Source organism: Colletotrichum navitas (assembly GCF_030913465.1).
Source record: "Colletotrichum navitas strain CBS 125086 chromosome Unknown LY79scaffold_113, whole genome shotgun sequence".
NCBI lineage: Eukaryota > Fungi > Ascomycota > Sordariomycetes > Glomerellales > Glomerellaceae > Colletotrichum > Colletotrichum navitas.
The window spans coordinates 5,300-77,388 of NW_026850659.1; the positions used below are offsets into that span (position 1 = coordinate 5,300).

At 37.2% G+C, this 72,089-nt stretch overlaps 7 protein-coding genes across 7 annotated transcripts; 5 read left to right on the forward strand and 2 right to left on the reverse strand.

Moving 5' to 3' along the window:
- Positions 1-8,870: 8,870 nt before the first annotated feature.
- On the reverse strand, positions 8,871-10,005 carry LY79DRAFT_570500 (uncharacterized protein). The gene is made up of 2 exons (XM_060559159.1): positions 9,312-10,005; positions 8,871-9,203 (listed from the first exon to the last, which is right to left on the reverse strand). The coding sequence occupies exons 1-2, from the start codon at positions 9,737-9,739 to the stop codon at positions 8,966-8,968; spliced, it is 666 nt and encodes a 221-aa protein (XP_060408252.1). The 5' UTR covers positions 9,740-10,005; the 3' UTR covers positions 8,871-8,965.
- A 2,664-nt stretch (positions 10,006-12,669) lies between these two features.
- LY79DRAFT_678338 (uncharacterized protein) lies at positions 12,670-13,176 on the forward strand (the record flags this gene model as incomplete). Its single annotated transcript, XM_060564497.1, has 1 exon — positions 12,670-13,176. One exon carries the CDS (start codon positions 12,670-12,672, stop codon positions 13,174-13,176), a length of 507 nt encoding a protein of 168 aa, XP_060408253.1.
- A 1,219-nt stretch (positions 13,177-14,395) lies between these two features.
- Positions 14,396-15,689, forward strand: LY79DRAFT_584268 (uncharacterized protein; the record flags this gene model as incomplete). The annotated part of the gene is made up of 5 exons (XM_060560390.1): positions 14,396-14,519; positions 14,633-14,759; positions 15,166-15,403; positions 15,466-15,490; positions 15,517-15,689. 5 exons carry the CDS (start codon positions 14,396-14,398, stop codon positions 15,687-15,689), a joined length of 687 nt encoding a protein of 228 aa, XP_060408254.1.
- A 563-nt stretch (positions 15,690-16,252) lies between these two features.
- Positions 16,253-16,963, forward strand: LY79DRAFT_570503 (uncharacterized protein). The gene is made up of 2 exons (XM_060559160.1): positions 16,253-16,461; positions 16,534-16,963. The coding sequence occupies exon 2, from the start codon at positions 16,617-16,619 to the stop codon at positions 16,926-16,928; it is 312 nt and encodes a 103-aa protein (XP_060408255.1). The 5' UTR covers positions 16,253-16,461; positions 16,534-16,616; the 3' UTR covers positions 16,929-16,963.
- A 5,168-nt stretch (positions 16,964-22,131) lies between these two features.
- Positions 22,132-23,029, forward strand: LY79DRAFT_570511 (uncharacterized protein). Its single transcript, XM_060559161.1, has one exon. The coding sequence runs from the start codon at positions 22,294-22,296 to the stop codon at positions 22,732-22,734; it is 441 nt and encodes a 146-aa protein (XP_060408256.1). The 5' UTR covers positions 22,132-22,293; the 3' UTR covers positions 22,735-23,029.
- Positions 23,030-25,276: 2,247 nt separating this feature from the next.
- LY79DRAFT_678339 (uncharacterized protein) lies at positions 25,277-27,439 on the reverse strand (the record flags this gene model as incomplete). Its single annotated transcript, XM_060564498.1, has 5 exons — positions 25,277-25,882; positions 25,958-26,304; positions 26,373-26,385; positions 26,467-26,693; positions 27,427-27,439. The coding sequence occupies 5 exons, from the start codon at positions 27,437-27,439 to the stop codon at positions 25,277-25,279; spliced, it is 1,206 nt and encodes a 401-aa protein (XP_060408257.1).
- Positions 27,440-27,690: 251 nt separating this feature from the next.
- LY79DRAFT_674237 (BRO1-like domain-containing protein) lies at positions 27,691-29,633 on the forward strand (the record flags this gene model as incomplete). The annotated part of the gene is made up of 5 exons (XM_060564270.1): positions 27,691-27,781; positions 27,865-27,983; positions 28,066-28,419; positions 29,122-29,449; positions 29,554-29,633. 5 exons carry the CDS (start codon positions 27,691-27,693, stop codon positions 29,631-29,633), a joined length of 972 nt encoding a protein of 323 aa, XP_060408258.1.
- Between the last annotated feature and the right edge of the window lie 42,456 nt (positions 29,634-72,089).

Below are 72,089 nucleotides of genomic sequence, written 5' to 3' on the forward strand. Positions count from 1 at the left end.
AAGGTAAAGTATATAGTAAGTATATATAAATAAGCTATAAAGCTTAATATAGTTACTATAGCTAAAGAGATATCTCTTTAGGTAATAATAGTAGTAATTCTAGTAATAGTAGTAATAGTTAAAGTAACTACTAGAAGCTATTAGTCTCTAAGGGCTAAAACCCCTATACACTAAGAAAATAATTAAGAAAAAGTGTTAATAAGAAGGGTTCTTTTCTTAGGTCTAGTGTAAAGCTATTAATCCTTAATTAAGATTAGGTTTAAGGTGTATTTTTCTTTATATAAGTAAAGTAATAAGTAGATATAAAAAGCTTATATACTCTTTATAATCTAGTAAAAAAATAGTTTCTTATATAGTATATTTATATACTCTAATTATAGTTAAGATTTCTAGTTAGGTTAGGTTTAGTTCTAGATTATATATATTAAGGTCTTAGAGTTAAGTAATACCCTTTTATAATATAAGGTCTAAATCCTTATATAAATTAATTATTAATTAGTTTTCTTAATTTATTTAATATACACCTTTATCTAGATCTTTAATATATTTATACTAACTAGCTTTTTAAGGCTAAAGTTTAGTAATTTCTTAGTAAGTATATCTACTAGGTTATCTCTTTTATTAATCTATTTAACCTCTAAGATCTCTTTCTTCTTATATAATTTATATAGGCTTATAATATTAATTATAAGTCTTTTTTTATTTATTATTCTTAATTATATAAAGTATTTATATAGTAAATAAGAGTCTAAATATATAATAACTAAAATCCTTAGAGTATTAAGTGTACAAAGGATCCTATTAAGCGTTATACTTAATATAATTCTACTATTAAAACCTATTATTATACTATAGAGCTTACTTATAAGTATACTTTATATAACTTTTTTATATTTAGTAAAGCTCTAATAAATAATATTACCTTAGATTTTAAAGTTAGTCTTTATATAAGTAACTTCTTTTACTAGTATAATAATAAAACTAAGTTATAATATTAGGTCTATATTATTAGTAAATAATCTATTAGTAAAGATATATATCTTTATATAAGTAAAAAAAAAAGGTATATAGGTAAGTTTTCTCTCTAGGTTATCTATTTACTACTTAATTTATATATTTAGGTCCTTAATTACTTAAGGGGTATCTTCTTTAGTCTAAGCAGTAATTACTAGATTATATAATACCTCTAGTTAATAGATTAAGGTAATATATACTCCTTTTACCTTTTAAGAAATATATTACTAAAGAGAATTATCTAAAGTTTTATTAACTAACTATAGTTAATTTACTTAACTTTTTTAGGTAAAGATAATATTACTATTATTATATATATAGATCTATCTACTATTAAAGTTAGCCTAAGTTTCTAGAGTTAAAATAGTCTTAGGCTTTATATAAATTCCTTTCTTTAATAACTTCTTTTCTTCTTTAGTTAAGAATTATATAGTTATAAATAAAAAAGTATTATTAGTCTATATAACTATAATTCTAAAATTATCCTTGTCTATAGTATACAAGAGATATAGATTATATATAGACTAGGTTATCCTTAAATCCTTCTTATAGTATTTAATATAGGTCTTATACTAGTATAGGCCTAACTTTATAAGACTATATAATAGTAAAACTACCTTAAGGAGTATATTTTCTAAATATTATCCTTTTAACTCTTTTAGTAGTTATATAAGAATTATTTTACTTAGGGGGTCTTTTAATTAAGTGTATACTTAGGTAATATCTCTTAGTTCCTCTTAGCACTTATAGTCTTATATAAGGGTAAGACCTAAAGCTAGTATAAGGTATTAGCTTATTCTTTAGATAGTTAGTGCTTAAGTAAGAAGTAATTTCTTTTTTTTATTACTAAACCCTTATATAATAAGCCTAGATTCCTTATATAGCTTATTATTAAGGTTCTTTATCTCTTGTACTATATATATTCTATAGATATAAACACCTTAGTAGTCCTTTAGGTTATATTATATAACCTTTAAAATACCTTATTTTATTAAGGAATTAATCTTAACCTTATTTAACTCTTTATATAAAGCTTCTAAAGTTATAATAATATTATTAAAGTAAAGCTTAATAGTAAGGTTATAGTAATCTTTTTTTTTTAAGTTAAGAATATTCTTTAGGATCTTTATATAGGCCTTTGTTAACTTTTCTTTAGTCTTCCCCTTTATTTAGGTTACTTCTATAGAGTAAGTTAAGTAATATTATTATCTAAAGGGTTATTAAAGGTTAGCTCCTTATAATATAGCTTAATATATATTATATAAAACTAAGTAGAACTATTTACTATATTAACTATAATTATATATCCTTTAATACCCTAGATTTTATATAGGCCTATTTATCCTTTGTTTTCTTTTTATACTAGAACTTTACTTTATATAGAGAGTAATAGTATAGCCTAGAGATTTAGGTTATTCTTAGTATTAACTATATAGTTAATCTCTACTTTTATATAAATACCTTATAGTATTTTTATTACCTTTTAAATTACTTTAGCCCTTTAGGTAATATTATATAATAAAGGTAAATCCTTATTAATCTTTAGATATATCCTAAAGACAAGAAGGGTTAGTATAATCCCTTGTAGACTAGTAGTATTATTTAGGGCCTTTATAACTATCTAGAGGATAACCTCTTTATCTATATTATACCTAAGTTCCTTATAAAGGATATTATATATATATTATAAAGGTATATATACTTTCTTAACTTTACTAACTACCTAGTAGGCTTCTACTAGTATTTCTTTATATAAGATACCTATAATCTTAGTATTATTCTTAAACTCTTCTAATATAAAATTTATACCTAGATTATATATAATATAGTCTAGTAGACCTATATATATAGCTATCTAGCACTTTAAGAGAGTATTCTATATATCTTATATAAATAATAATTTAAGAAAAGTAGTACCTTAGAAAGTTATTTCTATATTAATAATATATAGTATATTTTTGTCTTTAAGTTATATAATATCTATAACTATCTTATAGTTAAAGTAGCTTTTATCTTTAATAGAGAACTTAAAGCGTTATAGTACTAGGTTATATAATTAGTAGTAATAATAAAACTTCTAGATCTTTTCTAGTATTAATATATCTATATTATTATATTTAGTGTTCTTTAAGAGCTTATAAAGTTAATTTATATAAGGGTGTCTAAATTATCTATAGAGTTTTTAAAGTTATTCTTTAGTAAAAAAGGTTAAAGCCTTTATATAACTAAGGTTAAAGAAAAAGTGTCTTTATTTTTATATAATAAAAATATATATACTATTCTTATATATAATAGTATTAGTAATATTATTTAAGTATACACTAAGTTAATCTATATTATATAATAAAAATAAAAATAAGGTTAAGGCTTTAAGGATATAATACTTAACTATTCTTAGCTAGTTCTTTATCTTTATAGTTCTTATTAATATTATAAAGTTATTTACTCTAAATTATATATAGGTAGAACCTAGGTTCTAAGAGATATTTATATATAGGTTTTCTCTTAAGTACACTAGTACTTAGGGCTTTCCTATAGTTAAAAACTTAGCTACTCTAGTATTCTATAGTTCTCCCTAGTATATTATATAATAAAGGTCCTTAAGTAAAAATTAACTTACTTTAGTAGTTCTTAAAGCTAAGAATATATCTTTACTAGTTATATAATAAAAGAAAGCTAAAGTTAATAAATACTAAGAGACTTTTTAGTTATCTAAGAATTATTCTTTATTATATAAGTTATTATTCTTTTTTTTTTCTTTATAAGGCTTTCTTTCTCTACTTTAAGAAGATAGGCTATAAAGTCTTTATATAGATCCTAGGAAAGTATATTATATACTTAAAAATATTAGGTCTTTACCTAGTTATATTCTTTCTCTATATAGTTAGTTAACTAATATTTTTTCTTCTTGTATATAAAACACTTCTTAGGTATATCTATATAAAAAGGTCTTAGTTAAAATAGTCTATCTTTTTTTTTATTAAAAAGTTAATAAAGTAGTTAATTATATAAATACCTTTATTATAATTTATCCTTATAGTTTAAAGTATACCTTTAGTCTATAAAGTTAATATTATATAATATAGTCTTTTTATCTAAAGTAACTTATAAAGAAGCCTTAAGGTTAAAAAAGAACTCTTTATATAAATAATATACTTTAAGATTACTAAGAGTAGTCTCTAGCTCTAGAACACCTTAGTAAGCCTAGGTAACTTATATATAAAGTATTATTTTCTCTTAAAACCTAAACTAAGTGCTTATTATATAAGAGGTAACTTATCTAGTAATACTTCTAGTATTTCTATAGGTGTTTTATCTAGATTCTTTTATTTAACTTATATAAAGGATATAGTAGTCTAATTAGTCTAATAAAGACTATAGTTAATACTAGTGTTAAAGTGTATATCTAGTATAGTATATATCTTATTTTACCTTTATATAAGTCTAATATAATAAAGGTAAAACTTCTCTATATAATTAGATAAGATATCTAGAAAAACAGTATAATATTAGCCTTCTATAATTAAGATATTAATAGAAACTAATAAACACTTTAGCCTTATTATAAAGTATATTATATAGCTTTCTAGTATAGTTTTTCTTTTTTTTAGCCTTTTTAGAAGACAGAGATTATATAAGGCTTATATAGTCTATTATTAATTATTTACCTTAGTAAAAAGTTATAGATATCTTTCTATAGTATAAGTATAGTTTAGCTTTAGGATCTTAGGAAACTCTTTACTTCTTAGGTAATTATACTCTATATAAGGTTATTTATATAATAGGCTTTCTAGTTCTTTAAGCTACTAGTAATCCTAGAGTTTAATTAACTTTATTAGTGTCTTAGCTAGGTTCTATTATATAGTAGCTTAGAGATCTTTAATACTAGCTATTAGTATATTTATTATATAACTACTAGACTTCTTTTAATATTACTTTATAGTTATTATATAAGGTTAATTACTTATTTATTCTTAAGTTTATCTTAGTATTAATAAAGATACCTTTTTTTATAATTTACCTAATAAACTTCCTAAAGTATATATAATATATATACTTCTAGTAGTTAGCTATCTAGTCCTTAAAGTTAATTATAATTATACCTTAAGTTAGTATTAGTCTAGATTTATATAAATAATCTAGTATATCTTGTACACTAAGTATATTATAATCTTTTTCTAGGATAAGTTATTAATAAGGTCCTAATATTTAGTCTAGTACTAAGGTAGTATTTAAGATCTCTATATTATAATTATAATACTACTGCTCTTTAATATATCTTTATATATAAAGATATATTCTTCTTAAGTAAGTTCTTTATCCTAGCTCTAGGTATTCTATATTAATATATTAGTAGTTACTTTAAATTATATAATATCTTATTAATAAATAATATACTTATAGTAGTATACTACTTACTTCTTATATATATATAAAAGGTTATAGTCTTCTTTATTCTATTATATATAAAGGAAAATAGTATAAGTAGTTATCCTAAAGAGTAGTTCTTTAGCCCTCCTATAGTTAAGTACTATATAAACTAGGTCTTTATATAAATTATAACTTATCTTAGTATAAGTAGTTATAATAAAGAGTAGTTCTTTAGCCCTTCTATAGTTAAACACTATATAAACTAACTCTTTATATAATATAGCTTAACTCTTTACTTTTACTAATCTATAATTACTATATAACTACTAATTAGTATTAAATAGGCTTTATATATATATATACTTTATAAAATATAAAGATAAATTAACTTATTATTAGGTAACTAAATAGGTTTACTTTACTATTATTATATAAGTAGTTATATACTACTTAAGTATAACTTAAGTTATTTTAGCTAACTAAAAGTATAATCCCCTCTTAATATAACTAAGGGCTAAATAACTAGTCTATGCCCTTTAACCTTAAGTTATAACTATTTATAGTTAACTATCTAGGTGTTATATAATTATTAGTATTAGTATTCTAATAAAAGGCTTATATAAATTACCTTCTTTAACTTACTATAGGATCCCTATATCTTAGCTATACTTATTACCTTTACCTAATCCTAGTAGTACTAATATACTTAAGCTTGTTTACTTTTTATAACCTAAAGCTTCTAGGTATATCTATTACCTCTACTATTACGCTTATCTATTACTTATAAACTTACCTTAACTCTAGCTATATAGGTTTATATTATTATAAGTAATACTAAGGTTAAGTTATACCTTATCTTATATACTACTAATGTACCTTTTGTCTTTCTTAATAGACTTATAAGCCTATATAAGTGCCTTTATACTGTCTACTATCTTGTTATTTACTTAATTAATATTCTTTTTTAACTATACTTATTGTTTCTAAAATAACTAACGTAGGCAGTAGTCCCCTTAAGTCTAAAGTGTTCCTAGGACGTAGACCTATTAGATAAGGACACAAGGAATAATAAGCATAAGAAGATAGTATAAAGAAAAAGAATAGTAATAAGGTATAATAATAAATACCTTTATCTTATAATTAAAATAGTAAATATAGTATATATAGATACTATAAAATAATAGCTTTAGCTTTATAGTTTAGTATAATTAAGATACTTATTCTGTTTTTTTTTTTTTTTACTATATAGTAGTAGCTACTTACTAGGCTAGACACTACTAAAGTTTACTTATTACCTAAGAGATAATTCTATATAAGACTTAGGGGACAAGGGTTAAAGGCTAAAGTATAATATATCTAGTTACTTATTATAACTTAGTTAATATAACTTATATTACTTAGCTTTTCTACTTTACCTCTTATTATACTAAGTAAATTAGCTAAAGGCGTAACACTATTAACGCTACTTAGATTAATAGCTAAGTAAGAAGAATAATATTATTCCCTAAAACAATAAATTAAGTATAATAGTAAAACTTCTCTCTTTTCTTTATCCTCTTCCTTAAGAATCTCTGTGTCTTTTTTTACTATATAGCCTTATTACTACTTAGTTTGTTCTATAATATTATTACTGTTGTCTTTTCTACTGTTATAGTTATTACCTTTGCTCTTGCTTATATCTAATCTAAAGCAGTAGACGTATGTCTATATTATATATACTTTATCTATTCTTAATACTGCCTAGTAAAGATAGATAGGAAGACTGCGCTAGAAATCTCTTGCTAAGGAAAAACGTAGGCCCTTTTGTTCTGACACTTCTTGTCTTCTCTCTTCCTTTGTAATAACTAAAAGGTTAAATATAAGCATCTATGTACTTGCTAATGGGCCTAAAACAAAGAAATTATAGTTTATGATGTTATGAGCTAGAGTACACAGTAGGGCACTGTTTAGTTTAGACGCATCTTCTAAACTATTAAGAGTGGTAGAGATCTAATACAGCAGCAAGGATTGCGTAAGCTTGTTAGCTGCGCTGCTAGCTCTGGCGGCGCCGTTAAGGAGTGGACTGGTTGTATGCTAAGAGATTGTCCTTGTTCTTGAGGTCATTAAGCTCTGGTCTTAGGTTAATTTTAGACAAGTCACTGCACTGCCTTAAGGTTATTGTTAATGCATCCTATGATGCAATAGTCAGCTTTGTGGTAACTTTGCACTTGTAAAACTTAATTGTTACTGCTATTGTGACATCTGTACTGTTAAGTTAGTAGCCTCTGAACATGGTAGGGCTGCCCTTAATAGTTCCTAATCCTGTTGTGACTTGAACTGCTATAAGCGTCTTTATGTAAAGTGTATTGGCCTTGTCTAAGATAGAGTCTTTAAGTGTAACCTTGAGGCCTTGTCTATGTTGTCCTTGCCCTATAGTTGAACATTGAGACTGATAGTGGTATAGGAGTTGCACTTTGGTTTGAACTAGGGCCTTCTGTATGTGCTTGCCTAGAGCTTGTTGTTTGTCTACTTTAGTTCTAAGGCTGAGGATAAATTCTGCCTGGGTGGACCTGTAGATGAATCACTGTGGCGTTCAATTTAGTTACATTTGTCTTGTCTAAGTCAAGTGTGGACCATAACATTATAGAGCTGGTCACGTAAGTACTTAACAAAAAACAGGGCACCTAGGGTTATGTCCCTAGGCTTTTAGCAATAGAGGAGTAGCTTTTCTAGACATAGAAGGCTATACCTTTATAAGGGTAGCCAATAGTTTAAAAGAGGATTTAGCAAAAGCATTTAAAGATATAGCGCAGGATATAACGCAAAGTCTAGAGCTCTAGAGGCCTATTGTCTAGGATATAGGGTTTAGGGCTTAAAGATGTCTTAGTAATACAACTAGTAGCTAAGGATAATAGTTTCTATATTATTAACTTTATAATAGAATCTCTTAATATATTAAAGGTATTATATAGAATAATTAAAGGAGATAAGTAATATAGTTCTAGTAAAGATAAGAAATATTAATATAGGCAAAAAAGTAAATATAGTAAAAAGGTAGCCTATTAAATTATACTTTTTTTTACTATATTTAGTAATAAGAAAAGTATACTAAAGGGAGATAAAGATTTTTAATAAACGCTAAAGGATACTTAGAGATAGAAAAATAAAGAGTTAAGAGAGGAGAAAAGAGAACTAAGATAAGATATAGTAAAGTAGGCCAGAGGGTTAATATAGAATTATTTTCTATATTTAATATCCTTTCTCTCTCTCTCTCTCCCTATTTTTATTTTATTTTATTTTACCTCTACTAAATAACGATAACGACAATTGACAATAGTAGCGCCAGCAGCAATACAACCTTACTCACAATGGGGGAGGTGGTATGCAAGATCCGGAGAGAGAGAGATGATGGCTGCGACATGCATCCAAGTTGCGGACCGACGAGGGATGGATGGATGATTCATTGGTATGATCAATGGGTTCAATAAGGGTTTTGAAGAGGACGGGCTGGACGGGCCTATTTGGATATTAAGGTGCATTGGCATGTTCCTCTCGACTCCTGTCTTTGACCTCTCACCTCTCATTATCCCATCAAGGATCATCAAGACTTGCCATCGTCCCAGCAAGACAATGCTAGCAGTTTGCAGGAGACAGTGCTGCCCAATGTGCCACTATACCCGTCGTCTTCATGGCCTGCTGGAGGACAACCAGCAAACCTGGGAGGGTGCCAGAAGTCTCTAATGACATAAGAGTTGTGCATGCCGAGATGAAGATTGGTGGCCATCGCTAATGTCCACAAACATGACGAAAACTTCGCCACTTTCCCCGATGTTTGAAGGCTGGAACAGGCATTCGGATGCAGGTCAGCAACGCAAACATCAACCAATCTTGGCTACACTTGTAGTCAGCAATCTACAAGTACAAACTAACTAGGAAGGTCAACACACCTGATCTTCTGCCCGCGACGACTTTCGCTTCGGCTTGCTAATTCGCCAGCAGGCAGGAAGCACCTGTTTAGTCGGAATAGGAAAATAATGACGTTGGAAAATGTCTTGTCCATCTCAAGCGAGGTGAGTCGTTGCGGAAACTCTAATGCCCATGTTCCGCAGGCAGCCTCGGCCACCAGGACAATGTCTGTCTTAGAGGAAATGAAGATGACGGATGCAGAACCCGCCGCCCACCACTGAGCGAGCTGTCGCGGAAAGTCCAGAGAGAGCGTGTCCCGCAGATAGTTTGAGCCCCCCCTGACATGAGTTTCCGCCATGGCTGAGACGACAACTCCTCCTGGTACCGAGACTCTGGCTTGCCTACGGTGTTGCGTGACCAGCCGATGTGAGGGATGTTGGGTGCTGTTGTGTTGTCCATTTGCAGACATGGAACGAAGATAGCGAGTGACATTGTCAACGCTTGACGCGGGAACGGATACTGTTGGTTTCACAGGTCATTCAATCGGATGGGAGATGCCGGACTTCTTGCCAGTGTTCGAGCGACAAGCTCCATCATCGTCTTGTGCGCCGCATTAGAGTAAAAATAATCGGCAGATGAGCTGTGATGGAAGCGAAACGGCAGATGCCAAGACTCAATCCACCATGCATCGGCTGTCGGTTCGCACAGGATCAAGATTGGGAATTAGAGTGCGCACTGTAGTAGGGTCAGTTGAGGGAGGTTGGTTGATGATCATGGTACGGCTGGCCGACATCATGTAACGTGGCCCATCCGCATTCTCATCTCTCATCTTTGTCGTGTTGGAAACTCGCTTGGTCTTTGGCTGCCTAGCTGGTCGTTCTCTTTTGCTTGTCAAGCAACTCGTCCATTAGATTCCTAATCGCCACTTGGTCTCGCTGTGTCAAGTCCCCCTACTCCGGTATTATCGATGGTGGTAAGAAAGTCTGGGTTCTTGTGAAGAGGCTCTGATGGTCATAAGAAAGCAAAATACAGTGGCGTGCCAAAAAGAGACGAAACCGCCTCTTGTCGGTTCTGCGTTTCCAGGACAGCCCCCATACCGAGCAGACACGAGACAAGACGAGCCGTCTGCGCATCTTGGTGTCGAACCACGACTTGATCCTCGTCTCCGCCATTGGCTAGATCCCCGTCGTCGCCGCCGCCGCCGCCGCCATCACCACTGCAGTTTAGCGCCAGGCATGCATAGTGTAAGCTCAAGAAGTCATCCTCGTCGGGCCAATCGTGCATCGGTGCGTTCTGGGCTAGGACCTGGCAAGGCCGCCTGGCGACCCATTCCATCAGGTCTGTTGCGCCAGTGGCCGCCATAATTTGCAAGCCCGTGACACCCAAAAACGGAAAGCATCAGTCTCAAACGTCGCCGTGGCGCATCAGTATCTTGGCCGTTAAGTGGTGGCTGTGGATGAGTGCGAGATGGAGAGGCGTCGCGCAGACCTCAACCGAAGCGTCTCGGTCGCAAATGTCCATGTGTAGCGATGGGCAATGGCAGACGAGCTGGGCCTCCGCGTCTACGTCGAAATTCAACAAGGAATCACCCCAGTGCGCCGGGCTTTTGGCTTGGTTAAGGATCCATCCAACAACGTCATCCTGACCAGCGCGGGCTGCCGAATGAAGCAGCGTTTCGAAGCACGGCTCTGACGCGGTACCAACACCACCGCCATTCCCGTCCGGGTACCGGAACGCGTGTTTGCCAGAAGAGCATCGCCATGTTACCAACAGCCGAGTGCCAAGGACGAAGGGCACCAGTGATTCGGGAACGTGCGACAGCAAGCGCTGCAACAAGTCTAGGCGCCCTGATGAGGCGGCCCAGAAGAGGAGCGGGTCGCGTTCGCAGACAGGTTGACTGCACGGGCGAAGAACCATGTCAGCAGGCATGGGGCGTGTGTGGTAGAGGGGAGATGCCATTCAATCTTACTTGGCTGGTGAGACACTGTACCAGGGATTCTTGAACAGTTTGACAGCAGGCCTGAATTGAGTTAGTTCTGGGCGCCAGTTCTCGATGATGGCCAGTTCTCAATGATGGCCTGCTAGTATGGCAGAGCCTGCGAGGCTACAAGATCTAGCGCGAGCGCCGCAGTATGGAGCAGCGAGTTGGCGAGCAAATGCAACTTGCGCGAAGTGGCGGCCAACGCAGCCACGTCACGCAAACCGGCTGACGGACGTGTGGTATTGATGTCGTCGTTGACGCGGTGTTCTCGGTCGGAATTGGCTTGAATGGTAGGAGCAACACGGGGACAAACAAGGGAAGTAGCGATGACATGTAAGATCTCTGCGGGTAGAGAGCAGAACCCTGCCGTATCGTCACGTTCAGGCGATGATGTGTGTTCTAGAGACGCCATCTTGACTTAAGGGGGGGTGATTGATGTGGATGGCGTTGCTTTACTTGAGTTGAGGCGCATTTGCCGTTATACTGTTGTTGTTACTGTTGCGCTTGTTGTGGCGCCTGCGGTTGCAACTTTTTGTTGTTTTCTGTAAGGTTTGTCAGAGCAAGGTTATGCGAGAGATAACAATAGAAGATGAAGGATGAGATGGAGTAAGCGAGGTCGAGATCGAGAGATGGAGTGAGAGTGAGAGATGGAGTGAGAGATGGAGTGAGAGATGGAGTGAGAGTGAGAGTGAGAGTGAGAGTGAGAGTGAGAGTGAGAGTGAGAGTGAGAGTGTGGTGTTCTGATGCTGCCGCCCGGCGACATCCCCGCGTCCCTCTTGAAGGGCATGTGGACATTCTCGCGCGGTGTCGCCCAGGAGCGAGGAAGAGACTGGCTCCCGCAGCTGTGGACGGCGCCACCGGTCGCCCACCCCGCCGGCGTTTTGCGTTCTGCGTTCTGCTCTGCAAGGGAATATATATCTAACGCTCCAAGTCATCCGGGCCGCTCGTCAAGACTACATCGCCCCGCCGCCGGCTCCCGCCCCTCCCCCTCCCCATCTCATCCTTCCGCCAGCCCCGCCACCAGGCCAGCTTTCTTTCGCGAACCAGCTCGAGGGGCGCCTGCAACAGGTTCGCGCCGTGCTTGAGCAGAATGAGGAGGAGCGTGCCCAGGAGGATGAGGACGAGGAGCCCGGTCCCCTGTTCCCGCTCGGGTCCCGCCTGGCTACCCCAGCGAGGCCGAGCGTCTCTCGGGACCGTTCGCGCCCGGCGTCGAGCATCGGCTTTGGTGGCTCCAACTTCGACTTTGATCTCGGGCAACTTCAGTCATCCCCGGCCCCTCTGAAAACCTGAGTCACAATGACCCTGGCCCTGGCCCTGACGACGACGACGACGGTGACGAACTCCCGGTTGGTAACCAGCAGTCCGCCAATGGTGACGACGACGGCGAACTCCCTTCCGATCCATTTGCCAGCCCCCGCATGCCCCCCGTGGTCAGAGACCCCGCCGCCGACGAGCCCGACGAGCTGGGCCTTGAGGGTGCCGCTTTAGAAAGAGTCCTCGCTCCCCTGCCCCGACGCCGCCGCCCCGCCCAGCCGTACCAGTCTGTCGAGGAAACCATCGCCGCCGTCTCCAACGGCGCCGCCGACTCCACCGCCACACGTCTCCAGCGTGGCGCCAATTTATTCACCCCGGCTCAGAGAGCCGCCATTGTGCGCGAGACTAGGCGGCTGACGGAGAGGATGATACAGCGTTTTGCTGAGAGGAACGCCGCCAACGCCGCCGACCCCAACAGCAGTAGCAGCAGCAGCAGCATAAGCAGTAACAGCAGCAGCAGTGCAGCAACATCGTCTGCTGGAGAAGTTCGTGGTGGTGGTCGTGGTGGTCGAGGAAGAGACGCGGACGTGGACGTGGCTGGTTACGATTTTCAGAGAAGCTGTCCTTTTTTTTACCAAGCTTCTTTTTACTCAGGTTTCTCTTTGCTTTAAATAATTATTCCAACGGTCTAAATAAGACTCCTTGCTGACATAAAGTGTGTCTGTAGCCTTTTGCAAAGTCTTGATACAAGCTAAAAACCTATAAATAAGAAAGGGTTAAATACAGACTATTATCACTTAGTAACTCTTGTTATATATAATAGCTTGTTTTGTCTACTATATATCTATGTAATAGTCTATTGTGGCACGCTAATGATAGTGGTTAACAATAGGTCGTATATTCAACAGAAGCTGAATCTTGGGGAACTATTCCCTAAGATTCACTAGGCTATCGCCAGCTAAATCGTCCCCGCTCCCTGAGACACTCTGCTAACCTTATTGGTCCAGTCAGCAACCACTGATTGTATTGCCTACTTACCGTATCCACTCGTTAGATTCGTACACTGCACTGACCACCCACTAGGCCTAATTCAAAAGGCGGTCAGCCAGCCTAGCCACACACCCACCCATATAACCCTAACCCTTGCCACCAAACTTGCTGCTGAAGTTGACTAACCCTTACATTTGCCACTTCTAGATCCCTGTTTCTGCCAGTCCGCTAGGCCCTATCCAGCAGCCCATGGTCAGTGCAGTGTACGAATCTAACGAGTGGATACGGTAGATCAACGTTGGATGCCTGCGGTAAACTCTAATAATCAAATAGCTTATTATGTGTTTAGAAGTTTGCAAGCAACACTTGGCCAAGCATATAAGAGGTATGTTGTTTAAGTCTTCGTCTTTGTTATACTTTTAGTAGTGCTTTCCTAGCCACTACGCCCTGTATTATGTTACATTATTACTAGTGAAAGATGGAGTCCGGACATTATCCCACATTGACTTACTCGACTTACACAGTCTGGGAAATCATGGCTCTCCGTGCATCTGCAACCAAACCCAAGATCCAACACCATAAGATTTCATTCGGCGAGACCAAATAGTATTTAAATGCATCCATCTGTCTTACTTTTTCATATTCTTTGCCACTTCATTATTGTGTACCTGTGCGACCTCAAGAAAGACCGCCTTGGTCGCAAATCGCAAACCATGGAGCTGATTGTGCCATACGTATCCTCTCGTCCAAACACTGCTGCCCGTTCTCGATGAGGGCGATCAAAAATCCCAAATCCCCACATTTGCGCGCAGCGTCTCGGTGCGACGGCGCTCTTGGCCAAGATCCAGTTTCTGCTTTGTAGGCCCATACTGAGCCCTGCCGTTCGCGCCATCGGGCGCAATGCGCAATCTGTGGCTGTTGCAAGCGTCCGACTTCGCCTTAAATGAGCCGTCCATGGCTCGCAAACGCTTTCTGCCGTCTCGCTCAATGTCCGGAGCATTGACACCATACGTCGAAGCTGTTGGTATGTTGAGGTCCAAGCCGGGGATAGCTCCCTAGCTTTCTCAGAGGTGCGCAACCAGATATCGATACTCCACTGCTGGGCAAGAGTATGGTGCCCTTGGGCTTCGATAATAGTGTTGGCTTCTAGCCGGCGGTGGGATATGGGACGCGGCAGTTTGGGAGAGCAAGCCTCTCTTGGCTTATGTAATGTGATTGAGCCTGCAGACGGCGTTGTACTGCGAGTAGGCCGTTGGGCTGGTGGGTATCCGGCTTGATCATAACGTTGAGGATGAACCCTCAGAGCCGGGTGTTAATCTCGTCTGTGATGGCGCTCTGTGTTACAACATGTGAGCGAAAGGCAACAGTGTACATCGATCGCGTCGTCGGCTTAGTTCCTGGCGGTGGCTGAATAGAACTGGGTGATGGTGTGTAGGGGTGTCGGTATGGTGTTGGCCGTCGCGACGGTTGTTAGGTTAACGAAACTCGCATCTTGTGGTGATTGGGTCACTATATTGTTATTCCTGTTGAGCAAGGGTTCGTTGATTGAAGGCCGTCGTGACCTGTCCTGATCGGGAGTGGCATGCGTAGCAGATGCGTCTCTTGAGTTATTGACAGCGTAGATAAAACTGCTGTCCACATTAGGGATTTTGATAGATTTCTAACCTTAGTGAGCTTCCTCTTACTGTTCTGTATCTCTTGGTCGGAAAGGGGGATACCGCCTCGTCCTACCGCTCGGCCTACGCCAAGGATGGCAGCGGGAACAAGAGGTCGCGGCGATCAAGCCCACAGAAGCAGACAATGTTGATGGTCATGGAGAACGCCATCGAAGCAATGAGCTTTAGGGGTCTTGTTAATCCTCCACTATCGCTTCATACCTTTGCCTCTCTTGTTGAGGACCTAGCTAAGGTAAAGGCATTCTGTCTAAATCAGTATAGTCTTAATGGTGTGTGTGCGTAACTGGCGTGTAGATTCACTTAGACTACAGCAGGGGTGGTAAGGCGTTGCACTATAATAAAAAGTCGACTTTTATATCTTCTTCAAAAACGACAACCTTCATCTCGCCCTAGTCGCGTTGCAGTCGCCCTTCAAGCCTATCAACCAGACCAACTATCCTGCGCTCTTTGCACGACCTATTGCCTTCTCCATTGAGACTAGGATTTCTGGAGACAGGTGGGCTGAGGCAGTGACCTAGATCACCGCCTGGTTGGTTGCCCAGTGGGACGCCCTTGACGATCTCGTTCAACAGGCGCAAAGTCACAGCAGCAGCAGCAGCACGGCGACCGATCCACCGGCCTTATCCAGTCGCAACCAATCGGCAGCAGCTGTAGCGGGGCTCGTCTTTCTCTCCGGCATCATTGTGCAATGGCACGAGTGGTATTTCATCGCCGTCATGAGAGCAGCAGACGGGCGAACGCGAAGATGGGAAAAGACGTTGATCGGCATAACCGAGTTCATTGAAGGGGTCTACATTATCATTGCCGTCTTGTAACTCCTTGGACGCTGGGACCAAGTTGAATACTGGTCCTGGTTCGAGCAAGCCGTGCTTTGCTATACGCCAGTAAGATAAGTAAATAAATATATCCCTGTTAAGCCCTAGAACTACTGGCTGGCAGAGTTGAGGCTGGGGTGCTAGTAATGTCATCAAATTTTTTGCAAGGCTGGTTTAACGGAGCGGTGATGAAGTGTAAAACAGGCGGACGATTATAGAATAATAATAGTCACATGTGGCTGGACTGGTCATAGGAAATAATACTGCCTTGATTATTAAGCTTTATTATCGGCTGTCTTGGTTGGCTCCAAACGGGCTTTATATCTTTCTGCTTTCCCCAGCGTCCTATTCCTTGCCTCGGCATCATCGATCCTTACAGGAGCTCAGCGACCATGTATGCGCTTTCGTTTTGACGCGTTAAGTGATCAGGTTGTTGTGTTAGGAGAGTGAAGGGGGGGGTAGGCTTTGCTCCTAGCTAAGAGGGATTATTAGCATTGATCTGCATGCCCTATAACAGATGGAGATAGTTCTGTGGAGTGATTATTACCTGCTACCGGAAAAGAAAGAAAGAAAAAACATGCAAGTGTAGATAATGAGAATGAAAGGTGACAGGCATGTGGCCATCAGCGGATGGTGGGTAGCTTGAAGCGAGCGGGCGTCACCTGCGGGTCAAAGACGTATACAGGCTTGGCTTTCCCTCGATTGGCGTTTCCCTTGTTGGCTTCGTTTATGTTGTCTTTGCCGACAACGATACAGCTGCCAGCTCCAATGCCTTTAGAAGTCTTGTTGCTTTTGCCGTTGGCTGCGAGCTGCGGTGCATCCGCCTTGCTGGGGGTGGATTGGTTCGGCATAGCGGCGGTTGTTGTGTTGAGCGATACCTGCCCTGGGATGGCCAGCGTTTGGTGTGCCAGGATGATGGGCTTCTTCTTGGTTGCCGTTTGACGTGCTGGTGTTGAGGTCGGTTGGTGTTGTCGCGTGATTGAGTGGCTGCTGACAATCGGTAATTGATAATCAGGTACGTACGTATTAGCGAGACCAGACTTGGGACCATTGCGTCACTAAAAGAAGAAATAATCAGGTCTTTTAGAGGGCTATTCGGGCTGGGAAAAGATGCTGGAAAGGCAGGCAGGCGCTGTAAAGGAGAGTTGACAGGAAGGACCCCTGCGTCACGGTACGTACGTACCTACCTTGGCCATCTCCGCCCAGAGATCTACTAAGGAGGTACGGAAGCCCTTTCCTCTTCTCTTCGGCATCAAATTTCTTGTTTCCATCACGGCCCCCTCTTTCCTATTTCTCGCTAAGAAGGAGCAGTCATGGACGCCTTGGAAGACGGCCAATGCCCGGCCAAAATGCGACTTCCTTCCTTCCTGCCTTCATGCCCGTTGTCGCGCAGTCATCTTCTTCGTCTCAGCATCAACGGTAACAACGACGCAGCCGTGTCCCTTCCCCGCGCAGCATCCAACCCAAGAGGAAGTCAGGTGCGGCAGTCGCCATGACACAGGCATCTCGGTCTTCCTGAGAGTGTCCCCGGCGCCGGTACACACGCACGCACACTGAGCATCAGCATGTCGATAAACAGACAGGGCAATGGTGGAGAGTGATCAAACTCAATTATTACTAGCTGGTTGCCATTCTTGGGCACTATACGGAATTAGGAATGTTGCAGCAGTGGCAGTTTTCAAAGGGTGGCAGGTGTCATTTTGGCGTGACTGATGTTTTGCAGTCACGCCAAACGTGGGGCGGTTGCGGTGGAAGCAGCGGCAGCAGCGGCAGCAGCGGTGGGGCTGCCGCACTCAGACCACCTGGCCATGGCCACCCAATCAAACCCACTGCATTGAGAGGCTGCTATTGGCCACCTCGGGCCAGTCTGCCAGAGCATTTGAACGGTACGTACGGAGTACATACATACATAGTATTACTCACATCCAAAGAGGATCAATTCAGACAGACATGTAAAATCACTACGTGAGCAGTCAGGTAGGCTCGATTCCCAGATTCCCATTGACATGCACAATACCTTTCTAGACGCATTCGAGAATGGCCTGCTCAAGCTGCCTGGATTGATTTCGTCGTCATCTGTCAACAATCTGTACGTCGTCCGTGACACTCCCATCATTGCCCAGAGAGAGAGCACGAGGACGAGTGGTCGGGGACGGCAGACACGGCTCTTTAGGAGGACGATTCTCGTGTTTCTGGCTTTGTGAAGCTGACGTTGAAGTGATGCACAGTGCAAGTTGAGTGACTTATATCATACGCTATTACTGACTTCGATTGACTGATATCGTCTAGGTACAGGTCTAATTCAACAGAGCAATCTGGTAGAAAGGTTAATAACATATTGTGGATTTTAGCACGTAAGCTAGGTTTAGGAGGCAGCTCGTAACTTACCCACCAGTGGGACTAATAAAGCTGTCTGCTTTACATCTAAGCAGCGCGACCATGTTTTTGAATTAATGCGCATGTGGTTCAATAGTAATGCCTCGCAAAATTGGGTCGGTTAGGCGACAGAACGAAGAGAGACAGAAAAAGAATCCAACATCAATCCATCACAAGCAATAGATTTTCTCATTCCCATTTTAGAGTTGAGGGCGTGCTAGGTTTCTATTGTTATGCATCATCATCATAACCTTCGTAGTCGTAATCATGACGCCGGCTGCACTGTACACGCACCTAGGCACACAAGGCAACTTGATCAAAAAGAATGAATGGATGCGTTGATTGATACGCATCTTCTCAATCGGGACTAATTTGCCATTTCGAAAACGGCGATCTCGGCCCGTTATAATATCTTGTCAAACTGCTACTCCACCACACATGCCAACACTGCTTGTAATAGACCTTACTTCTCTTAACAATGTATTTATTCTTCCCTTCATCCCTAATCGTTTTCCCATAATGAGTTCCCCTTCCCCCCCAAATCCCTCTTCTCTGCTCTTGACTAATTACCTAACGCCTCCGTATCACCATCTTCACCATCCTGTTGACAACCAACGTCAATCACTACACGAAGCTAACTATGAGGAAGCCTATTCCGACTGGTGGCAGCAATCCTGATGTGGCAGTGGCAGTGGCGGTGCTGGTGGGGTGGTGGGGTTGCAAACAACCGCTTCACTCAACAACCGTATTTTTCTTCCAGATATGCCAGCAACAAGGAAAATAATCAAGAGAACATAAATATCTCCAACAACGCCATCAGATCGTTCCCCAATGTTTATGAGAGATTGCGCAATCTCCCGTTAACGCACCAAACCGCACACTAACACAAAGAAATGCCGCCTGAGTCTGTGATGAAGACTGGCACCAAAGAGAAATACTATGTGCAAGGACCAGCTCAACAACTTCAAGGCCAAGGATTAGGTCCCCTCAGCAAGGAAACCCCACCATTCTGCAGCTGGTTGTTGGTAATGACGAGAATAGTGTCGTAAGACAAGATGGCAGTTTTGTGAGGACCAATGACGCTATCGTGATCTAGAGTACCTAGTGAATAGCATAATGCGAGTCATGTAACTAAGACAATACAACTAATCGCCACAAACATACTGGCCAGATAGGGAAACAGACTAACCGTAAGCCATGACAAATAATGTGAGCGTATCTAAATATATGTATGCCAGCGCGCTGCCCGAGACTGTTTGGGTCATTGTCACCCACCACTGCCAACCAAGACGATTTCCACCAAAAAGGAACGATAGTGACATAAAAAGACATACAACACCAGGTATTCGCTGGTCGTCACCGACCCAACTACTAGTCCGGCCCTCACTGGCTTATCTATGGGAGAGCGGACGGGATCCCGAGTTCTCCAGTGGGTATGGTCGTATGTGACTGGAAGTGATCTCATAGTCATTATATAGCCCCAGAAGCCGTCTCCATCATCACAGTCTTGTAGTGTGCACTACCAGGTGCAGTCCGTTGTCTTTGCTGCCGCCCAGCGCCGCCAAGCTCAACACGGCTCGGAGCTGAAAGATGATAACAGTCGAAATGGCACGCTCCGCTTATTGTGACGTCTGCCAAGTCGCCGCCTCCATGTGGAGATTGATGCAAACTGTTACCCGCGTCCTCTGGTTGCCGCTCGAATTACTCTTCATATCCGCTCTATTCCAGCTCTGAACGCTTTGGTCACAGCTCATTGTCAATATGCACAATTGTCACATAAGAGACTGCCTTTTGTTCCATCTGCGACCACTTGTCTTTCATTTATAAATATACATCCAGAAAGAGCCGACAGACACACTCTCCAATTGTTAAGCAGAGCTTATGAGATGGCAGGACTGGAGCGATGCAGACATAGGCTGGCGAAGAGCTGTCCCTCTTAAATGCCCCCCCCCCCCCTACTGACCGCCGGCCCTCCTAAGCTCACGATCCAGTCATCCAAATACGCCAACTTAGTGGGTTCTTTTTGAAGATAGGTGCTAAGGATCTAAGTGTGCCAGCAGACTATAGGCGTTTTAGCTCATAGAACCAATATGGGACTTCCTCCGGGCTCCGGCCACGCCAAGCGACATCAGGTAGGACCATCTTGCTGAAGCTGCTAACAGTTCCGAAAGCAGATAAGGGTCCAGGGCTCAGCCGAAGCCCAATACATGAATCATGCTTGCGGTGCGCTAATGCCTAAGGGGGGAGACAGTCGGGCCAATAGGCCGAGAACATCAAATAATGGAGTGACTGTCAACCTTACAGACGCAACTCATACATACATTCTGGTAAGATGGTGAAGAAAGTGTTGTTGTCGGACATGAGTTTATTGTACGTAGAGGGTAACCAGCTTATCAATGCGACGGATGAGCTACTGGCCACGGGTATTGCTGAAGTTCTTGGGTTGGATAGTGCAGGTCTCGATGCGCTGGGTCTTCTGTTGTATGTAAAGGTCGGCCTGAGTAGAGGTGATAGGGTCATTGAGGTAAGGAGGAAGAGCATCTGCGTCGACGTGCTCCTTGGGCATCCCTCATCCGGGCTTGCTTGTGATGGTCGTCGCGATGGATGAACGAGATGTGCGAGGTGAGAGATGTGTGATGTGATGAGCAAGTCAAACCGCGGGTAGTTAGCCTGACAAGGCGTCGATCATGTGCGTTTCTTCCAAATGGAAGGCGTATCCAGACGTTTGATTGAAGGTTGGCGTCTGGCGTGCGAACCCAGCATTGGGGGTGCTGACTGCAAGACTTGGATCCTTTCCGTTGTCGATGACCAAGGGTGGCCAAAGCACTCAGTCAGACCAGAACTTTGAGGTCCGACTTGGGGATAAAGACCATGACATCATTATCGGACATGGACATGGCCAGCGTGATGGATGACGGACGGTACTATTGAGAAAGTGGTGTTAACAAGCAAGAGAAACCGTCGGCAAGATGTGTAACTATGCGAGTGCAGAAAGTCCCAGAGCAGGAAGAACCTAATAAATGGGGATGATAGTGGTAGCAGCATTATGGGCCTCGGCGCGCCGCCATTCGGTCATCGGAGCGCATGTCTCCCAAGGTCCATCGAGACCGAAGGTCCCTACACACAAGAACGGTTTGTTCTTTACTGGGACAAATGTTGCGGAAAAAGTCAGGCTTCCCTCTGAGAGGTCTCAGGCTAGCGAACAGCAAGTTGTGACTGTGGTAATTTGATATTCAGTGACATACCAAGCGGGTCAGTGTACTCGTCTGGAAATTTAGGAGCGTGGTGGCAGGTGGGTGGCGCAGACGCTCAGGGAGCAGAAAATCCTGCTCCCTGAGCCACAGAGTTGCTCCCTGAGCCCCATGTGGCGGTGGGTGGGGCCACTGTCGGATGTTTCTGGATTCCTGGATTCGCGAGCCATCACGAAGTATCTGTAGTTGGTGCTCTGTGGCTGGGGAGGTGGCAGATTGCCAGCACGGTGCCTTAGGTAGTGTGGCTGCACCAATGTACTTACGGAGAAGGGGACCAATACGTACCTGGACATATGCGCCTCTGTCTGCAGTACGTGCCTCCTCTGTACAGGGTTGCACCAGTTGCAGCGGTTGCAGCTGTTGCAGCTGTTGCAGCTGTTGCAGTAGTTGCAGTAGTTGCAGTAGTTGCAGTAGTCACTAACCTAGGTACCTAGGACAGGTACCTACAAGCATCTGACCCGCTGAAAAGTACAAGTAACTTGCGCGTGGTTTCTTATTCCATCACCACACGCTCAATCCCCCAACCTCGTCTTGCAAAAACACACACAACAACCAAGATTCCAGGTCGGCCTGCACTGCTGTCTATTCCCCCCAAATTACCACGTCGCCATGGCTGATACCGCCACCATCGCCCCCGAAGCCGTCGAGGAGCCGTTCGAGCAGAGGCAGAGAACCCGCTCATGACATTGAAAGAGGGAGGTGCTGACGTCCCGACGGGGCGTGTGCTTACAGTAGCCTGTCATTCACTAGTGTGGCAGGTTCGCGGGACCATCGCACACAAGTCAGCAAGGACGCCTTCAGGTTCGTTGACGCTGGACATGGTTGCAAAGGCTGGAGCAGAAGCCTCACCTCTGCCAATGCCGGAATCGTGTAGAAGTCGACGGCAAAGCCGAAGCCTCGCGCCTTCTTCTCACACAATAACGATGATGATGAAGATGACGAAAAGGGCGGAGGAAAGAAGAAGCGGGATGACTGGAAAGAAGCACCAGCGGCGACGACCAGCTGCCCTCACCTACACTACGTCCAGCATCCAACCATCAACATTTAACACTTGGTGTCTTCTCTCTTTCCAAATCCATCCAACATCCATCATCATCCTTACGCCTTCACTTCTGCATTAATCATGAATCACCTTTACTATTTCCATTATCTCTATCGTCCGGAACTTCGACTCCCGGTCCCCCTCGTGCAAACAAGTCACTCATCAACGTCCGGCTCTCTCAACGACAAGAGGCCCACCACGGCCTCAGCAATGGCGGGCTTTGGCGATGGCCAAGAGCTACAGCCATAGGGAGAGGGGGAGTGTCTGCCAGCACGGCCAACCAGCACGCTCAAGGTAAGAAGCCTGTTTGACCACACTTCACATCTCACACACAACAGCAACCCGACTGACTCGCATCTTTCTTCATCTCTAGCCAAACGCTGAAGCCACGTTGGCTGGCGACGAAACTCCTCCTCTCCCACCCCAACTCACCCAAGGTCAATTCTCAAGCAGCCTTCCAAGACCAACGTAGGCGTGCCTGGCACGCCTACTCCAGACGCGCCCACTCGGCAGAAAGAAAAAGCAGCCCTCGGGCGGTCTCCCTCCAAGGTCAATCTAGACGACAAGGAAGGCTGGTCTGTTTGTGCTCATCGACCCTCCGCTTTGCGCAACCTCCCATGGCACCGGCTTAGAATGGTGGCTGTCAAGCAGACGTAAGACTGGGGGTCACGCGACGTACTTGAGCAATGTTGATGACGGGATTGGATTCGTATCTCATTTGGATTTTCATCGGGCTTTTCTGGAAGCAACAATACGTGGATAATTACTGGCAGCATTATCTGATCCTATGCTTGAATTGTGTGACCTTGCGTTACCGCGCCGCCTGACCTAAACAGTGCCTACAAACACCCTGTCGGCTAACAAGAGCATGATGGAGCAGACGATATCGAGGGGGACGAGAGAGCCATAACAACTGCGGTGATGCTGCCAACAAGACAGTCGAGATCACCACGTCGCGAGCTAACCCTCCCTCCATCTTCCAAACAGCCGTCTCTTGAACACACAAAAGGGGGGCAGGCACAAGAAGAAGACATGATGATGAGACATGATGGTGATTGCTGACGGATGTTGTGGCGTGTCACACGTTGGGCATACCAGCCAACTTCGCCAAGATCAGCCCTTCCAATGCCATGTCATCTTCGTTACAAGACAGCAGCAGACCAGACAAGCAATACAAGCTGTCCAAGCTACTGAAATGAGCAGCCAACATGGCCAGAGCCTAACAGCGTACAGGCACTCAATGTAATACAAGGATGAAATGATGGTGCTGTTGGTGTTTCTGTTTTGTTTTTCCAATCATTTGCCGGAAGATGCCGGTCCGGGTGCCCAGAGAACCTTTTACCCGGTCCGTCCGTGCCGGATCCGACTTGACCCCAAAAGGCGACGACGACGACGAGACGCCCTGCGCCACAGCCACGAACCTGGGTCCATCGTTGAAGCTGCGCTTTAATTCCGACTTTCTCTCTTCTGCGACCCATCGCCCACGTCCTGGACCCCCTTCACTTCATTTTGCTCTTTCTTCTCTCTCGCCCGACCGCTGGCTGATGCCATTACATCGTCTCTTCCAATAACGCCCCTACGGTCATCGTGTCCACCGTTCGACCCGCTCTCTGTGACGAGGCCCGCGACCCCTTTGTCAATGCATGCCGTCTGCGACGGGTCCCGATCTGCCTCCAACAGCTCGAAATCCCAGCACCCCGACCCCCTTACGCAGTATTTTTACCTACTGTCATCGCCGGTTAGACATTGGCACTTTACGTGCTTGCTAGGGTTTCAGCACAATTTTCCTGCGCAGTCGACTCCTGCTCCTAACCCTTACGTCAACGATGTTGAGTCTCGGTCGGCTACAATAGCGTTCCTCTTGGAATGGGCTACAGCCCGCCCGGGCTGAGCTGCGACTCGATGCACTCAGCAAAGCACCGCTCGACCTTGATGACGACTCCTTGTACCCAGACAACCATCATTCTTTCTGCACCATAGGCATTAACCTACGTGTGGAGAGTACTAAGCCTTCGCCTCCGCCACCTACCTCACAAAAGGGAGATAAGGGATAGGCCGGCAGAAAATCCCTGGTCTGCTTCTTTTCCCAGTATCAAGGCCAACAAGGAAATGGGCTGGCTTCTCTCTTGGCTCATCAACAGCTTGATCACTAACGGCTACGAAGTTAGCAAGGGAGGCAGCCGTCGCAATAGGGCTGTACACTAATTATCGCAAAAGTTCGTAAGGATTGTATTTCTTCTAATAATACATAGACTATGTAATGTTACTGCAGGGATAATAAGCCTTGGATGCTTACTGGCGGCTGATGTTGTTGAAACCCTTGGGGATCTAGGCGGCACCCTCCTAGTGGACGTTCTTCGAGTACCGGTGCCGCAACGCTTCATGTCCATGGAAGAGTCAAGCACCAAGCTGTAACATGATGCATTTTATCACAATGATCGGCACGCGCGAATTAGCATCATGGTTGTGATTGTGCTATTTAAGTATCCATCATCTGTCCCATCGGTGCGGTCTGTATACATATCCTATCATAGTAGCTGACTCAACTAGGCAGTAACCTTTATCATAAACCGTATATAATACCGATGACATAGGTCTTCACAAACAAACCCTCGGCGTGTTTAGAACCACAAATACAAATAGCTACAGTAAAGTTTAGGCCCATCGCTGTAAGTATCATTCATAATTAACACATTGGAATAGAGAACCACACACTCGAGATTGTAACAGCAGGGGGCCTTGGCTGGCCCATCACCCTTGTGTTCGTCTGAGGGAGCAGACGCCGGCACCAGGGCAGTCGGCGGGGGGTCAGGCGGCGGGGTCACGATAGACTGCAATGGTTTTCGCAAGGGTGGATCCAAGCTCGATGTCACTTTGGCCTTCTTGGCCTTATTTGGGGGCGACAGTTCCTCTACCAGGTCCGAGGCCCGTTTCTGTCCCCATCGAGGAGCCAAGTTGACCTGTTTGAGCGGGGTGTTATTAGGCGTAGACAAGTCCCCATAGCTACAGTCAAAACTCAGCAGGGGCGCGGAAGGTAAAGGTGTTATGGCAAGAAATGAATGACGTGTAGAAGACAGCTCCTCTTCTGTGATGGTTGAGACGTCCTCGCCGTTACCCGAAGGAATTGGCAGCATCACTTGGATGGCATCTGCGCCATCTTCCTCTTCGTCGGAATAACCTAGACCGCCACCAAGACCGGCATCTGAGTAATCGTCCTCGTCGACATTCTCCCGACAGTCGTTGTAATTTTCCAAGTCATTGTTGTCTTTGTCTCAGAGCAGAGGACTGTTAGGGGAGTCCACCTGTTTGGTATCTCTAGGCGTTTTGAGGTCTCTAGGACCGAGTGAAGCGGGTTTCGGAGAAACGAGGCAGCGATGGAGAGGCTTGCGGGCAACCTCGGGGGACTTGGTAGGCTCAATGGGCTCAGGGGAGTTGTTGTGGGGCGCGTTAGGCGTGACGGCGGCAGCGGAAGCCTTGATCGCAGCGTATTCCGTGTTCAACTCGGTTGGCTCATCATTCTTGGGCTCGGGCTTGTCAATGGAGGAGGGTTCGTCGGACTTGAGGACCTGGGAGAATGAGTAGACCGAGGAGACGGCACTGCCCATCTTTAACGCACGACTGGACGCCGTAGGCCAGCAGCCAGGGCTACCTATTGGGAGAGAGTTGTGGTTAGAATCAGGGAGGGGTAAGCAGGTGCAATAAAGACACGGGACTTACAGAACTTAACCGCCTTTCGAAGGCGCGTAACATCGTTTTGCTCGTAGCGATTGATTTAAGTAGGCTGATTAAGGAAGAGTCGGTAGAGAGTGACCAGATCCATATCGCCCTGCAGCTTGGGAAGCTGAGAGACAGCAGTGGCGCAGGCTCGGGAGGAGACGATGTCTTTCCCAAAGAGCAGAGCGATGATGCTGATGGAGGCATTCTGTCGCTTTACGACAGTGCCCCAGCGACGGGCAACATCGCCCTGGATGCTGCCCACTTCTTCCCACAGAGAGCGATTAGTGACGAAGATCAGGACGTCGCGCTTAATGTTGATGACTGCTCAGAGAGCAAAATAGCTTCCAATATGGTCGGGATCTAGCTTAAACTCATTGTTGAGCTTGTCCCAGAGGTCACATGCGATCCTAGCGGATTGGATAATGCTAGTCGAGTTGCTGGAGGATGCCTTTCACAGACATGGCGTAGCTTGGGTGTCTGATGAGGGTAGAGGGGCAAGCGAGAGGATGACGCTACAGTAGATATAGTTGTTTGTGCGTGGTGGTATCATTAATGACATTGTTGTCGTTATTGTTGATGCTGAGAGGAAGAAGTTGACTGGGCGCAACAACGAGCATGAAGGCAGGAAGGAAGGAAGGAAATGGCGGGTAATCTTGTTGTCGTATTTTGGCCGGGGAAAAAAGAAAGCGAGGACTGGGGGGAAAGGGAAGGCCACAGCAGGAGGATGAGGGTTTCACAGCAGTGGCTCTTGGGCAGTGGCCGACCTCCAAGGCGTCCATGACTGCTCCTTCGCAGCGAGAAGTAGGAGAGAGGGTGGGAAGGTTGCCGTGATGGAGACAAGAAAGTTGATACTGAAGAGAAGAGGAAAGAGCTGTCAGCAAGGACGGTGGCCCCAGCAGGGCTTCACACTGCCTGCCTGAAGTCAGCCATACTTAAGTGGGCAAGTCAGCATTGTGCCGGCAGGTCACCTACGTGTCTGCCGTGACATGTCACCTACGTCACCGTCTCCGTCTGCAGCAACTGCACAGTTAGCCTAGCTAGCCTCTTCATTCACCTTGGCCAGCCATTTTGCAGACCTTTCTTTACCAACAACACCATCACGTTGACAACCCCGCCAATATCCTTGCTCCTCAGACGGTCAGCATCATCTCGGCCCAAGAGCTTCATCTTTTCTTCATCTTAGCTGACTGTAATGTGCGCAGATGTTACCCTTGCTTCGTTGCCTTGTCCCTCCACAGTACTCGGCATAAGGCTCCTGCCGTAGCTTCAAGCTCCTCCAACGCCGCATTTACAGCACTGCGAGGCGTCTTCGTTCGAGATGACAACCATATCCACCTTCCTGTTGCTACCCTTTCGCAAATCCACCCACCTGTCGCTCTGGGCGTTAAGATGCCGAATTTCCAGCATCTGTCGATTTCAACAATACGACGCAGGCGAGGCTTCTCCGTTAAAGATAACAACCACGTCTAACGTCCTGTTACCACCCTTTCAGCCTTCGGCGTAGCCCCTACGACGGAGTGCGGTCAGCCCGTACCCCGTCCTAGGGGCATTAAGACGCTCCAGGCGTACACGGGGCAGCTGGTGTGGATCGGCGGCAAATTCCCAATTGACGTACGTCTCACTGGCACACTCGCAGCACTACGGGTGTTTTCTTTTTCTCCCCGCTAGGATGTTGACAAGGATGTGCTGTTAGATGGGCGCCGAATTCACGTGGTACTCGGCCCTAGGCTACAACACCGAACGACGGATGGTGCGGAACAACCTCAAGTACGAACTCATGAACATCCTCTACAACCTCGCCTCCCTGTACTCCAAGCTTGCTGTTGCGCTGTCAAGAGGTAAAGAAGGGCTTAAAACCGCCGCTGGATACATCGCCTTGGCGGCCGGGGTGCTAGACCACATACGGAAGGAGATATTGCCTGAGCTGCGCATGTCTGACCCTCCCGAGGACGTGGACGCCGATACCCTCGAGTCGCTCTCATACCTGCTCCTGGCGCAGTCCCAAGAGTGCTTTTGGCAGAAGGAGGATCCCGAGGCTGGTCGCCTTGTAGGCTCTGGACTGGACTGGAATGACAAGCGGATAGGAAAATGAGATGATCAGCGGACAGCACAGGAGAATGAGAAAAGATGGGCAAATATGAGAACAAGACAAGACAAAACAAAACACCATACAGCGTTTCAAGCTAGTGGCGACGGCGCCTATTCTAGTGACAGCCTCTCTCTTGTGTGCTGAACTTGTCTTGATTCATCGTGTACCTTCCATGTAGGCGGATTGTAAATTGCGTTTCTGACCCGTTGACCGCCGCTCCAATCGGTCGGCTTATTGCGAATGCTTCGTGCGAGCCCAAGCGCCCGGATCGTTGCACCAAGGCGAACCAGGCAAGGCCACGGTGCAAGTGGCCTGGCGCAAGCTGGCTGGCATCGCAAGAGCTATGAATCACCAGAGGGCGTTGTCTACAAACGCTTCAAGCACATCAGGAGCTTGCTAGTGAAAAAGCTACGAGCCACTTTCTCAAAAGTACGAGCAAATCAACCTCGCGAAAAGGTGCGAGCTTCTCTCTTCCTCTGCACCCGCACGCACCCACACCCCACCCCGGCCCCGGGGATCTGCCACCGCTTCATCACTCTGCAAACGTCGCCAACCTTCACCACCATCATTGCTTTCCCTCTTCTTGTGAATCAGAACTCCAACATTCACCCAATTACTAGCCAAACAATACAGCGTCAACTAACCAGACATGCCGCGTAGTGTCGCCCCTATCCCCGGTCTCTCGAAGACCTTGTCAATAGGCTTTGCATGTCGCTTGAGAAGGCGATCGCGACCAAGAACGGCATTATTCCACCCCTAAGCGAGTACGAATTGCATCTCGCTGGCGAGTTCTACACCGTTTGCGACGCTGGAAGGGCGCTTTCTCTCGATATCACACTGCACCTTATGCCACTCCTCTCGCAAAACGGTTCTTCTCCACACCGCTCTAAAACCGCTGCAGGCGCGCTCCATAAGGCCGCTCGGAGGTGGAAACTCGACGATCCCCGCCATATCCTTTCCGCTGTCGCCTTTGACCAAGCCACCCAAGGTGAGACCCTTTTTCGCGCGCTGCTAGAACTTTCTACTGTCGCCCCCAAGCTCGTTTCTGCGCAAGCTACTTTGGAACTGACATTGCCCCTTTATGCTTGCAAGAGCGTCTAGGTCCCGTGAGGTTTCTGTCAATCAAGACACTATCCTCCCCGAGCCTCAAGGTCCCCCTCCCGAACCTGTAAGTTCTGTTCAGCCTGTCAATACTTACGAGGCTATCGGTGCTCTCGATCCCAACAAGTCCGCCAAGCCTGAGAGCCCCCCTAGGAAGAGTTTGTCGGTACCGCAGAATCAAACGCCATTGGCCCCAAGAGTCCTGTGACATCAAGAAGCAATTCCCTTGACATCGGCGCAGACGCTTCACTATCTAGGCCTGACGTCTCGAGACTCTCGCATCTGGGTGACACAAGCCATCACGATCCTGAAACAGGGGAAGACATCGGCACGGATCTAGTCAGCGCTACGGTTGGGGTTCTTTCATCCATCTCTGACATGGCGGACAGCTACATGGAGAGGAGGAGTTTAGACAAAGGGTCTCTCGGAGTACGCGGCAATAACACCAGCAAGCGTGAGGAAAAGGTTATTCTGGAGGCGGGACGGACATGCAAGAGAGTCGAGGCGGCTAGAGAGCAGCTAAAGTGCTTGATGGGACGGCTGGCAAGTTCGCAGAGGCATTACGAGGCGCAGAATATGGAGGTCAGGGGGTTGGAGCTTGGTCCTCGCGTCCCAGCTGTGGGTGGGCAGAGCCCGACGTGACTGTTTATGTTTAGGATTGGTTTCCCCGGCAAGCATCACGTAGATTATTGCAGACGGTTAGGATCAGCCTGTCATTATCTAACTCGGGCAAATAATCATCTTGGCCAGCGTTGTGTTTCTTTGACAGATATTCATGTGTGGACGACGTGTCGGGGAACCCGGGAAGCTCGGACAGCCGCCTCTGAAACTGAAGCAAATCATTTGCGCGTTCACAAACAGTTGAACCTATTTGTGCGAACATGACGCGTCGGTTGCAGTGACGGCGCAACCGGGGCTGTGTTAATCATCAACAAATAGACATTCAGACGCATGTCGAGAATCAAAAGTGCCAGGTTGTCGGGGGGGTCGATTGAATAATGTGCATGCGGGTGTGCAGCGCAGAAGGCCAGCAGCGTGCGAATCATGTACAAACACAATGGTTAGCAGGGCATCAAAAGACTGGGAGGTTGAGAGAGGACCAAAGAAGAGTGATGGGCTACGGGGCGGATTGGACGACTGCCGTAACCCAAAGCTGGCGATGACGCGGCTGACTATGTCGGTCGGGGGGGTTCGATCGGCGCAGACGCGACTGGCGTTACAATCCGGGCAGATGAGACGCGTCGTGGTGTCGACTTGAAAAGGAAAAGAAGTCAGAGAAGCGCGTCAACTGGGCGGCAGGTAATTGATTTCCCGTACACTTTTAGTACAAGTGTTTTCCCTGTGTGGCGGATCCGCCCCTGCAGCCGCACCGCTTCTGACAAGTGGCCAGGTGATGATTGTTCTTGCTGCTGAAGATGGGAAGGTTCAACTGCGGTTGCCAAGATACGTCAGTTAGCGCAAGGGTATTACTTCTTCTAACACTAGGACGGAAGTAGGTTATACTTACTTGGTGAACCCTGGATGACATGAAGCCTTGATGCGAGTTGTTGTGACAGGCCAGGAGGGGGCAGATGAAGCTCAAGGAACGGGGTCGGGTCGGTCGGTCCATGTTGGCGGGGGATCCAAAGTGGGGCATGACGCCGCCACACTCACTTGGGAGCTGGGACAGAAACCCCTAGGCAGGTGACTACCCACCTACCTGTAACTGGCCCACCACCTTCATTTCTCCATAGGTATCCGTACCTGCTTAAACTAGGTAGCTTGTGCATTAGATCTGCAAACTTAAATTCAACGACAGCTGAGTGTTGCCTCTAGCACGGAGTGTTGACAAACACACTCATGGGTAGTGAGAGACTGCTGCTATTCTGCGTGGCCTTTGAAGGCGCTGGAATTATTCCCAGCGCCCTCAGAAACTGCTGCCGTACAGGATACACATGTGGTTGGCGTAGGTAAAAGATTTGCTGGAAGGCATTGTGGGCGGTTGAGCAGTAAATACAATAATGAAGGATTGGGAGAGTCACTTGACATGTCACGAGGCATTTTGCCCGCAGGAATAGCCATGATATCTGCAGTTCAAGGCAACTCCAAGTCTATCTTATTGATAGATATCGCCTCCCCACAATCTATATTTGCTTTGCCTGTACATCCTGACCCCCATGCATGTATGCTTGACATAGATCAAACCTTGTCATATTGCGACGCCTTCCCACTGTCCTCTTCACGTCCCTGTTGTTCTCCTTCAGCCCTTGCAGTGGGCCAGGTCTATGACCTTGTCTCCAAATGATTTCGACACTCGGGCTATCCAAAGCAGCAAAGCGGCGGGCAGACTGCTTCTTACCCCACAACTTGAAGTAGTTATAAATAGTAGCAGCTGGACGGGAAGTTGACGAGGCCGAGAGGTTTAAAGAAGGATGGGTCGCACGCAAAGTGCCAGTCAGCTTCATGTCCATGGCTTGGCCTGCTGCCGTCAGAGCGTAGAAGCGGCCTATGTAGCCTCATAAGGCGATCAAGAATGTGCTGGCAGGTGAGCTTGACGTGAGTATAGAGCGGGGTGGACAAAGGGACAGCGGGGTCGTCGTCAAGAGAGACGTCACGGCATATACAACTGATGGTTCTGGCTAGTTCGCAGTCTAAACCGAGGTCAAAGTCGGTATCTATAACCTCAGCAACGTCAGCATTAGCAACCAGGTGGAGTCTCTCGACTAATAAGAGGTCCTTGTAGAGCGAGAGAGTGCGAGTTGTGAGGAGGCGCGCATTGGAAGACGGGTGTAGTAGATGGATGGAGATGACGGCCAAGGACGATGCCACTGCTGAGCACTATAATAGTGTAGAGTGTAGCCAGCAGCATCCAGACAACAAGACGAGACGTGCTGATGGCATGCGAGGCTTCGGGGTAGGCGACAGGAGTTGCCCCGTGATATCGGTTAGATCGATGAGGTCTGGAAGCTTGTGGATGTAGCAGGGCGGACTCTGGGTTCGCAGGACGAGGGCAGGGTCGTAATACTCGATACAACTGCTAAGCTGCATATGCAGGGAAACGGGGTAGTCAGGGTCGGGGGGTGAATCCAGCATGAAAGCATAGCTCGAAGCATTGCGTATGTTAGACATTGCTGTCGTGGTCGGTCTTGCTATGGTTGTCGTCGTTGTCGTCGTCGTCTTTGATGGGTGAGGTGAACGGGCGGTATAGCGAAAGGGAGCCTGGCTCGGCATGGGAGTGGTCAAGGACGGGGATACGGACGGCAACGCAAACGACGCTGAAGCCGTCAGTGTTATGGGAGCAGTGGGAATTGCAGCGAATCTTGTCGACGGGCATGACGGCGTCGGTGAGGATGATGATGACGATGGGCGGCGGCTGATGGAGATGCGATGAGATGAATGTGGCTTGGTGGAGAGAGCATGCGCCTGCAGGCCAGGGAAAACATGCGCAGCGCTTCACTCAAAGCAACCCCACCAACCAACTTCATCAACCAACTAGTCAACTTTGCGAATAGCTTCACATCAACCAACTAACTTCAAGGCCAAAGTTAGGTTAGTTAATTGATTTATGTGGAGTCAGATTATCTATATATTCCTCTGCTATATATTTTTTCTAAAGCTAAATATCTACACTATATCCTTACCTATAATACTATTCTTAGTGTTTATATAGATATATAGTAGATACCCTGCCTTAAGTTATAACCTCTTATACTTACTCCCCTTTATCCCTTATTTTTTCTTTTTCTCTATTCCTCTTTATTTTTCTTCCTAAAGCTATTTATAATAACTACTTTATTAATAACTAATGCCTTTGCCCTCTTATAATCCTAAGATACTATATATACCTAAGTAAAGAATATATTCTTAGTTACCTTACTATTTTACTTTACCCTTAAGGATCTTCTTATTATATATTAGTATAATAGGATCTTTATTCTTAAGTATTAGCTAGTAAAGAAGAAAGGTAAAGAAAGGTTATTATAGATTAAAAACTATAGTGTTTTCTTTATTAAGATTTATAGTTATAGTTATAACCTATATACTAGGTTATTCTTTTAGTGTTATAAAGCTTATAACTAGAAAGGTTATATAGAGATATTCTTTATTATCTTAATAATATTTACTATAAAGTATTTTATAAAGTTATATAGGATTATAAAGGAAGTATTTATTACTATTAATAATAATAATAATAATAACTTTATTACCCTCTAGTATAAGTAACTAAGAGTCTTCTATAGTATAGTCCTTACTATAAAGGTTAAGGCTATTTAGAACCTTACTACTACCTTTATTATATCCTAAAATATCCTTATTAATATCTTTAAGGACCTTTACTTAAAGAACTTACTTTAGTAATATAATATAGTATTATTCTCTTAGGTATTATAAAGAAAAAACTAAATAAAGTAATATATTCTACGCTTATATTAATAAGGTAAAAGAACTATTTAATAGTAGCTAAACTAAGCTATTTCTAAGGTTTATATTTACTTTAACCTCTAGACTTTACTTAATAATAAGGCTATTATTATAATTACTTTATACTTCTTTAACCCCTTAAGGCACTATTAAAAGTATCTTCTTGCTCTAAGGGAGTAGATTAGTGCCTATAATAGTAAGAATCTTACTACTACTATCTATAAGGTCCTTAATAACTAAGGTATTACTAGAAAGCTAGGTTTAGTTATTTATAATAATATATCTAGTAATAATACCTATATATAGTATCTATATCTTCTTATTAATCTATTAATAGATAAGTAAGACTATAAGAAGTAGTACCTCTATTACTTTAGCTATATCTTAAATCTTATTACTTATACCTTTATCTATAGTAAAGACTATAAGGTCTTTAATATAGAGGCTAGTATATATAGCTTAGCTAGAGAGTATAAGAGAAAGCTTTAGCTCTAGAGAAAAAAAAGAGTAATTAGTAAGCTTTATAATACTATTTACTTTATTAGATCTTCTCTCTAGTAAAGCTAAAAGTTTTATAAGCTAGCTAGGGAGGCAAAAGTAAATAAGGGTAATACCTTTTATTTATACTATTAATTAATTACTAAGCTCTAGGTTCTTTAAAATAATAATATATAATAGAACTTTACTTTTCTTATAATTTAATAAGCTATTATTAAGTAGTTAAAGATTATAACTTTTATTAACTAAAGCTAGGTTAATAAGAGGAAAAGTTACTAGCTTCTAGCTAAGGATATACTTTTCTCTAATAACTAGAAAGTCCTTACTAAGATTAAGAGTATACTAGAGCCTCTATATATAATAACTATAAGGACCTAAGGTAATAAGAAGTCTAGCTAGACTAGTTACTTATTTAAGATCTAGACAAGGATAAAGTATCTTCTTTAACACCTAGAGAACTAGAAGGTATTCTATACCTATAAGATTAACTCCTCTGTTCTTAAGGTAGAGCTTAAGGAGGTTAAATAGTTAAAGAGAAGAAGGTTTAATAAGAATACTCTCCCTCTATATACTTATAAAGAGTATCTTAGTTAGGCTAAAGAAGTCTTCTCCTTTAGAGATTTTATTATAAGACAAGTGCCTTATATAGTAGATAGATAGGTAGGATATAAGATTACCTTATTAGTATATATCTAGGTATATACCTAGGGGTATATATCCTATTACCTATTACCTCCTATAAGGAAAAGTAACCTTAATAAATAACCTATACTAATACCTAGCTCTTGTCCTATATTAATTATTTAGCTCCTTGTTATTACTTATCTTATTTTACTACTCTACTATTATACTTTACCTTTATACTATATTACTTTATATTTTTTATTATAGCCTTACTCCTCTTGTTAGATCTATAATAGCTAGTAAAAAGGCTATATTAAGTAGTAATATAACTACTTTAATTTATACCTTTAAAATTTTTCTTTACTAGGATATAGTAAAAATACCTCTTTACTTTAATAAGAATTAGCTTATAAAAATAGTATACTAAGGCTAGTATAACTAGGCTAAATTACTAATATATAGTGTATATATATATAGCTTTAGTAAAATCTAAATTATAAAGTTACTTATTCTCTACTATAGAGCCTCTATAATAATATATATACCTTTATATTTATAGAATTTAATAAAGATAAGCTATTCTATAGAATAATAAACTAGTAAAAAAGGTTTAAACTAGATAATAGTAATATAGTTAATCTATATTAAATAAGATTAAATATCTAGATAATAAAAAGAATTATTAAAAATATAAGAAAATATTTAGACCTATATATATAGCTTTATATAAAAGCTATAGATATTTTATTATCTTATACTAACTTATAAACCTCTTAATTATTAAGAAACCTAGTTATACTAGAAAGATAAATAACTAAGTAAGTACTAAATACTCTCTAAAAAATCCCTTCTTAATAAACTAACTTAAATAAAGATATTATAATAAGTAAAGCCTTTACTTAAAGTAAAAATATCTTACTAGATAGTATATTACTAAAGTAAATAAAAAGTATAGTAATATTATAGTAATTACTAAAAAGTAAAGGACTAGAAATTATAGGCCTACTAGGCTTCTATACTAGCTTACTAGTAGATCTTACTAAGAAAAATAGACTACTAGTTTATCCTTAATAACACTTATACTTTATACTAGGTTAATTTCTAGCTAGTATAAATAGCTACTTATATAGCCTAGACCTACTAAGGTTTTAGCCTATATAGACCTAGATAGTATAAGCCTCTTATTTATCTTATAAAGTATATTAATAACCTTTACTATTAAAGTAAATAATATATATACTACTTATAGCCTAAGGACTACTAGTAGTATACTTATTCTCTTAGGGGAACTACTTAGGTAAACTACTAAGTACTATTTACCTTCTTATATACTTAATACTATTAGACTTAATAGTTAAGTAAACTTAACCTTTATAAGGACTACTACCTCTAAGTTAACTAGTAATTAACCTTATATAGTAAAGATAAGTACTAGCCTTAATAATACCTTCTATTATAGGCCTAATACTACTAATAGATATAAATAAGTTTATAGTAGCTTTCTTTTATACTATAGTAGCCTAGATATAGTAGGCTAAGACCTTATTAGGTTCTATAGTTAGCCTAGGCTATATATTAGCCTAGACACACTAGATAATAATAGTTAAGATATTCTAGCTAAATATAGACATTAAATATTACTTACTTAACCTTATTTTCTATAACTACTATATAATATATTACTATAAGGTAAAGTTATAGATCTAAGTAGTTAAGGTAGTATATCTAGATAAACTATTACTATAGTATTTAGTTAAATAGTTTAATAATATCTTTATAGCTAAGTATATAACTAGTAGAAATTTTAACTTATAACTAGAGAATAATACTAGTTAAAGTAATAGAAGTAGCTATATATTACTAGGTAAATTAAGAATAATTTAGCCTATCCCTTATTAATATAGAGAAGTAGTTTAAAGAGAACTACTTTACTATTAAGAAAGTTAATAAGTAAGATAATATTTATACTTTACCTAATTTACTTTAAATATACTAGGGTATAAAGTAATTAAACCTAGTGCTAATAGCTAATAAGGTTTTATAATAACTTTATCTCTTAACTTTAGTAATTCTTATATAAACCTAGGGACTATAACTTCCTAGATATATATATTATACTTATAGAGGAATAACACTAAGTATTATAAGATATAGTACCTAGATTATATTATAACTTAGTATATATTAATAATACTACTAACTAGAATAATATAGTTAGTAATATAGTACTATAAGGAAATACACTAGAATATATAGGATCTAATATAGATACTTATAGAAACCTTTATATAGTAGACCTCTCTAATTTAGAGAAAGAAAATACTATACTATAAGGATCCTATAATAATAATAATAAGCACTTAAGAAACTACTACCTATATAATAATAGTTCTTAAGGAAACTATAGAGATACTAAAACTATAGTAATTACTAATAAGATACTAAAGAATAATATAACTACTAAGATAACTTAGACTATTATATATATAACTAGTAGCCTTAGTAAAAGAATAAATAAAAAAGTAGTTAAAGATAATAAGTAAAATATACTTACTAATCTAATAAAAAAAATAAAGTCTAATTTATCTAAGAATATAATAAAGATATAAATACTTATATTAATAAGCTTATTAAAGACAAGTATATACTTAAAGAAACAAAGGAGTTCCCCTAATCCTAGGCAGTAATATAAACTTTATCTTAATACTAAGGACCTAGGACTATAAGTAATAGAGGAGCTAAAGATAGTTACTAGAGATCCTAAAGACCTTAAGGACCTATACCCTTACTAAGATAAAGTTAAAAGGTACCTTAAGTAAGCTATTAAGATATAAGAGAAAGAAGAACCTAAGGAGGTCCTAGATAAAAAATAAACCTAATAATACTATAAATTTACTTTTTAAACTAGTAAAGTTATTAAGGCTATTATAAACTAGATAAAAAAAGAAGTTACTATAAGTATACTTATCTCTAAATTAAGCATAGGTAAATAAAGACTTAGAGGACTACTTAGTGTATATTAATACTAGTATATTAGTTATCTTTACTAAATATAACTAAATAAAAAGGTTTATAAAGAACCTAAGATTTTCTTTTACTAAGCTATATAAGGTAAAAGCTATAAGATTATTATTTATACTAATAAAGATATTACCTTTAATATATACTTTATAAGAATAGTAAAAAGTACTAAGATAAAGGTCTATATAATAATTATAGTAGAAGTAGTTAAAAAACTTCTAGCTTATTTACTACTTAGTATACCTTTCTATAATAACTATAGTATAGTAGTAGATTTTAATAAAAAATAAGTAAAGCTTAGGTTAGCCTATAATATAATAATCCTAGTAATAGTAGAAAATTATTTCTCTATTATAAAGAAAGTTATAGTGTAGTATATAGTAATAATATTACTTAACTTAGTCTACTACCTCTTTATTAACTTTATTAACCTCCCTAAGAAATATAATAAAGAAAGTAACTTATATAAATATTAAGTATACTTAACTAATAATTTACCTTTAATATAATACTAGATTTATTAACCCTTAAAGTAATACTAGTCTATAATAATATAAGTAGACTAATTATAATTAAGAAAAGTATAAAGGTAGTATAAATCTCTTTAGTATATAAGAGAGAGTCTATATAACCTATTACTAAAAAGGCACTATATATAATTACTTATAGTAATATAGTAAATTTCTTTAGTATTACTAATAAGTTCTTTAATAATAAAAGTAAGACTACTATAATAGTAGACACTAGTAATAAATTAGTAAACCTACTATTATTAACTAAGAAGGTACCTAGATATAGAATAATAAAACCTAACTTCTACTTTATAATAACTAACTACTATAGAGTAGAAATCTATATAGATAACCTTAAGTATATAGAGAAGCTAAAGGCTATACTTAATAAATACTATATCTACTATAACTATAGGTTACTACTTATACTAGACAAGGACAAAATAAAGATTAAGCTACTTAATAAATAGTAAAACTAGAAGTAAAATATTTATATATTTTCTCTTAGTCTTAAAAATATAAAGCTTCTTAATAAATAAAATAACTAGTAATATAAAATTAGTAAAATTAGTTAGTAATAACGCCTAGTAGTATTAGCCTACTTTCTTTTTATAGTATAAAAGTACTATAAGGACAAGATAAAATATAAAAGGTATATAGTTATAAATATAAGGCCCTTTAATAAATAGGCTATACTAGATATTTACTTTTTGCCTAATTAAGAGAATATTATATAATGTATATGTATAGCAAGTGGCCTATTATAGTGAGTGGCCTAGTTCCTTATCGCATAGAAAACCTCCCTTTTTTAACTATTTTTTAAAAATCTAAATCTTATCTAAAACTTATATAACTCTGTATACAGGTGTCAATAAGAGTTAGAAAGTAGGAAAAAGTACTCTAGAAATTATTATGTAACCCTAACCCTGTACTTTAATATTAAGCCTTATCAGTAGAGAGCAATAAAGAGTAACAAAGGAAAACAGGGTTAGGGTATAATAATAATTTCTATAGTATTTTTTTCTATAATTTAACTCTTATCGTTATATAATACAGAAGACTAGACCTTTTTTATTTATAGATTCGCTTTTTAAAAAATAGTTAAAAAAGGGAGGTTTTCTATACAATAAGGAACTAGGCCACTCACTATAATAAGCCACTTGCTATACATATACGTTAGGGACTTTAAGGTAAAAAAATAATAATAATATTTAATACCTTAGGGTTCTTTTACTAGCTAGAAGTATATTTACTTTATAAGGATTATATAGTAATAATAAGCCCTTAAGGGCTTAAATACTCTAATATAGTACTTATAGGCTTTAAGAACTCTCTAGTGTACACTTAGTGCTTTATAAACTATATCTTCTTTAAATATTATTACTTTATAAGAGTATATATTAATAATATTATAATTTTTAGTAACTTTAATAAAGACTATCTTTAGTATCTAGAGATAGTCCTATAGATTCTTAATAAATACTATATTTATATTAAAGTAAAGAAATTATTTATTAGCTTCTTATTTATAAAGCTTCTTAGTTATATAGTTAATAGTAATAGTATATATAAAATAAATAACTATATCTAAGCCTTTAAGTAACTAGCTTTCCTATATAGCCTTTATAACCTTAAGATATATTTTAATATAAGTAACGTATATACATAGTAAGTAGTATATTATAGTAAGTAGTATATATCTACCTATCTTTCTATCTTTTTAATAACTTAATTTAACTAGATTATACAAAATTAATTAAAAATATATATTACCTTATTCTTTATTAGTATCTTAAACTACCTTATAGGTTTATACATTATATCTAGTCTTCCTATAATTACTACATCGTTATACAAGTGGTTTACTACTCTCTGTATAACCCCCCTTTTAGGATATTTCCTTACCTCTAGCTTTAACAACGTCCTTTTCTCTTTATAGTGCCTCTACTTTAGCTATATTAAGTAATCCTTTAAGATATAGTTAGGTCTTTTTAGCCCTCTAGCGCTTACTAAGTACCTTTATCCTTATACAAAGTTAATAGTTCTTTACCTTAATAATAGTAAGTTAATATACTAACTTACTAATACCTTTTAACTATAAGTTAATTACCTTATATATTAGTGTTAGTAAACTTCCTTAATAGTCCCTAATCCTTTTTTTTAATAAGGTAAAGCTTTATATACCTTTAATTACTATTATTAGTGTCTTTAGGTCCTATAAGCCTAAGCTAGTTAGACATAAGTTAACTAGTGTTAGTGTCTTTAGCTTAAAATCTAGGCAAAAAATAATAACTTTAGGATTAAAAGGTATAAGACTAGCCTATTAAAAACCTACTTATACGTTTATTTTACCTATTAAAGCAAAGAATACTACTTTAAAGGCAGAAAAAAAGTTATCCTTAGTAATATATATAATTTATATCTATATTATTTTCTTAATTTCCTTACTATATAAGTACTTTAAAAGGCTAAAATAGCTAATATTAAGAGGCTAAAGCTTATATAATAAATAAGGAGGTATATATAAAGTAATAATACCTTCTTTAGTATAGTAGTTATTAAATTTAGTTAATTTATAGCTATTATAGCTATCTAGGATTAGAAGGTAATAAGTACCCTTTATATAAGACTTTATACACTAATTAAAGTACTTTAGCTAATCTAGGCTAATCTTGTTTATAGTTTATCTATTTTTACTTAGGTAAATACACTATATAGCTAGAAATTTACTATTAAGGTACTATAACAGAAGGTAATATTTACCTTTTATAATAATATATAGAGGTATTACTTAGCTATCTATATATATACCCTAAATAATAAAAACCTATTTATAATTACTAGGCTGCTTTATATAAGGCCTTTTATATTAGTTAGAAGTTATAATAACCTTTATATATAATAGTATTCCTATTAGGAACCTAGTCTTATTAAAATTATAGATATTATAATCTTATATCCTATACTTTATAATTATATTTTATATAAGTGTAAACTAGCCTTATATAATCATAGGATCCTTAGCTAAGGCCCTCTAATAGTTAATCTAACGTTAAAATTATATTTTTAATTAGGGTTATTATTATATAAAGTTCTCTACCTATTAGGGTCTAATATATATTCTATTATATATATTAAGGAGTTAATTAGCTATATCTTATATATCTTCTTATTATAGAGGAAATCCTTAATTAATTAGGTTAATAACCCTTTTAAGAATTACCTCCTCTTTAGATATAGTTATCTTTATTAATTTTAAATATATCTTAGCTTATATAACTTTTCTAGCGTGTTAATAACAGAGTGTAGTTTTAGGTACATTATAGATAAAGGCTGCCTTTTGTATAGATAGATTTTAGTCTTTTTAGATAGCTGTAATTACAAGGATGATTTAGCTTTTTTAAGAAGAGGATTCTATTGTTGTACGTAGAGAAAGGTTAATATAAGGATAAAGCTAGTAGAAATAAGGTAGACGTGTACTACTTACTATAATATGCTACTTACTATATATATACATTAGCTAGTTATAAATAAGAATACTATAGTTTAATATAATTATAGATCTACTTTACTAAAAGAAGATAAAACTTAATAAATAATTATAAAAAGAGAATACACTAAAACCTAGAATAACTTATTAGTATAAAGTAAAAATTATTACTAAGAAGACTTTTAACTTTATAGCTAAAGAACTTAATATATAGAAGACCTTATAGAAGAAACTTTATAACTAGGCTATATATTATTACTATAACCCTAAGAAGCTACTATTCTTTAAGATTAATATATATATTAATAGCTTTAGGCTTATAGTATTTTAACTTAACTATAACTAGGATAAAAAGAAAATACCTAGAATTAATATATTAAATAACTATATTAACCTTATTCTTTTTTTTATAGACTATAACCTAGGTAAAGAAATATTTTAACATAACTAAGGCTAAAGTAGTAGCTATTATATAGGCTATTAAAAAGCTCTAGAAACTTATTTAGTTAAATAGATATAAAGTTAATATCCTTATAAACTATATAGCTATAAAGGGTATTATTACTTATATATTATTATAAATAATAAACCTTAATAAGGCTAACCTATATCTTATTAATACTACTAACTACTTCTTTTAATTTTAGCTTTAAATCTTTTATATCCTAGGTAAGCTTAATATAGTACTAAATACACTATCTTAACTCTTAGTTACTTAACTTAACCTTATAAAGTATTTTCTATATAAGAATAAGCTTATAAATATTAATAATAAAGACAAAGTTAAAAATATAGTAATAGTATAGTATATAAGTAATAAACCTCTAAGCCTAAGAAAGGCTACTATAATAATAGTATAAATTAATAATAAGTTTATAAAAGATATTACTACTAGCTACTAGAACAATAAGAAATTTAAGGACTTAAGAATATAGATTATATAGATATAAAAGGATAATTATAAATATATTACTTTAGATAAGGCTAAAAGAGATTAGTAACTTCCTTATAAAGAATAATACTAGCCCTATATAGCTACTCTACTATAGGAAATTAACTCTAGAGGATTAATTTTCTATATAGCCTTAAATAGTATATATAGACTTTATATCTTAAAACCCTTTATAAAAAAGGTATTTACTTTTACTTATAATAAGAAGTTTTACTTTAGGTATAATAGAATACTTACTAAGCTTTAAAGCTTTTATATCCCTAGAAAAATAAAGTTAGTAAAAGCTTATATTACTTACTACCTAGTATACTAAGGTAACTAGATAAATTACTAGAAGGCTATAGAATCTTTTTAACCTATTATAATATCTAGTGTACTTTACTATATTATCTTTATAGACTTTATTATAGATATACTAGAAGTCTTAACCTAAGGTAGCTTTTAGACTATACTTAACTTCTATATATTTAATAGCCTTTATACTATAACCTATAAGTTTAGTAAAAAAATCTTACTTATCCTAGGGTATATAAGGTATAAGACTTACTACTAGGCCTAGGTATTACTTTAAATACTTATAATATATAACTAAAGACTACTAATAGTAATTATTAGTAATTATAACCTTAAGTTTATCTCTATAATATAGGTAAAGATATTTAATACCCTTAAAGTATAACTACTTATATTTATAGTATATTATTCTTAGACTAATAGTTAAAGTAAAAAAACTAACTAAATAGTTAAAATTACTATATACTTTTATAAATATATTAACCTTAATATCTTATAGACTAATATTTTTATAGCTTTATAATACTTACTTAATAACTTCTTAGTAGTTATAGTAGGTTATTTACTAAACAAGGTTATTCTTAGATTTTACTCTAGGATAATATTAAAGTATATTAGTAAAAAAGGACTTCTATTAGAGTCTCTTAATATACTACACTAGATATACTAAGTAAAGGCACTAGCTTTTATTAATATAGTAAGAGTAATAAGAAAAGAATAATATAACTATTACTATTACCTTATAAAACTTAATATTAAAGACAAGGTTTTTCTTTAACTTAGTAAAGGCTACTTATTACTAAGTAAACCTAAATAAAAATAGCCTCTTTAGTACACTAGACCTTTTTATATTACCTATATAGTTAGGCTAAAAGCCTATAAACTTAACTTACTACTATACTAGAAGGTCTACTTAGTAGTATTAACTATATAGCTATAGAAAGTATTAATAAGTAATAACCCCTTTAAAAAAGAGTAATTACCCCTAGAGCTAGTAAAAGTAGATAGTATAAAGAAATTTAAAGTTAAGAGAATTATAGACTATAAAGTTAACTAGTAAAAGAACTACTTATTAGTTAAGTATCTTATTAAATAAAAAGAGTACTTACTAGTGTCTAATATATAAGAACCTTATAAAAACCTTGCTTTTAATACTAGTAATATAGTAACTAACTTTAAGAAGGCTAACCTTATTAACTAGGTAATAGAGTATATAAAAAAATAAAGCTAAAAGCTTATACTAGTAGACTTCTTATAGACACTACTATAGTTAGCACTAAAATAGTTATAATACTTTATAATAATATAGAGAGAAACTTAGCCTTATACCTTTATTTTTAATAATAACTTTATTTCTTAATTTTTTTTAATAAGAATAATAAAAACTTAAAGATAACTAATACTTTCTCTTTATTAAAATATATAGTTATATAGTAGATAACAAGAATATTTATATAGTTAAATATCCTAAAATAATAAAAAAAGCTCTTACTTAATATAACTAACTATATCTTTTTTACTTATAGCTACTAATAATAATAATAGGATATTAACTTATTTACCTATAACTACTATTTTTCTATTTTTAACTTACTAAATTTATTACTTTCTTATTACTATTACTAACTTTACTATATTACTACTATTATTAATAATAACCTATTAATATTCTTATAGTAATAGTACCTCTCTTTCTTATATTCTTTTTCTTTTTCTCTTTATAAACTTTTACCCCTTAAATAAAAAGAAAAATAAGCTATTATAAGTGCCCTAATTTAATTTAGCCTTATCCTAGGCAATAATAATCCCTTAAACCTAGACACTATTAACTTTAACTAGTACCTTAAGGAGGATAACCCTCTTTATATTACTAGCCTTTAGGTAAGTTAACCTAATAAGTAAACTAACTAGCCTAACAAGGTTACTATTACTAAGGCTAAGAAGCCTAGCTTTATTCTTAAGCTATCTTTTATAGCTATTAATTAACTAGCCCCTTAGTCCTAGGATAAGAAAGAGATTACTAAAAATAATAATAATAATAGTAAAGATAATAAGACTAATAATAATAATAATAAAGATATAGACTCTAATATCTTTAGTATTAAAAGTAATAATATATCTTTACCTAATAATATAATAAAGAATACTAATAAGGCTATAGAATATATTAAGTAATAAAAGCCTTTATTTAAGAGCTATAAGTAAAAGAGATAGCTTATCTTTAATAAAATCTAGCTATAATTCTAAAATAAGGCTACTACTATAGAAAAACCCTTTAACACTATAAAGGTAGCTATAAAGCTTATTAAGAAGATAAGAAAGTATAATAATATAAGAGAACTAAAGAAGCCTACTACTATATATAAGAAGTTAGTAATAATTACTACCCTAGAGGAGATTAATAACTATATAAGGAAAATAACTAAGCTATTTAGTTATAAACCTACTAATAAGTAAGTCCTTAAATAAATCTAAGCCTATAAGGCTAATACTAAAGCTACTACTACTAAGGAAGCTAATAATACTAATAAATAAGTATATAAACCTTATACTTTTATAAAGTAAAAAGGCTATAGCTTAAAGCTAGCTATCTCTACTTATAAGGAGGCACTCTATTACCTAAAGAATACTTTTTATAAAAGTAGTAATAAATAGCTTTATAAGGAGACTATAGCTTAAGTTAAAGCCTTTTATACTTAGTAATAAGGTAGCTTTATAGTATTATAGTAATTATTACTTACCTTAAATATATACTTCTACTATAAAATTACTATCTTAATAGATATTATCTTAACTAAGTATAAAAAAAGTAAACTATATATAGGTAATATCTTTAGCTAAGCTATACTTATTAGCTTTATTTTTTTTTATTAACCTAGCTAATTTAATTTAAAGGTTATAGGTATACTTTTTTTAATTTAATATCTTAATAAGATCTTTATTCTAGAGATTTATTACTTTAACTAGCTAAAAAAGTAACTATATACTATTACTAAGCTTAAAAAAGAAATAGCTAAACTAACTAATATAGTTAATAACTATAAAGGTAATATTATTAAATATAATACTAAGGCTAATATAGCTACTAAACTTACTAAAGATATTATAAAAAAGACTAATACTTTTAATATAGATATTAATAATATTATAAAGAACCTTTATAAGAAAGCTAATAAAATATATAAGTATAAGTAGTACCTTAAGAAACTTAAGAAATAAATAGACTAGATTAATAATAAAGTTATACTTTTTAATAAAAAGTCTAATAACCTTAATACACTAACTACTTTTAAGAGTTAATAGACAAAGTTAACTAAATAGCTATTAAGCTTAATAGATAAAAGGCTATAGCTAACCTTTAGGTCTTAGCTACTTAGCCTAAGGTTATTACCTTAATAACCTAGGGTAGCTAAGCTAATAAATACTACTATAATACTAATAATAATAATATAACCTAGGTACTACTAAAGGCTAAATAATCTTAATAAAACTTTAAAAATAATAAGTAATAAGGTTATTATATAAGAAAAAGAGTAATTTTTATACTTTATATTTATATATACTACTATTAAATATATTTTTCTTAGTAAAAGAGAATAAAGTCCTTTAGAGGAAAAGCACTTATTATAAGACAAGTGCCTTATATAGTAGATAAATAAGTAGAATATAAGATTACTTTATTAGTATATATCTAGGTATATACCTAGAGGTATATATCCTATTACCTATTACCTCCTATAAAGAAAAGTAACCTTAATAAATAACCTATACTAATACCTAGCTTTTATCCTATATTAATTATTTAGCTTCTTGTTATTACTTGTCTTGTTTTACTGCTCTACTATTACACTTTACCTTTGTACTATATTACTTTATATTTCCTATTGTAGCCTTGCTCCTCCTGTTAGATCTACAACAGCTAGCAGGAAGGCTATATTAGATTTAGACCTTAATTATTAGACCTATTTATATAGTTTAATCCTTATAGTATAGGATAAGCTTAATAAGTATTATATAATACTTTATAAGTCCTTATTATACTTAGCTTTAATTATCTTTTATTTATTATATAGATTAGTATACCTTAAAGTAGTCTAGGACTCTAAAGAGTAGTCTAGATAAGTAAAAAAGGTTAAAGGAGATATTATATAATACTTTAATAAGTAGTATAGGCAAAGAAGCTCTATATTATTACTATTACTATTACTATCCTTTACCCCTACTAGTATTATTCTAATAGTTATACTATTAGCTAAAGACTTAAGATATTAGTAGTTCTTAAATAATATTAGATAAAAGTAGTAGCTAGTCTAGCGTTCTAGTAGAATTAATAATAAGCTAAAGAAGTAGTTTAAGGCGCCTATAGTTAAGATAGATACACTAGAGTAATAGTAAATTAACTATTATAAGTAGTATCCTTTTATTAGTTAGCTAGCTCTAGATATTCTTACTATCCCTATAATAGCAGTAGACTATAAAAGAGAATTTAGCTCTATAAAGCTTTTATTAACTTTATAAAGGTAGTTAATAAGTATAAAGATAGTTAAGACTATTAAACTACTAAAGGATTAGATAAAAGGTAGAATAAAACTTCTAATAATATAGATAGTAAGATAAAAAAAGAAATAAAGTAAATACTATAAGAATAATAATAGTAATAGTAATATTATAGGAAATTAGGATATATATATATTATATAGGTAGGATAGGACTTATAAATAGCCTTACTTTACTCTAATAGTAATAGTATAATAGTTATAATTATATAGAGTACTCTATATAATTATAACTATTATTGTCTTACCTTATACTAAGGAAGAAAAGAAACCTACTATAAGGGGGGGGGGATGCCCTTATATACTATAAGAATAGCATTATATAGATAATAGGTATTCAACTGAAACAACTAATTTAACCAACTATCAAAGAAAAATGGCATTCAACCAACCAACCAACTATGGGAATAGCTTCAAGTTAACCAACCAACTTCAAGGCCAAAGTTGGGTTGGTTGCTCTGAATGAAGCGCTGAACATGCGTACGTGTCCTGGTCGGTCGGTCGGTCGGTCGGAGGGGGGCACTCATGGTTGTGTTTGTTTGCTGTTGAATGCTACGCCTTATTCCTATCGATAATTACTTGGTTAGTGCTGGGATGGATAATGGCTATTCCGACGCCAGTGAGATTTCGCAAGGCTACACAATGCCATTAAGACTGTTGTTAGTGGTGAGCAAAAGAAGGGACGCAAGGACTGGGCAATAACTGCGTATATTAGATAGGTAGGTAGCCGGGACGGAGGAGAAGAGACAAGGAGAGGAAGTCTGGCCGTGAGAGACTGTGGCGGTTGTTGTGGCGGTTATTGTGGAGGTGGTCATGGCGGTTGCTAGGTAGGACTCATATTCCAAAGGTTCTCCTCGGACCAATAGACCCGGAAGACGGACCATGAAGGCATTGCGACAACCCCATGAATAAACTATCCCTGCTGCATTGCTGGCGCCGACGGATCAATTTATTTGTTGTATCCGGGAGGAGTTCTACCTTTAAGTGTACGTAGATAGTGTGTGGTGACGAGGTGTTAAGAGCATTCGGTCAAGACAAAAAAAGCGAGGTCATATAGCTAGAAAATTAAATAACGTCATGCTAGCTAATCGGTTGACGGCAGCTATCTACATAGTAATTACCTAGGTACCTCCCACCCGCCTAGGTACCTACCTGAGAGAGGTGGTGCTACTGTTTTGGTGGGAAAAGTAGCACCTCCCACCCTATTCAGTGGGGCGATCGGTAGTCCCTCCGAGTTATTCTCTCTTCAGGAGGAATGTGGCTGGAGTTGAACAGAGAGATGAAAGGACTGACGATATGCATGTTGTGTTGGCGGCGACTGGAAGTGAAGGAAAGGAAAGGTGGTGCCTTTGAGAGGGCAGCGGCAACAGCGTCTCACTGGGGCGATTTGAGCCCAGAATCGCCCAAAAGCTTGGTCGGTCCTTGCAATGCGCCCCCCGCCACCAAGACCTTCCTCGCTTCCTTCATCCACCACGCATACATACCAAACACCTTCGAAGAGCAGTCGAGGTAGGTAGTCCCAAAGACCACGTCAAGGAGACGCAGACTGATTGCGCCCTGCCGCCTTTGTTTTTATATTTTGCCTCAAGCCTCAATCAATCACGATTAATCAAGGGACATTTATTTCCTTAATGTGCCGCGCGTCGTCTGCTAATTTTCTAAAACAACTCCTATCTAGAGTTACATCTCAACATCCCGAATGACTACCTACCCATTTGTACATGACGCTGCTGCCACTATTTGCTTTGGTGAGCACACCCGCCCAAATCAATGAGATGACACTGAGGGATGGATCCGTGTAGGCGAGACTTGGCGAACTTGGGGCCAAGTTCTAAACGACGTGACTTCTGCCCGCGTTTCTTCACGTGCGCTAAGTTAATTGTCGCAGGGCATTTTCGGCTGGGAAAAACCACAGGATATACGTGTAAGACTGCCAATCCCGGGCTGTAGATATTAGTAATGAACCCCGGGGTTTGGGTCCGAGCTATTGGATAATCTGGAACCGCTGAGTGAAAACCCCACAAGGCTCCACGATGCCGTGAAGGCATCACAACATTGATTTAATTGTATGTGCGCACCACACATAGACCGCTCGTCGCCCGATCGACTTGCTGCACCTATTCGATCGGGTGCACCTCTTCTTCTCTTCATGCATAGGGGGAACTTTTGACACTATTCAGGTGGGAAAAAAAAAGTATCATCACGTCCTGCAGAACACCCACAAATGGATCGTTGTGCTTCCAGAAACAGCAGCAAGCAGCCGAGGTGGCTCTCGGGAAAGATCGCTAAGGCTGTTGCGATCCATCTAGGATAATGAAATTCCATACTGCCGACTCTCGGCCGCCCCCTCTAAGACAAGTGACGACATTTCCCGTGTCATGGGTTGCGGGGTGCAAAGCGCAGTCTGGCTTTATAATGCCAATGGCTACGCAAAGCATATAGAGTTCTGAGGAAATTTAATTGGAGTTGGTATTCATCGGCTCGGTTGGGCGCGTGGTGATGCGAAGGGAGGGCCTTGATGTGGCGTGAGGTGGCCCAGCCATCTTAACTGCCAGATAACACAATGTGCCTCTGTCCACTCTTTTGTGTGCCAACAAGAATATTACAGAAACCGTTCGGTCTACAAGGCTAGGAGATACTCTAGCCTCTTATAAAACAAGAATAAGGGAAGAAGAGGGTCACCTTTCGGAGGGGGATAGACGCTTGAACATGTACGTGTGAGACTTCCTAGGCCGGCACCAGCAGAATCTCACAGCGCAGGGCGGTGTTTTGACGGCATGCGATAAACGGCATGTTAGGAACAGGGTCTCCGGTGGTTGGAGTGTCATCAGCGTCCGCATCCATCTTTTAGACAAATCATTAGCAAGAGCATCAAACAGAGCATTCCAAGGAACTAACTAAAGTAGCTGTCGCTAGAGGAACCAGCCAGGCGTTGCACGAGACATACGTTCCAACAAGTGTTAGATAGAGGGAAATGGGTGGGCTGGCCAACCATGGCCACATTGGGGTGCCGGAGATACTCCGTAAGTCTGCCCGAATCAGCGGTGCGCCCAGTGAGGCGAATAGTGGCGGCAATTCAGTTGTGGCTGAGACGGCCATCAAAGCTGTAGCAACCCCGTTGAGGCACACGGGCCGACCCGCCGCAGCTGGATGGCATGCAACGCCTGACCGTGTTTTATTTAGGGAACATTCAATAGTAACAACGTGATTATTCGTATCATTAGCTATGTTTCTAAAGGAAAATACTTCGGGGGGGGGCTATGCTTAGCGACAAAAGAAGCTGAAGCCTCTTACTCAGCATAACCAGCCAGGCAGGCTAATGATGATTATGACTATAACTTCTCCCTGATAGCTACCCTCCCTGCCATGTTTAGGCGTCCTGTACATACATGCTTAGTATCTATTTATTTAGCTAAGAGAATTACGCTTTTGAGTATTAATGTATGTAGTAGTAGCTTGGATTAGAAAAGTAGGCCCCTACAGCAGTCTCTTGTGAGAATTATGTACCACAAGCGCATTGTAACAAGACAATTAAGGCCTGTCCTACCTAAAAGAGGGCCTTGTTAGCTATTTCAGTTACTACCCCTTGCGCCTGCGGACCTACGCTAGGCTCTAAAGGGGCTTATTTTGTTACTGTGACTTCCCTTGAGACTGGCCTGCTGCTGACTAGATATGAGCGGGGAGACTGAACGACTGTCTGAGCCTTCCTTTCTGGGTATGGTACATCTCCTGGGCGGTTTTGCACAAACCGCCCAGAATTTTGGGCGGTCTGCCAATTCCGCCCAGGCAGCTGCCAGCATCTCATCTCCATCCTCAACAAATGCTGACCTAATTTCTTTAATACCGACTAGCAGGAGCAAATAGACACTCCGCTTACTAGCCCATCCTGTTGCAACGCACCGCAATCTATCTTATATCTGCATTAAGCCCAAGGAGGAATATCCTCTTGCTTCCCCTAACACCACCCCTTGAAATCCATTAGTTCCCGTCTACTTCTGTCGAAGACCCCCGTCTTCTGCTCCCACATCGTCCACTTCTATCTCAAGACCCCTTCTAATAACCTCTGGTGCGTCACTGCCGAGGCGGCTGAGGGCATCTGTCGGGTCAAAAGAGCAGGTGGTCTAAGTTTAGACACTATCTTATATGCCTGGTAGGAACCTGCTATTGCCTGCGCAGTGAGTGTGCAGGTATCTCCTGCCTCCCTAAGGTACCTACCTACCTACCACCTGGGGCGCCTTGGTCTGTGCGTAGGTAGTCCGTCCCGAATCCAGGCAAGGCACTCAATCCCCGTCCACCTATTCACCAACCGACAAACATGCTTTTCTTCTCCTCAATAGAAAGTGACCAGCAAGTCTTAATGAATATCCAACAGGATGGATCCGTCATTTATCCATCTTTTTGTGCCATGGGCAATAAGATTGCCGACTAGGTATGTGTGCCCCGCGCTGAGCTTTCTGGCGAACTTGACTAACTCACCAATGTCCCCTCGTAAGCATAGCCCCAAATTAATCACGCTTGCTGCAAGTTATACGTCTGTTATTGATACCTCGAAACAAGAGACCTGGAAAAAGGAGGCGGCAACAGGCGGAGCAGCACGGGCATGCCCGGCAGGAGACGGACAAGTACGGGCGGGCTTGCAGACGATAAGGGCTTCAACTCGCGATGATGACTCTGTTGACCCATGAATGTTGGGGGAACCTTTGCGGCCGACGCCGAGAGCGGGCACAATGCGATTCCCCATTCTGGATGTGTGATGAACCACAGTGTCTAATCATTCGTGAGAAAAGTAGTTGATTTATTAAGAAGCTACTTATGGACTGGAAAACCAGTAGAAATACTAGTATGACGAAGGTCTGTGCGGGGGATACGCCACTTCTCAAGTGGCGGTCACTGATACTAGCCATATAAAGCTATTCTAGCTTTATAATATACCCCCCTAGCTATAAGATATCTTATAGGTAGTTAAAATAAGCTTAAAAGTATATAGTTAATAAAAGAAAAATAAAGTAATTATTGTTTAATAAAGGAATCCTTGTCCTAGAAATAAAATAAAGTAAAAAGGGAAATAGTTTAAAAGGCTGTTATAAATCCTTATAATACTGTTCTTTAGTAGGTTATTTCTTCTTTAGTTACTTCTTTCTAACTATTTAATTAAAAGGAATAAATAGTTTAAGAAGGCAAAAGCTAGTTGCCTATTTCTAATATAAAATAACCTTATTTTTTCTAGTAGGCTGTTTTTTTTTTTCTATAACCTATTATAATATTAACTAAGTAAGTTAATTCTTCTCCTGCTTAGTGTGTTTATTCTAAGGTGTACACTAGCTAATATTTTATTTTTTAAGTAAAAAATAACTTAGAATTTATAATAAGATATAGTTAATACTTAGATTTAGAAATTCTAGTGCTTTTTATCTAAGGAGGGTATTATTATTTATAAGCAGTAGGGTCTTACTTTAAATAACTATTACTAACTCTGTCTTTAGTTATTAGATCTATATTTAAGCGTAAATTACTTAGGATAATATAATAAACTGCTTAAAAATATCTAACTAAGTAAAATTAGCTAACTTTTTAATATTTATATATTTAACCTATATATATTTAGTTAGTTAGCTTTACTAGCTAATAATCTATTTTCTAAGAGAGAGAATAAGGTTTTTAACTAGGTTCTAGTTAAGAAACCTAAAACTAAGAAGAAGAAAAATAAGCCTTTAAGCAAGACAGGAAAAGCTTAAAAGATATAGGAGGATTTATACTTAAAGCGCTATATAATTTATAAGTAATTTTTTATCTAAGTACCTCCTTAGAACTAACTTTTAAAATATAGAGCCTAAGATAACTACTAAGTAACTCTTGTTATATATAGATAATATTATAAAGGCCTAGCACCTAATAGAATTTAAATTACTTATTAATTTCTAAAAGTTACTTACTACTTTAAAGAAAAAGAATAAAGCAGAAGTAAAGAAGTAAAAAGTATAAGCGCTTTATAAGGAGGTAAAGGTAGTTTATAAGGATAATAAAGAAGGTAAATAAGAAGTTAAGTAATCTACTAGAAATAAAGTAGGACTTAAAGCGTAAATTAAAAAGGAAGTAAAGCTTACTATAGCTAAGTCCTATAAAAAATATCTTAAGTTAAAAGCTTTCCTTAAAAAGGTATATACTCTAACTTATAAGAATAATATAGTTTTTAGTTAGGATTTTACTAACAAGTTAGAGGACAAGTTAGAGTCTAATAAAGAGCCTAAGCCCTATGCCCTTAAGAAAAAAAGTCTTAAGTAAAAGGCATCTGTTTTTTTAGGCCTATATAAACTCTATAAGATAAAGTAAGTAAATATAGCTAGTAAGCTAATTCTTAAGCCTAGTCTTTACTAAGAGCTAATATATATTCTATACCTAAAGTCTATTCTCTATAGTAGTTCTTAGGGAAAGTACGTTAAGAGAGAGAAAAGTTATATCTACTGTTTATAGGGCTATTCTTAGTGTGTTCTTGTTCTAGAACACCTTCTCTAAGAGGCTAAGGTATTTATAAAGCTTTACTACTCTAGAGAAGTAAAAAAGTTAGTAGGTTTTCTAGTTATTTTCTATTTTAAAATTAGCTAACTAAGTAAATGTTGGCATATGGGTGATATAGCCAGAGGCGGTGGGTTATGTGACACACCGCCTACTAGTAGAATCCCTTACCCTTGCCTATACGCAAGGGTATTACTACACTTATGCTTCTACTTTACCTTGTTAACTAGTTAACTATTAACAACTATAAATTTAACTACCTTTTTTTAACCTTTGTAATATTATAAGATATAGGATCTTATTAATTAGCTAGTAAAAACTAACATTAATTAATAGTTAATTATTACTAATAACTAGTAATTAATAAGGCTTACTATTGTAGGAGTTTGCTTAGCCTACTATAACCTAGTAGACTACTAACTAAGTTAAGTATTATTAAGGCTACTTTACCTCTACAAGAAACACTATAGTGTCTATTATACTATTAGAACCTCTTTAATAAGCAAGAATCTCTTCTGCGCTAACTATAGCGCTATTAAGAAGAGATACTTAAGTAGTAATAATTACTACCTTATTTAACTTTTTCTTTTATCTTTATATCTACCCCTCTAGAAAACTATCCCTATCTACCTTATATATATAAAACTAACCTAGTATTATCTAGACTTATAAGTGTAAGTTATATTAAAAAGGAAACTTACTACTTAATTACTACTATAAAAGTTATATAGTAATTACTACTAATTAACCTTAATAATTAACCTTATAATAAGTTAATTTAGTAGTACCTTGTACCCTAAGGTGCCTACCTTTATAGTAAGATATATTAACTATAAGAAGTATAGCTAAGAAATCTTTTTTAATAAGCAAGACTTTCCTACTATTTACTTCTACTTTGCCTATTATATAGCTAAATAGGCTAAATACGCCCTTATAGGTTATAAGCTCTAGAGGGACTTTTAATGTTACTTTAATAGATAAGATAAAGCCCTCTTTAGTACTACTAGTAAAGTACTACTGTTGATTTTTTATAACTTCCTTCTTAACTAAGGTGTCTTTATACCTAAAGACTATTAATAAATTACTTTATACCTTGTTATTATTGTTAATAATAATAAGTTTTATATTTAGATAAATAAAGAAGTTAAGAAGGTATAGTATAAGTTAGTAATATTTAATAGGCTTATTAAAATATATAATAGCTTTTTAAATAATATATAACGTAGTTATATTAGCCTAGAGTAGTATAAGTAAAAATAGTAATAGTAACCTGTTGCCTATATAACTAAATAAAGCCTAGTAATATTTATAAACCTTAAGTAATAACTAGTAATAATATAGGCCTAACTTAATAAATAAGTGTAAAAGTTATATTAGTAAGAGTAGTAAACCCTAGTATTACTATAGTAGACTTAATTTATATAAGATTTACTGCTTCTTCTATATAATATAACATAGGGACTATTTTAATAAGGTAATAGTCTATTATCTTTCTCTACTTATTATTAATTACAGTAGGGACCCTTTACTTACTTATACACTAATCCTATAGAACCCTAAGGCATAGGATAGCTACTGCTAATTAAGAATAACACTATTAGTAACTATCCTTTTCCTTAGTAATTAGGCACCTTAACTAAGATTATTACTAATAAATCTAAGTATACTAGTAAGATATATAATATACTTAATATTAAGTTAAACTTATTTTATAATAACTATAGTAAAATTAGTATTAAAAGACACTAGATAGTATTAGCTTTCTTATTAATACTTAAGGGTAAGGCTTTTACTTTTTATTTTACCTAAATTAGTAATAGGAATATCTAAGACTTTACTACTATAGTTACCTAAATAAGAGCTTACTTTAAGAGCCCTAAAGCTATTTAGATATACCTTACTAAGTAGTAAGATACTACCTTTTACTACGTTGTATATAATAACCTTAAGAAGAGTAAGCTTAAAGTACTTAAGAAGCTTATTAATAAACTTACTCTTATTTAATAAGTGCTACCTAATAGCTACTATAATAATAAAGTCCTTTAATTCTAGCTATTAAATACTTACTCTAGAGTTTATAAGTATAAATTATACCTGTTTAATCTAGCGCCTATATTAGAAGAAGTCTATAACTAACTATAGTTATTAGTAAGTACTATAATAAAATATAATAATAAGGTTAACTAGTACTAGGTAGACCTTAATAATTAATACTAGGTTAACTGCACTTACTATAGCTAAGGGTATAACTAGTAGTTTAGTAATAACTATAGTAATAGTAACTATTATAGTAATAACAACAGTAACTATAATACTAAGAAGTACTATATTTACTATAAGCCTAGTTACTAGTTAATAAAATATACTGCTAATAAGTAATATAAGGTGTATTAATAATTTAAAAATAACTGCTAAGTAAAAGACTCTTTACTAACTATATATTAAACCTTTCTTACTAGCTATAAAGGTAGTTACTTATAGGAAGAAGAAGGTAACAAAGACAACAAAGACCTTAGTTACTACCTTTAAGGTAACTATACTCTTAAAAGCAGTAAAGATAAACTAAAAGGTAATACCTTTTATACCTCTACTATATTCTTTAGTAATACTACCTTTAGTAGTAATAAGCTTACCTCTAGCCTAGCTAACTAAGCTATCTATTACTAGTTAATAAAGGATAACCCTAGTGTAGTATTATTAGATCTAGTTACCTCTTTTATATTAGATTATTACTTATTAGGCACCTTTTAAGGTATTTTACCTAATATAGGCGTAGTAACCTTCTCTACTACTAGTTACCTATAAGTAACTATATTATAATAGATCTAACTATTAGTAACTATTAACACTATTACTACTAGCTAAGTAAAGATCTAGTTTAGTAGTAGTAACACTATTTACTTAAAGAGCACTATTATAGTTAGTATACTATTTAGGCCTATTACCTTTTATATAATACCTATAAATATACTTTTCTTGCTTTACTTAGTAAATATAGATTAACTACTTATTTACTTTAATAACCTTATAAATACCCTTTAATAAGGTAATATTATAGTACTAGTTATATAAAAATAAGGGCATCTATAAATACTTCTTAGCCTACCTAAATATAGTTTTACTAGTTATTACTTAACTAATATAGAGTTATAATAACTTTACTAATAATTTAGGCACCTATTAGTCTACTGTCTTTATAAGGTTCTTTATAAGGCTAGTTATAAGGTTAAGTTAAGGCTATTAAGTATTTAACTAAATACTACTATTACTACTAGCTCTATAGGAAGGCACCTTTATAATTTAAATTTACTTTATATAATAACTACTTTTTTAACTATAAGGTTATTATTAATATTATATACTTAAAGGTAACTAACTAGTTCTTTATATTATTAATACTATAACTACCTTTAATATAGTGTGCTTTCTTTATAATATTTCTATAAAGACTATATAGAAGGTACTTTATTACTACTAGATTTATATCTACTAAGGACCTCTAGACTAGATTATTATTAACGTAGATAGGAACTTTATTATAACTAAATTTTTACATAAAGCCTATATAATAGGCGTTAAAGTTAAGATTATCCTTATTAAGGTATACTATAGCGTTAGAAAGGTTAAATAATACTATATAGTGCTCTAATAGGCCTATAAAATTATATATAAAGAGTACTTAACTACTAACTATAAATCTATTCTTTAGAGTGTAGTTAAGGTAGTTAATAACACTGTAGGCCCTAATAGCCTTGTGCTAACCTTTTAGTATTTAGTACTTACTTTTATATAACTACTAACTTTACTTTTTACTTAATATTATTTAATAGGTAGCTACTATCTAGAAGGCTACTAATAACCTCTGTAAAAGCTATATAATACACTAAGTTTATAAGGTACTTAAGGTATATAATAGCCTAGATACCTCTACTGTTAAGGACCTACTATTAGGCAGTAAGGTATAAGTATAGTATAAAAAGGGCAAATAGTCTAGCCTATACTACCTACTATTTATTAATAGTAAGGATTATACTATTAATATTAATAGCCTATATAACTTTTATTTTACTTTAGTTAAACCTTACTACACTAAGAAGAAATAGGTAAGCCTACTAATATAAATCCTTAACTTAACTAACCTATAGATACTAACTATACTAGTAAATATATAGAGGATACTATTGTTATTACTATAAAGACAAAAGCACCTATTTAAACTATAGCCTCTCCTCCTTTGTAGTATACTTGTAGGTAACTATATAAGACTCTAGTTAATATACTACTATAGGAAATAGATAAACCTCCCCTGCTACCTTTCTCTCTACTAAAGAAGAAGTTAACCTAGCCTTTATATAATAACTATATAACTAAGGCATTATTACTACGCCTAGTAAGCCCTTTAAATAGTTAGGTAAAAGTAAGATCTAAGGCCTTATTAACTATAGTATATTTAAGATTATTATATATAATCCTTCTATTTACTAGGGCTATGTCTTTAAATCTTGCCTTATTAATAAAGTTAAAGGCAAGAATAATAAGCTATATAAGAAATTATAACTTATAGTATAAGGTTATAGTAATAATAGTAAAGAAACCTTACTAGTTTAGTTACTTATAATTTAGAGAGCTAGCTAGTATATAATTCTTGCGCTTACTTCTTCCCTTATAGCTAATAATAAGGTAATATAGCTATAAGATATAATATAGGCCTATATATAGTTAACTTTATAACTTAACTATACTATCTATATATAACTTCTTCTTTAAATCTATAATTATACCCTTAAGGCACTATTATAAAGGTAGTAAAGCTATTATATAGCCTTACTAAAGTAGGTACCTATTAGTAAGTAATCTATAACTACTACTACTATAAAAAGCTTAATATAGTTATTACTTTATATAACCTATACTTACTTCTTTTATCTATAAAAAACTTAACTTTATAATAATTAAGATATAAATAGATAATATAATTAGCCTAACTAGTGTTAATTTCTTTAACTATAAGGATAATAAGCTTACTAAAGTAAAGCTCTTTATAAAAGAGAAAATTTTACTTATAGAGAATAAACCTTTAGTATTTAATAGAGGAATTATCTTATTAACTTTAGCTAAAGACACCTTTATTACACTTTACTAGAAGGGCTAAGGCGTAAAGCTAAGACTTATTAACAAGAAATTACTATAGCCTAGTAAGACTATGTCTAGTAGTGCACTTAAGGTATATATATTACTTCTATCTGCTAGCCTAAAGTATGCTTTAACTTGTCTACTGTAGCTTAGTATAAGAGCTAGATAGTAAAGCTATTTAATAACTTAACTAAAGAATCTAGTAGTAAATAAATACACTTAACTATAGCTTTACCTTTGTTCTTTTAATCTACTTAACGTAAAGCTTTTTATGTTTATTAATAGATCTTTTACTAATAATTATAACTTAACTTTATAGTTAGGATTTATTATCCTTTTTACTAATAAAGAGGTTAATAACTAGTAAGGTAAGTTTACTCTTTATAGTAATATCCTCTATTTCTTATTAACTAAATCTAAATAAGTAATATAAAGTGTTCTTATGTTAGAAGTCTATAGTATAGTTATAGGTATTAATATAGTGTATACTTTCTCTATAACTATTATAATAGTAGTAAATAAGCTTAGTAACCTATTAATCTTTACTATTACTTACACTAACTTATACTTACTATATAAGTGCCTAGTAAAGTTAGGTACTACCTACAAGAAGCGCTTAATAATTAACATTATAGTACTATAATAATTATATAAGTAATATAAGCTCTTTAAGGTATAATAGATCTATAGTAATAATAACCCTACTAATAGGTTTATAAAGTCTTACTAAACTAAGCACTTAAGAGTCTTATCTCTTATAATAAGGTAAAGATATAGATAAAGGGATAAGTTATATAAATATAATAGGAAACAATAAGAATAATAGAATATAGGATAATAGCACTTAGAGGAGAAAATAGGTTATATAAACTATATAGATTAATAGTAGTTAAATCTATTTAACGTAGGTATACGCCTCTAATAGCTATAGCTAAAGAGAAAACACACTTAAACAAGATAGTGTAAGCCTACCTCTGCTAAGTAAATAAATAAATAAATTTATAGTAGTATATAACTATAAAAAGTGTAATACTTTTGCTCTTCTTGTTTTTATTACGTTTTTAGGCTTTTTAGGAGGAATAGGAGCACTAGTAACTTTTACTATATAAGAAAGTTGCTAGTGTTAGTATATAGGTAATACAACTAGAGGCAGTAGGTTATATAATATACTGCCTACTAGCAGAATCCCTTACTTTTGCCTATACGCAAGGGTACTACTACACTTATGCTCCTACTTTACCTTGTTAACTAGTTAACTATTAATAACTATAAATTTAACTACCTTTTCCTAACCTTTGTAATATTATAAGATACAGGATCCTATTAATTAGCTAGTGAAAACTAATAGTAAAAGATCCTTAGTTATAAGAGTAAAAAACTTTAGGAGAAGGTTAATATTTTTACTAATACTTCTGTGCTTTAGAAGAAAGCGCTTTATATAACTAGTTTACTAAATCCTAATATCCCTATGTTTAGTGCACCTACCTAGTAGCTGCCTCCCTAGTAGGGTTATTATAAGAATTAGACTTTTACTTAAGAGTATAAGTCTTGCCTAGCTTTAGCTAAGAAAGATTATTTAGGTATAGCCTAGGGGCTAAAAGTAGTATAGGATATACTTTATAGTTTATTCTCTACTGCTTATAGAATAAATACTGCTTTACTTTTTACTTTAGATAGTCTTTTTATGCTTTATAAGAAGGCTATAGAGGAGTACTTTTAGTAAAGTAGAAATTAGTTTATAGGAAGATTATAAAATATAGCGTTTAGTCTCTAAAAATAGAGTTAGTTTAGATTTTAGTTATATAGTTTTAGGAAGGCAGGTATAAGATAATTTCCTCTTAAGATACCTGTAGTTTTTTTTTTTTTTTTTTAAGATAAAGATAGTCTACTTTCTCTTTAGTAGTCCTAGTAGTTCTCTAGTTAAAAATAATATTCTTAATAGTTTTACTTTTTATAAATTAATTACTTAGTTACTTTACTTACTTAGTTTTTATTATTCTAGGCAAAATTACTTATATTAAAGAGGTTAATAAGTGCTCTAAAGTATTTAAACTTAGTATATATAAGGTTCTTTATTAATCTATCTACTAGTATATTATTTATTAAGATATAGACTATATTAAAATTTCCTTTTAAGAACTCTTGTTTTAGCTATATATTCTAAATATTAATATATTATAGGCAGGTTAATAGGTGTTCCTCTTGTTAAATAACTAGTCTAATTATTTATTAGTTGTTATAATAGATTTTCTAAATATCTCTAAGTAGGAGAGTAAAGTCTTAGAAAAGTTATTTTAAAGCTATTACCTCCTTAGTAGTTTATTCTAAGCTTAGGAGTTTAGCTTTAGTTATTAAAGTAGTAACTATTACATAGTGTATAGCTTTCTACTATATTATACCTCTAAAGAGCAAGAAGATATACTCTTAAGATAACCTCCTTGTCTCTTTATTATTAGTAAATAAAGTGTCTATTGCACTTATAAGGGCACTTTTACCCCCTATATTACTAAAGTAGATTACAAGGTAATATATTAAATATAAGTAATAAATTACTTAGTTAGTAGCTATAATATAGGATTTTAAAGGATTTATTAGATATTATAATAGGATTAAGTATATAAAGGTAACATTAGGTTGTATTATAATTACTATATAGAGTATTAAACTAATTTTTGTTTAGAATTTATATATTTTCTCTTTAGTTACTTAGTCTTTGTTCTTGTAAAACGTTTTAGTTAGTAGTAGTATTATAGGAGTAATACTGTCTACTAGGTTAAATCTCTTTATAACCTTCTTAATATAAAAGTTATAGACTAAGAAAAGCCTTTTCTAGTGGTAATCTTTAATAATTTATATTCCTAGGTAGTATTTCGCTAGACCTTAATTTTTTATTTTATAAGATCTTTTAAGACTATTAATAATTACTTTCTTAGCTTCCTTATTGTCTTAATAGTAAAAGACAAGAATATTATTAATATAAAAGATTATAAATACCTTTTGCTTTATATTTATAAATAGATATAGATCCTTATTTATAGGCTATAATCTAAGTAATTTTAGAGTTATAGATAATTCCTTATACTATAGTAATAGTGTATTATATAACTTATATAGGGCGTAAGTTAGTTAGATATATTTTCTATAGATCTAGAACCTATCTAGGAATTAGTATACAACTAGTTCTCTATTTATTTCTATATTTAGAAATATATTAACTATATCTAATTAGTAAATTTTAAGGTTAAATTAAGCTATAATTACTATTATAATATAGAAAGTCTTTATAGTAAGTGTAGTAGTATATATTTATTAAAGTAGATTTTTAGCTTATATATTACCTTGTATATAGACTTTTACTTTATATTAGTTAAGAAATCTATTCTTGTCTACTTTATAGGTAAATACCTATTTAAGAGGAAGTAGCTTATTTTTTACTTTAGCCTTGTTAATTACTCTCTAGATCCCCTTTTTGCTTAGTTTATTAATTTCTAAGTGTATTACCTTTTAAAAAAGAGCTTTAATGTTTTCTAGTAGCTTAGAGATCTCTCTAAAGTGTTTTAGGGGGTCTAGGAGTTCTATTATAAGGTACTTCTCTTTTAGTGTAGGCTTTACTTAGGCGTAGGTTATACCTTAGATTAATCTTATTACTGTTATATAAAGGACTTAATATATATAATCTACCTCTTCTTTAGCTTTCTACTAATTAAGTATATAGGTTAAAAAGAAGTTATTTTATTCTTTGTCTATAAACTAGACTTTTATTTATAATTTATTTATCTAGAGTAAAGTATTATAAGTAAAGCTAAGGTTACTTAAGATTTTCTGCCTATAGAGCTTTAGTCCTTTTCTTAGATAAGTAAAGAAGTTTTATATTCTTCTTTTTATCTATTAGGGTAGAATTTACTCCTCTGTTACTTTATTAGGTAGTAAGCCTATAGCTCTCTTGCTTTTTCTTACTAGTTAGGTGTAGCTTTTTACCCCTTAAGCTAAACCTACTTAGGATAAGTAATCTATAGTACTTATGTTTCCTAAGTGTAATAGCCTATCTACTCTAGAGGTTAAGTCTACTAGTATTACTTAGCTAGCTTCTCTATAGTCCTTGTTAAGATAGCTAGTCTATATATAGATTATATCTTTAATCTTTTTCTAGGAAGGGGATTAGCTAGTATTACTGTCTACACCTATAGTAGTGTTTATAGTGTCTTCTCTTAGCTAAGAATCTTACTAAAGTTATAGATCTACTGTTTCCTTAGTTAAGAATCTAATATCTCCTGTTAGCTTTAGCCTAGGCGTTAATTCTAGCGTTAAAAGAGGTCCTTTAGGAAGCTTACTTTATATATTAATTTCTATAATATAATTATTTAGCTTTATTATTTCTAGTTTAATTAGCGCTTCTAAAGGGTCCTCTATTAAAAGGTTAATTAGGTTTAAGACACCTAGAGCTTTAAGCACTATATTTAAGCTTATTAGTAGTAGCTTAAGCTTAATAATCTCTCTTATAACCTTTAGTTAGATTACTAACTAAGAGTTAATTAGTAAATAAAATTTTATCTTGTTAAAGGTTATATTCTAGGTAATAATAACCTAATAGAGGCTAAGAATCTAAATCCTATATAGGTTATATACGTTTAGTATATAACCTACTAGGTACCTAATATACCCTTAGGGAACTACTTTAAAAATTCTTTTCTTAATTTCTTTTTTTTTCTTACTTTAAAGGATAAGTATAATATTTATAAGCGTATAGCTAACCTTAATATAGTTATAAGTTATAATTTAGTCCTAAGACTTATAATAGTGTATACTATCTAAAATACTGCCTATACTAAGCTTCTTTTACTTTAATTAGAGATTTCTAGTTATTATACTTTTATAGACTAATATTAATAATATAGGTAGCTACTATAATAGCTTTAGACTATAAATTAGTTAGTAAGTTAGCTATAAATATTATCTTAATTACCTAGGTAATTACTTCTTAACCTACTTACTTACTTCCTCTAACTAGTTCTTTAGTATAAGGCAGAGAAAGCTTTATATTAATACTAAGCTCCTAGGTCTAGAGTTTATAAGTAGTAAAGCCTTAGATTATAATTACTATATACTTAATATCTTGTCTAATTTTATAAATTATAAGCCCTTTTCGTCTTTATATCTATTTTTTAAATAGGTAAAGTGCTTTAAAAACCTTATTTAAAGTCTTTTAGACCTATAGGAAAATAAAGATTTAACCTAAATATTTATCCTTAATAGTAAGTATTTAGTAGGCTTTATTAAAACTAGCTAGATAGTTAAAAAGGTCTTATAATACCTAATAGTAAGGTTATATTACTTTTACCTTTAATATTTATCTTAAAATTACTTATAAAGTATAAGTTATTATATAGTATTTATATTCTAAGCAAGAAAGTGCTTATATCTTAACTTCCTTTACATTAAAAACAAGATATTAAAGTATATTTAGCCTAAGATATCCTAAACAAAGGTACTAAACGTTTATATTATCTATTTAATTACCTTATGTTTCCTATAAAGGTCTTAAACGTTTAGAAGATAATTCTAAAGTAAAAAACACCCTAGTGTAGCTATAGAGTACATCTAGTAAGTAGTATAAAGAATAGACGTTATATTAGAGGAAAACTAGGTTAAACTTCTATAGAAGGCAATAGACTACTTTATTCTTCTCTATAGCCCCTCTCTATAGGGTGTAATTTAAACTATAATACTAGATGTTTACCTTTTAGAGATAAGCTTCTAAGATAACGTTTATATAGAAATTCTTAATATAGTAGATATTAGTTAAAACTAAGTTAATAGTGTTAAGCTTATTTAGTCCTAAGAGAATCTTCCTAAGAATCTATTTTCTTTTCTTAGTAACTAGAAATAATATAGAACCTAACTTAATATATTTATCTACTATAGGATTCTTAAGTAAATCTAGTTTAAGAAGGTTAATATTATTAACTAGGTAGGTAGCTCTATAATTATTAAACACTATATATTTTAAAAGAGTATATAGTCTATTATAGCTATATATAAAAACCTTATATAAAAAGGTTTCTGCTTTAAGTTTTTTTGCTATTAGAGCTAGGTTAATTACTATATAGACAATAGTGTTCTTAGTTCTTAAACTAGAACCTATTTCTTTTTTATCCTTTAGATTATTCTTCTTAAATAAAGGTTGTTTTTTAGTTCCTTTGCTTAGTTACTTTATTTAGCCTTTGTTAATAAGTGTATATTAAACTAACTACTACTTCTCTTCTTTTAATTACTTCTTAATTCTTATAGACTCTTCTAGGGTCTATTTAAGTATTATTATATATAATACGCCTTAGACTATAAATTTAACTTAGGGGTAGTTAGCTAGATAGTATATTACTAAGATACTGTATAAGTATTCTCTTATTTTTAGTAAATAGGGTTCTATAGCTTTATCTAAGTAGTCTAATAACGTTATATATACCCCTGTAATTTTTCCTTTTTCTTTTATTAAGGTCTCTTTATAGTAGAGTATAATAAAAATTACTCTATATTTACTTAGCAAAAGGTTCTCCTTATTAGTTATTTTATTCTTAACTATATAATTTATTACCTCCTTTCTCTATATAGGGGTAAAGTAATTAAAAACTACCCTAAGAAATAATTTTATTACTAGATTCCCTTAGACCTCTAGAATCCTATATTATTTTCCTTAAAGGTAGTATTTCTACTAGTCTATATACTATAAAGTAGCATTAATGTTTATATTTACTCTTGTAAGCACTATAAGATACTTCTCCTAAACTATAGTTAAGGTAGTAGAATTATTTAGAGTGCACTGCTGCTTAAGAATCCTAATTAAAGCTTAAAGTAATATATTTCTCTTGTTTAGGAACTTAGTTTTAAAGGCTTTATCTAGAATTTCTATTTAAGTAAGACTAAAAAATACTAGGTTAACTATAGATTAAACCTAGGTTTTAATTACTTTATATACTTATTTCTTATTAAAGTAACTATTAATTTCTTTTTTCTAGTTACTTTTAATTAAGTAAAGTATAATTATATTTAAAGTTATAATAGTAGTATACTAGAATAAAGGTCTATCCTTATTATATTCTTCTAGCTAGTTAGTAAATAATTAGTATTCTAGCTTATCTATAATATTCTCTTAGGATTTACTATCTAGATTAATATAGTCCTAAACCCCCTTGCTATAGGCGTAATACTTAAGGGTAATATACTACTTAGGCTAATTCTACCTAGTAACTAGCTTAATAGACTTATTATAGTTAGTTACTTTTTTAATTTTAGATATAGCTACTTTATAATATAATATTAAAGAGGAATAAGATTAATAATTAAAGAATAAAAGTTATAGACACTAGATTTAATTATAATATCTAGGGGCTTTCTTGTGTAAAAGCTAGGCTTATAACTGTAATAAACCACAGTGTCTAATTATTTATGAGAAAAGTAGTTGATTTATTAAGAAGCTACTTATGGACTGGAAAACTAGTAGAAATACTAGTATGACAAAGGTCTGTGCGGGGGATACGCCACTTCTCAAGTGGCGGTCACTGATACTAGCCACACGAAGCTATTCCAGCTTCACGACAGGATGGAACCAAGGCGGATGAGGCAGCTGCTAACCTGGTGCGACGAACGATCACTGCACCGCCAACGCACGACGCCCTTCCACTCCTTTCAGACAATCGCCCTCTAGATCTGGCGCCACATTTCGTCGCCGCCGCAATGACACCACGATACCTCTCTCTAAAACGCAACCCGTACCATCGCCTGACGGCTTCTCGGTGCGCACAACTCCCAAGACGTGCAACTCTGAATCGAGGTGGCCCTCATTCCAAACATCGTTACCACGTCCTCGGCCGTGAGCCCAAGCTCAGCATCTCCATGGACAGCGCGTGTGGCACGCCGGACCTGCCCTATCAAGAGGTCACAACAGCGGAGGCTCAAACAACCCTTTACCTTGGACGCAAGGTAGCTAGCTGTCAAGACATTAGAAAGGATCATCCATTAATATTGCTGAGGCCATTGTCAAGATGAAGGTGAGTGAGATACTCGCATCCAGAGAGAACAAGAGGCTGACCTACCACCTTTACCCGCCCAGCCCGATAATCGACAATGCTGTCTGCCCGCCATTCGAGGGTATTCGAGATCGAGGAGTGGGAACGTGAAGATGTCTGGTCAGAAGATTTTCGTTTTATCTTGGCAGCCAGTCAGGCGAAGGGGACTGGCGCCCACGAGCAAGCACTGCTGCTTTTCATCGCCCAACCATATCACCAACGAGACTGTTGCTCATCTTGGCGTCACTGGCGGTGGTGACGATGATTCTCGCCAGCAACAAAGGACGAGCCCGAGGCCGCTTCTGCGTGGAGCGCTTCTACTGGAGGTGACGGCAGTGATGCTTGGTGGTTGGATATACCTGCATTTTCCAGCGAGCCTTGGGTTACGTCAAGGATGGCCATCATACTCTGATAGATGTGAAGAAAAAATTGGGGCACGGGCTTCGATCGTACGGAGTAAAGGACTCAATAGTGGTGATGGTCAGAGGTCCAAACCCCCGACCCGCAGCGACAGCCAAAGAGGCAGAAGCAAGACGACCTGTTCTTTAAAAATGACAAGGAACTATCCTTCGAAGACGATAGTTTTCATTACATAAGATTCAAGCCACAAATTCCAGGGCTCCCCACGCAGGATCTTGATAAGCAAGAGGGCATGGCTATCCCGGACAACAAGATAGGCAGGAAGTTCACTCTTTCACCCAGCTACGATCCTTCATTCAGTCGGCACTCTCTGGGCAACTTGCAAAGCCTCAAACTCGACAGCGTAGCCGCGCATACAGACGATGGCCAGGTTGAGTCCTTGCCTTCAGAGCTTGCGCTCCAGAACCTGGACGAAGCAAGCTCTCACCTAGAGCACGGCAAATAGCTCCCACACCTTACTGTCGACTCCCCGAAACCGGCTGTGGTACGTCAGCGCGTCAGCCGGACCGCGTGGATGGACAAACCGCAGCTCATGCACTGCCTCAAGCTCATTGCCAGTTCTGCTTCCAGTCCCTGGTTGGTCGTGGACTCACATCAGCTGGGCCAGGATCTCGGCCAAGACGTCATGCGTTACAAAACTTTGGTTCTCCCACTATTCGTTTCAGGCAACCACTGGTCACTCGCCGTGTTACATAGTGGAGGTCCTGGAATCGTTTCAATAGCCGATTACTATGACTCGATGACAAACAGAGCCCATTCCAAAGAGGCTGGAGACCAGCTTGACATCTTTTGCCGAGCTCTCCTTCCTTAAGCACGTCCCCTACAGGCTCTAAGCGCAGCCTGCCCACAGCAGGACAACAGTAGCGACTGTGGCGTCTTTGTCGTAGCGTACCTAGCACACCTTGTTGCTGGTATGGCCCTGCCCTTGTTGCTAGATGGGTGGCTATGACGGCTTATTGTTTATGTTATGCTTAAGTCCTGCAAAACCCCTATCGGCTCTCCTGCAAAGCCTATGAACGCAGTTGAAGTCGGTCAACTAATTCTAAACGAGTAACTAAACTCAGACTTGTACGCCGTGCCTAGTGTTAGGCTTGACGATGTCCCTCTCCCTAACATACCCTGGGACAAGTCGACTCCATTCCAAGCGGAGGCTGCCAAAGAGTACGCAGCAGCAATGCAAGATTAGCAATCTCGAGTCGATGCACATGTGCGTCTGTTGATGAGGTCAAGGCGCGCTGGGTGGCTGGCAGCGGTAGACCAGATGAGGCGTGCGTCGGTGGTCATGGGTCGGCTGCTCTGCAGCTCAAGGTTGGCCTTGACAGAAGCTCAGCGTGCCGAGATGGAAATCCGCCTGGAGATGATGCGAGACCAAGGGCGGCTTGGCGATAGAGGAGGGAATGACGTGAGACAGCAGCAGCCGCAATAGAATGCAGCAGCAGACCGTGTGGCCACTATCCATAGTAACAACGACGTCTTGGAAGTCCTCGTAGTCTCACTAACAGCAGCATGCGCGGTTCTCGAGTCGCAATTATAGGCAAGCGAAGAAGGACAAGAAGAGGACCACGCAGGACAGCAGAAGTAGTAGTGGTAGTAGAGATTTTGTTTTTTAGGTCGCATTAGACCCTCACACAGTGACGCAAACAGGAGGAAGGGAAAGAAGAAGCTCACCATAAGGGATGGGGAGAGGTTACTTATATCCTTCTTTCTTCTTCGCCTCATGCTTTCCTCTCCCCCTATATTCACTACCTTCTTGTCTAAGTTTTACAAGTCTCACCGAACTCTCAGTCACAGCCTAGAAATACCTCTTGCAAATAGCAGTCAGAAGTAAATAAGACAAGACAGGTAATACAGGTCTCTTCCTTCTGTCCCAAACTAACTGCTTAGCTAGTCGTGACGCGACAAGATGACCGGTTCCTGCATCTACATGCCCTTCCCCCCCCCCCCCCCCCCCGCCGGCTTATGCGAGGCCAGATTCGCAGACCAATGATGGACGAGGAACCACGTTCCTTCATAAAGTGAAACAGCACAGGGCGACTTGGCCGCCGTCGCAACGGGACGCGGCCTAGCTGTAATAAATGTTGCTTGAGCTTACCGACTTACTGATACTAAAGCGGGACACGTCGGCAAGATTGTCTTCCTAGCAAGGGCAAAGTCCTCGTCCTCGTCCAGACCCAGCACTAACCCCTAGCTTACCAACGATGACCCTCTGCCTAAAGACGGTACTGACGCAGTAGACAGTTTAGTGAAACTCCCGTGTAGTTTACCTATAGCACGCCCGGAGCACTTCATTCCTTGGTATGGGATGTGCATGCATCATGGACCTGAAGTCAAGGTCTGATGGCTCGGTGCCCCTTTCGATCTACGGTGAACCTATCTGAAGCATCACCAACTATTGTCGGCTACCTATTCGCCTGTATACCAAGGATGGTCGAGGAAAACCAGGGCCAATATACTGTTTGCGTCCACCAGGCAAGATATTGAATGACCCGAACGACCTGATACGTTCCTTTGAGGTCTGTGGTAGACCCTATGACTTTCTTGGACCACAAGATCTGCATCATGAGTCAGCGAAGGAAATTGGAGGAAAACGAAGGGTGCTTACGGTGCTGGTTCCCTCTCTCGTCGAGGCCACGAAATGCCAATCTTCTCCTTGGACAATGAGGCCTGGCAGGAAGGCCAAACCTTGCAGCGTGGCCCCCCGTATCTATGCAAGACGGTCGAGATACGCCCATTGAGCAGCATGCCATGCTCCAATCTGCAGGTGTGCGTCGTCAAGGCTGGCACCGCGTTGCTTTGACTCAATGCTCAACGAGATGGGCTTGTTGCGAAAGCGGAAGTGGGAGGTATGGTTGATAGACGAGTGGCCCGACATGTGCCGCATGTGGTTGATGACTTCGGTGATGGCGGGCTGATGTGGTGCTTCGGTCGATTCGGGATCGATGAAGATGCACAAGTCGACCATGCGAGGTGGGGTGTCTTTTATGAACTTGGAATGGATTGCTGCCGTCGTCCTTCGAGGGGAGGAAAAGAGGAACAACGTCAGCCCAAACGTCACATCACTTGCCAAAACACAACATCAACAGTGATACGTACGATGGCGCAAAGTTGACTAGGCCGTCTTTGGCGCCGGCGAGGGGACGGCACAAGGACAGGGCGAGCAGCCGGAGGTACACTTCGCGATCCCAGCTGGCCTCGTCAAACTGTTCCTCAACACCATACTACAAAGTCTAAACAATAGCATTCACCTTAGTAAAGGAGGGCACAGGTCCGTAATGTTGTAAGTGTGCACCAGTTGTATCATAAAAAGAATTGTTGTTAAACTTAGTACCAGGATTCGACATAAGAATTGAGCCCTGTGCAATAATGATGTTGATGAGTTAGTTAGAGTACATCTATTGCGATTCAAAGTGGTCTGTCCGGATAAGGGAAGGGGGAGCAGGGAAGCAAGGGCATACCTCATTGCTCTTTTAAATAATACCTCTGCCTTTCGCGATCCTGGAAATGGTATTGAGAGACTCTCGCAGGCTACGCAGGCCCGGCCTGGTGTCGACGTCCTGGATTGTCCGTATAGCATCCAGCGCAAGGATCTTGATCAGATTCCAGACTTTTGACAGTTTGTTGCTTTTACAAAGCCACTTCTCAACAAATATCCGGATCAGTGAGAAGGGCATAGAGCGGCATAGACTAGCTAACTAAGATCGTGCTACTATTTAGAAGCTAAGCCCTGAGGTAAAGTCTCAACATGAGGCTACAGACTTAGGGACTCCTTACAAAAGCCTCGGCGGCAATAGGTACGGCATTTGTGCGGAACAATGCGTCCCCTCCCATCTGCGCATTTGCTTGTCGACACCACTAATGACTTGTACCAGGCCATGTCACAAGGTGTCGCAAATTCTACACTTCAAATTTCCACCCTGCAATTATCCAGCTGACAATTCTTTCCTGGTCGCAGCGCACAAGAGTGCGGCACTGATATCTTTCATCATTCAGACTGAAGACTCCCCCCTTACACTCAAGTCCCCAAGTGCTTCCGAAGTGAAAGCCGACAGT

What these genes read in the sequence shown, in the direction of transcription:
- LY79DRAFT_570511 (XM_060559161.1), top strand. Translation starts at nt 22,294, where the DNA reads ATGACATTGAAAGAGGGAGGTGCTGACGTCCCGACGGGGCGTGTGCTT.
- LY79DRAFT_570500 (XM_060559159.1), bottom strand. Translation starts at nt 9,739, where the DNA reads ATGTCTGCAAATGGACAACACAACAGCACCCAACATCCCTCACATCGG. An exon ending in CGTCGCGGGCAGAAGATCAG is followed by an intron (nt 9,204 to 9,311) that starts GTGTGTTGACCT and finishes TGCCTGTTCCAG; the next exon opens with CCTTCAAACATCGGGGAAAG.
- LY79DRAFT_570503 (XM_060559160.1), top strand. Translation starts at nt 16,617, where the DNA reads ATGGTGGGTAGCTTGAAGCGAGCGGGCGTCACCTGCGGGTCAAAGACG.